The following is a 72,089-nucleotide window of genomic DNA, read 5'->3' on the forward strand; positions in this document are numbered from 1 at the left end:
CCTCCTGGGGTCGCGTAGTATTTTTTGTTGTCAGAAGGGGGTCGTGGTGCAATGAAGTTTGAGAACCCCTGTTACAGCAAGTTCTCATCTTTCTCTATTAGCGTTTGCCATCCTAATGCCATGTGGGGAGTGGTTTTGTTTTGCTGTATGGGGTGGCTTGCTGCATCAGGGCCTCTAGTGGTGGAGCAGGTACGGGCTCTGGCTGGGAGTTCAGATGTGGGAGTTCAGTGGGGACACTGGGGCATGGCCACTAGGTATCTCGAGGGGATGGAAGACCACGAGTGTCGATGAAGCCCCCTCGCACTAGGCCCAGGTGTCCTTGCCCCCCCCACTCCGGCCTGGAGGCACTCGCAGCAGCTCTGTGTACTAGGCCCAAGTGTCCTTGCCCCCCCCCGCCTGGAGGCACTCGCAGCAGTTATGCTGAGGATCTGCAACAATATGTTGCAGAGTCAGACTGCCTGAAACTAAACAAGGCCAAACAGGGCAGATATGGAAGACCAATGCTGAATAAAGCAGCTTTATGTATGGTTTAACAAATGATACAGAGAACAAGGGAACTAGCTGGGAACTGGATTGGCTGGCTATATGGATACTTAGGGCAGCTTGCTATTGGATAGGTATGCTGGGAAAAAGGATGTATAAAAGCCTGTGTAACTTCCTGCTCTGGGTGCAGGACTGGAGATTTTATTCTCCCTGTACCTTTTTGCAGCTGCAAATAAACTTTTCTGCTTCTTCACCCCTTTGTGATTATTGGGTGTAGCACACCGGGTAACGAACCAACCTCTCGGCACTCGGTGCCGGCAACAATGCAACAATGCCGGCAAAAAGTGTCATGTTTTCTCTAGTGACGTGCTAACATATTTTGTCACCAGGATAAATAATTCTAATGAATTACCACAGATTTACATTGGTGTAACTGAAATTATGCATTCAATATCCTGTTTCAGGTTAGTAAAAATAAAAGAATGCTGTGGTTTTTGTGGACATGTACAAGATACAGATTTATAAAAACAAGATGAAAACAGGGAAAGGGGAAGCCAAATTGAAGCTGTTGGGCATACCAGTTGTCCTTTATTCAGGATCAATGTAAAAACAATCAAGCTCTTTTGTGGAATAGATGGCTGACTTAATAGAAGTCACCATCAAGTAAAGCTGGAATAGGAGTTGAGCCATACAGTGGAAGGGGCTTTCACTGGGGTCTGAATGCAAATGCAGGGGGATGGGGTTCGGTGCGGGGGGGGGGAGGAAGAGAGGGAGTGTGACACCGCAGAAGCACAAAGGAGCCCCAGGGAAGTATTTGTAGTGTGATCTCAGAAAAAGTTGAGAGAGAGAGAGAGAGAGAGAGCGTGCGCGCTTTATGGTAGACTGCTGGATAGAAAGAGGCTTGAAATTGTGAGCCAAGAAACTATTCCTGCTGTCGTTAGGGAAATAGAACTTCGTGTACATTCTTTGTAAATAAGCAGGATTGTGTCAAAAAAATACCTGACTCCATCATCCATTTCTCCCCCTAATGGAAACAACTCACAAGACCCAAAATATTCACTAATTGCTGAGGTCAAAAGGGATAACAATATTGTGAATTCTTTTGTTTTCCTGTTCTTAGATAAAGAATAGACCTGCTTCAGTAAAGAACCATAAACACTGAAAATACTGTTTTGTTCTCTCAGAGCTAGCTCTCAGTAGATCTAGAAAATAAGAGTGTTTGTTGTTACACAATCCTTAGAATTCAATTACTTGCACAAATCATTTTAATTTTTCTCTGATTAGGATTCAAAAATAAGCAATTAGATATTCTGTATAGTGTTTAGGAAATTTGTAGGATTAAAATCAGCATGTATTCTGTATACATGGCTTTACCATATATGCAACCTCACATCTACACTTGTAAGAGGACCACATTTCCTGAAGCAGTTTCAAACCACTTCAAGCTAGGACAGTTTTAAGCTACTTTATGTTTCAAATGTGAATGGTGTCCGCTGTGTCAATTAATCTTTTTAAATTATGACCATGATCTAAGATCCACATTTTCAGAATTTTCTTCCATCATTCATATGCTTGGATGCATAAGACTGCTTTCCTGAACTGCGGTCCATATTTGGAACTGTCTTTATAGTTTAGACTCAACCACCCTCCTTATACAGTTTGGAAGTTGTTCGATACTCCCTCGGGACCAGATTTACTCTTCTTTACACAGATTTGGGCCCTAGTCGGGGAGCGACGTACTCATGTAACCGAGGAGCAGAATTTGGCCCTCCTATGGGTTCAGTCTCTCAGTTAGGCCTGTCTTTTTATCTTATCTATTGATATAGCATCCATCCCGAGAGCAGAAGAGCAGCTGTCCCATTTCAGACAAGATACATCAATACCTATATTGATTATTCACAATGGAGTTTTTATCTTTGTTGTACTGTTCCTTTTGAGAAATAAGAAAACAGAGTAAAAGTAAAATGTACTTTTTCTCCCAAATCTATGTGCCATTCCTGATCTTGATTGAACAGGGGAGAGCGTCTTTCCTCTGGATTAAGAATCCAGCTGAGACAACTACCCCAGCCCCACACATTCTACAAGGGAATCCAAAGTCAGAGCAGTGGCATTCAGTGAAGGGTAGCTGCTCTCTTTGAACATCCTGATAGATGAAATAAAGGACTGGGGGTCATCATTAAAAGTACCTTAAATGGGAGCTCAATCCCCAGAGCTAGGATTGCCGAATCAGGAAAAAACAAGAAAGTACGTCCTCTCAGGGATTGGCATATTCAAGTTTACAAGAGAGACGATAAAGACTGGCCATGACGTAGAAAAATCAAAATTCAAGTTCGCCAGTAAGAAAAGAGCCTGAGTAATAGTCAGCTAAAGAATGGAAGGGACCAGTTGACCCAGGAAGTTACAAGAGCCTTTATTAAAATGGAGAGCTACTTTTGTCCTTCTGTCTGCTTGCTTCTGGCCATGGTTGGCTCAGGAATAGAGGGGGAATTTCTTGGGGTCCAGCAACTCTGCTGGCTTGGGAAAGTGTGCACTGCATCACCCACTCCTCCCTGTGTGAGACAATCTCTGTGCCTCTGTTTCGACAGTTCAAAACCCTTAAAAATACCTTTCTTTACAGCTCAATACAGAAATTGCCAGAACCTAGTCCTGTACTTTTTTCTTTAAAAAAAAAACAATGAAAAGGGGATATTTGCACGACAATGATATGAATCGATGTCTGTATTTTTATATCTTTAGACGCTCAACAAATATATAAAAATCTGCATTAAAATAACAATTAGTAAGTTTGCAAAACTGAGCAATGGAAAGTTTGGAAATGCCAGGATTCAGGGAGTCTGAGTACTGTGCACGTGCATTTTGACACAGTCTTTAATTGCACAATTGTACTATTTTTTTCCACAGGCCCCTCATTCAGTGACCATTGAAGTGTTGTTTGTTGCTTGCCTTCAGATGCTGTGTACATACTTCTGCAACGTGAACACATCAAGTCAGGTTCCAGGTCGCAGTCCTTCTCTTCCAGGGGCTCAGTGGCCAGGGCCCAGTATATCTAAAATATCAGGTAAATCCCTGGGATTAGGGGTGTGGCTGACAGGGCCTATTTCTCAGGCACCATGAAGTTTTCTACTCTAAGGATGAGGCTTGTCTGTGCAGTAGACAGAGCTTTCTCAGGGGACAGTCTGTGACAGGAGAACAAACTCCCATGTCATTCCGAGGCTATTAGAGAGACAAGGTGGGTGAGGGAGAGGGTGACCAGATAGTAAGTATGAAAAATTGTGATGGGGGTGGGGTGGGATTGATAGGCGCCTAAACCCCGAATATCTGGACTGTCCCTATACACTTAGGACATCTGGTCACCCTAGCTGAGGTAATATCTTCTGTTGGACCAACTTCTGTTGGTGAAAGAAATAACCTTTCAAGGACCTGAAGGAGAACTCTGTGCAGTCCTTTCACCAACAGAAGTTAGTCCAATAAAAGATATTACCATGACAGATGTGAGTCATATTATTAATGTACTAGAGGAAGCTGCTCAGATACTTCATTGATGAGAACAGTAGAAAAACCTAGATAGAATAAAGTGAAGGAGAAAGAGAGAGCCTCTTTCTGAGATTATCCTTTTCCTTCTCCCTAATGATCCTATTTGCTAACAAAGATATACATTCTTAGTGCTGTTGTGGCTTTGTGCAGAAGTGTGAATTGTCTCAGTAGATTCGGATGTATTTTATCTTTTAGGCAAAGATATCGAAACCAGGGAATACAAACAACACATGTTACGCAAACCCGCACCACTAGGTGGAAGCAGATATTTTGAGTTGTCATTAACTGAGAAACCATTTCAAAAAGTGAAGTAATGTTCTTGGAATTCTGCTTTAAGCCACAAGGCACACAGCTAAGCAGAGTCATCTTCTGAGTGCTGGATCTTTAATTTTTTTTCCATACGAGAACCTGCTTAAAATCCCATTAATGAACTGTGTTCTCTTCACTCTCCTATTTGTCTGTGCTGTGACGGAAAAATATAATTGTCTGTCAATAACGGCTTTTATTTGAAGCAGAGAGTGAGAAAACATGTGTGTAAAATGCTTTGAAGAAGAAAATCTCTCTAGAAATGCAAATTATTATGATTATTCTTGTTGTTATTGGGTCAAATTCTACAGTAGGTCTTTAGGCTCCTAGCTTCCACTGATTTCAGTGGAAGTTAGGAGTCTAAAGACCTTTGAGGAGCTGGGCCTCATACCCTACTCAGACAAAACTTTGACTGACTTTAATTCAGCCTAGCCCTGCGTTGGGTTAAGCCCAATATCTTACTGTACATTGTACAGAAGCTTCTTGCTAGCAGGAGTCAATCTGCAGCTGTTTTTTCAGTAATGCTGTCAAGGTTCCTTCCCCACTCTGAACTCTAGGGTACAGATGTGGGGACCTGCATGAAAATCTCCTAAGCTTACTTTTACCAGCTTAGGTTAAAACTTCCCCAAGGTACAAATTAATTTGACCCTTTGCCCTTGGAATTTCCACTGCCACCACCAAACTTTAACTGGGTTTACTGGGAAACGTAGTTTGGACACGTCTTTCCCCCCAAAATCCTCCCAACTCTTGCACCCCACTTCCTGGGGAAGGTTTGGTCACAGACCCTTTGTTTTTTCTCCCTCCTCCCAGGTTCTGAAAGGATCTTGTCTCCTCATTGGTCATTTTGGTCAGGTGCCAACGAGGTTACCTTTAGCTTCTTAACCCATTACGGGTGAGAGGATTTTTCCTCTGGCCAGGAGGGATTTTAAAGGGGTTTACCCTTCCCTTTATATTTATGACAAATGCATTTTCTGTATTTACCAGCTTTGTTTTCTTGCACCCTCAGTCATTTTGGGCCTTGTACATAATGTGTATAAATGGAATATTTATCATCCTCTCTGACTGTAATGTGTTTTAAGTGATGGTATATTGTCAAGCTGCATTCAGTATGGATTGATCTGTTGATCCTCATTAGTGAGAGAAGTGTATGAATTACGAGCCCAAGCAGGATCCCGCTGCTCATTGCTGCAGCTCACCTTGCACTGCTGCAGAACACTATTTGTGTGCGTGCACAAGGCTTGTGTTGTGAAAACCTTGCCCCCTGTAAATACACTCAAAGTCAACCTCTGATCCAGCTCTTGTCAAATGCAGCCAGTTAACATCACAGTGACCACGGGTGTAAAGCTGTGGCCTCCTCCTTTTGAGGGTCTACTGTTGCCCAAGCTCTAAGTCAAGCTGAGGCAGTGTTGGGGTGATGAGGTGCTAATTTATGAGCTCCTTGATGCCTGCACAGTGTTTGTCATGGCTTTGCCACACATACTCTTGTTCTGTTCTTGATTTTAATTTATTCTGTGGCAAAACATAGTTCATGGTGTTACTTGTCACATGCATGAACACTCTTCCCATCACTGGTCCATCCGTAGTGGACTTATATGTGGATGCCTTGCCCGGATGGTAACAGCTGCAATGAGCAAGCATTCTTACAATCACCTGTGCTCCTACCTGATGCTGCATTTTTGAAAGGCCCGACTTTATGGAGCCAGGTGTAGACAGTGAGGGGTGCAGAACACCAGCACAGAGACAGGCAAACTCTCTGTGCTGACCATGCCCTTAGCTTCTTGCAGAGTGGCCTGCTGTTTATGTACTAAAAATGGAGTAGGCCTCAACGGTGTGCCACTGGATACTTTCCATCTTGTGCAAATGTACGAGTCCCCAGTTTACACAATGGCATGGAACAGGGGCTGAGTCACATCAAACCCTGAATCAGGAAGAAAGTTCCCGAAATAGGTAGCTCTATATTAGTTATCTGCTGGTACCTGGTCAAAGGGGGCTTTTTTGCTTGCTTTATTATCCTCTTGTCTGTTTGTTGTGCTGTTAAGATGTGTTAATTAATTAATGACAGTTAAGGACCATCTTGTTCTCTGTTTCTACAGGTCCGAGCGCAATGGGATCCTACTCTGTGACTGGGACTGTGAGGCAGTACTGCAATACAAATAATCACATGCTGATCTCCAGAAATATTTTTATACCGTGGCCATCCTCACTAGCTTAAGAGATTAGTCACGGAAAATGGAAGTTTGTGAACCTGACATCTGCAGTTTAACTCAGTCCCCTTGTCTCCTGCACTGAGTGTTCTTTCTGCTCAATACACACTCGATGGTAGGCATGCCCACAGAATAGGGTTATGAAGATGGGTCTCTGGGAGGCTTTGACTTCCTCTACCATGGGATGCTATTGCAGGAAGGAGGTTTGCTGGGAAGAGATGGGGTCCGTCTGACCAAGAAGGAGAAGAACATCTTCGTGCACTGACTCACCAACCTTAGGAGAAGAGCTTAAAACTAAGTTCAGAGGGGGCAGGTGAAAAAAGCCACCAGGTAAAAAAAGGTGGCCTTAATAGAGGACTAGCTGTGTGGGGAGAAGTAGATGTGGAAAATTGCAGTAGAATTATAGGAGAAACAAGAGGGAAATCCATGGGGGCATCTGCTTAACGTCTTAGATGTCTGTACACACAAGCAAGGAGGAATACTAATGGGGAATAAACAGTAAGAACTGGGAGTTTTAGAACATAAATCTTAACTGAGCTTAACTGCATCACAGATACTTGATGGGATAAATCTCATGACTGGACTATTGGTATAGAGGGCTATAGCTTGTTGAGGAAGGACAGGCAGAAAAAAAAAGAGAGGACATATTGCATTGTAAACCTGTTCTGAGGTCCAGAAGGAGGTGAGAAGCAGACCAGTTGAAAGTCTCTGAGTAAAGATAAAAGAGGGAATAAACAGGGGTGAGGTCCTGGTAGGGGTCTATTACAGACCACCAAATCAGGAAGAGGAGGGAGAGGAGGCATTTCTAGAACAAACAACAGAAATATGCAAAACACAAATCCTGATTGTATTGGGGGACTTTACCTACCCAGACATCTGCTGAAAAAGGAATATGGTAAAACCCCAAATTACCCAATAAGTTTCTGGAATGTACTGGGGACAATGCTTTGTTTCAGAAAATGGAGGAAGAAACCGGGGGGACAGCCACTGTAGACTTGATTCTGACCAGCAGGGAGGAGCTGGTTGTGAATGTGAAGGTGGAAGGTAATTTGGGTGAAAGGGATCATGAAGGATAGATTTCATGATTCTAAGGAAAGGAAGGAATGAGAATGACAGGAGAAGGACTGCCAAAAGCAGACTTTAACATCCTCAGAGAATTGGTAGGTAGCGACCCATGGGGAAAACGTCTAAGGCATAAAGGAGTTCAGGAAAGCTGGCAGTTTCTCCAGGAGACAATATTAAAGGCACAACTGCCAATGCAAAGGAAAGAGAGGAAGAATAGTAAGAGGCCAATGGCTCCATCAGAAGTTTTGTAATGACCTGAAAATCAAAAAGAAATCCTACAAAATGAGGAAACATGGACGAATTACTAAGGAGGAGTACAAAAGAATAGTGTGTCCGTGTAAGGGCAAAATCAGAAAGGGTAAGGCACCAAATCAGTTATACATAGCAAAGGACACATGTCATTGTAATTCTTTTTCCATATGGTTTACTGCAAAGAGTGTCATCACTCTGAATGCTTTAAAGGCAACATCATCTCCAAAATCAAGTGTGGGCTCTACATATGGCCATACAGATGACACCACACTGTATTAAACACAACAAAAAATAATTTAGTTGATTTGTTTGGCAGGACATGGAAATGAAGAATAAATTTCAATTCATTTTAAAACAATATAAAAATCAAGATTTGTAATACAGTCCAATAAGATTTCATCAAGCTTTTTAATCAACCAAATTAAAAAGCAAAAGAAACCAACCACCCACACTCAAGTGTCACTGTGCATTCCAACCAGCCACCCACACTCAAGTGTCACTGTGCATTCTCCAAGGCAGTTTCTTCTCTTTCTTTGTTCGGTGCTTTTATTTTCTATCCATTCAACCAGGAGCAGATTTTCCAGTAAAACCAATATTGGAAAGTGTGGCAAACTGAGAGAGGGACGGAACCAAAATTCAAAACGATTTCGAGCGAATGAGAAATTCTACACTGGAGCAAATTTAGCCACCTATTGGACTGCGTACATGGATGGGCCCAGATATTGAAATGTATTTAGGTTCCTCACACCTATTGATTTCAGTGCGAGTTAGGAGCCTAAATACCTTTGAGACTCTTGTCCATGTCATCACAGCACCTACCTGGTCAGCAGCAGTTTATGTGCTATGTCACAGTCACAGCGATGTCATAATAGTGCTTGCATAATCTTAACTGGCTATTCCGGACAGGACAGCCTGAGAGGCCAGCTGCCTATCAGTACTGGAGCTCTTTGGAGAAAGGACTGGAGGAAGTGTTGAGGAAAGATTAAAACATGAATAAATTTGTGAGTGATCAGGAGGTAACCGACAGAGGTAAGGGTCAGCATTGTATTCTCTATATCCATTCTATATTCACACACACATTTAGAAAGCATAGGCATACAGATGAGCTGTAATGTTCTCCATTTGTGTGAGCAGAACCTCAGCTGCTGTAAACCAGTGTCCCTCCTTTGACTTCCTTGTAGCTGTGTTGATTTACACCAGTTGAGGAGTTGGCCTACAGCCTCTGGACCTGGAAACTTTCCTGAGAATCTGAGTTTCTAGGGAATGTTATGGGGGAGGTCTTCCTTCTTTTCTCCCGGTTGTTTTATGTTTGTTATGGGTCCTCATTTTGTGTCTTCTGCATCCATAGAGCCAACTCCATCAGCGATAGGGGAAATGAGAACAAAAAAGGCAGAAGGACTTCTCCTCTAGCTGTCTAAATGAAGCTCTGCTACTATCTTAAATGCAAGAGAACAAAGCATGGGGTCACATTTCTTAGCAACACTAGTGCTCCTCATCCCACACAGATGGGCAGAGTAGGTTACAGTCATGATTCCGTTTGCATCTGGGTGTTACAACTGAAGGATGCAATTTGCATAACGGATGGGCAATCACCTAACCTCAAGTAGTCTTTCCTGGGAAGGGGAAATCTTGTTAGTTCCTCCTTCATGCTTGGAATGCTGTTACAATGGAGACTTATAAATACGGCATTTCAGATTTCTTGTGAAATATTAAGTCTCCTGGAGAATTTCTGCCCTGAGGGAAGAGATACATGGGAGATCAAATCCTGGTTTTTTTCATACACCAGCTATTTCATTGTTTCCTAGAGTTTAAGGCCAGAAGGGACCATTAGATCATCTAGTCTGACTTCCTGTATTTCACAGGCCACTAAATTTCACCTAGCAACCCTACACTGAACCCCAAAACTTGTCTTGGACAAAAACATTTCAGTCTGTAGGAGACAAAACTGTTGTGTGCCGTCGGCAGAGGACAGGAGAGACTGAGGTTCCACCAATGCCTGAGGCCCTTGCAATGGCCGAGAATTGATTGGGTCAGATATACTCAGATTATCCTAGCAGGTGATCAGTGCCCCATCCTGCCACTCAAAGGTCCCTGCCAATCCGACCAGGGGGAAATTCCTTCCCACCCACAACTCTGGAGATCAGTTGGACCCTGAGCATGTGAGCAGGACAGCTAAGGAAACAGATTCTCTGAACCATTTTAGAGCACTAGTCCACCCTACCAGGTGTCCCATCTCCTGCTATGGTCAATCCCTGATGCTTCAGATGAAGGTTGGAAGGATCCACCCCACCCCACCCCACCCCACTCACAGCGTACACCTCGCCAATTGTGCATGGGGGTGGGGGTGGGGGCCGGGGGAATTCCTTTATGACCTCTACAGGCAACTGTACAGGGAGGAGGGATAGCTCAGTGGTTTGAGCTGTGAGTTCAATCCTTGAGGGGGCCATTTAGGGATCTGGGGCAAAAGTTGGGGATTGGTCCTGCTTTCAGCAGGGGGTCGGACTAGATGACCTCCTGAGGTCCCTTCCAACCCTGATATTCTATGAACTGGATGAACTCCGTTCCATGAGTCTTCTCTGCAAGTATTTAAATGACCATAAAAGAAGATTAAAGGCTTTCTTCAAAACAAGGGGCCTAAAGTTAAGCTTCTAAATTCATACTGAGGTCTCCAACAGTGGCCTGATTTTCAAGAGATACTGAGCCCCAAAAGTTCCCAGCATAGCTAATAGGTACATCTGGGTGCTCAAGATTTTTGAAAATGAGGCCCTGACTAAGCAAAACTCCTCAGCATGTGCTTAACTTTAGCTCTATTTCTTGGCTTAGAGTTAAATTATTATTCTGTATGCTATCAAAACTCATCAATTGACAGTAAAGAGGGAAAGGAAGATTATTTTACGTGGGGACCTACTTGAAAGGAGCAAATTTGCTTCGTTATGATTTCCCCCCAAGCACACTGGGGAGTTCAGCAAACAAACCTGGTCATGAGGAGGAAGGAAGAGGATTTCCAGGATTCCCAGGTCTACATCTCACAGTGTTTGGGCTCCTGCAGAATCTTGACTGGATAGTGAATTAAAGAGGCCAGCACCAATTTCTGCTGTCAGTGGTAACCAGCCGAATCCTTTTATTTAATTTCAGGTGTTTATAATGAGGTTGTTTCCCTCCTGGCACATATGGATGACCAAGATAAGGGCAAAATTGCCCTCAGGATTGCCTTTATAGCCGAGACCAAGCTGGCTATCGTTCTGACAGTTCTGCTCGAGAAACTGCAAAAGGATGAGGTAGGGCAGTTTCATGAAATTGCATCCGCTTTCCAGGTGTCCACACCAAATTCTGCCTGACTTCATGGGGGTACAAGGGACTGCACGGGGGTAATTCAGTGTAGAACTTGGCCTGGTGCACCATCAGGAGAATCAGTATTCGCCCTTCTGTCCTCAGGCGTAAACTCATCATGCAAAATGCTGTTCTTACAGATCAGGATGATACAATGCTCTATAAAGAGAGCATTGCCCTTTTACACACAGTGGAGTACATGGGCTGTAGACAGTAAAAGTACACCATCGGACTAGCAGTAATCTCTTCTAATAATACTTTGCCCTTCTTTAGCATCTTCGTCCAAAAATCTCAAAGCACTTCCCTAATACTAATGAATTAAGACTCACAGCACCCTTGTGAGAATGGGAAGCATTATCCCCATTTACGGATGACTTGTGTCACAGGGAATTAAGTAACTTGCTCAACACCACTTAGCAAGTTAGTCAAAGAATGTGAATAAAACCCAAGTGAACTGACTCCCTGCTCTAAAGCCTAGCCAACACTCCTTTGTTATGATGACATATTATTGAGATTATAGCATTGAAGGGACCCTTATCTATATATTTTCTACTGGGGGAATTCTGCAAGAAAAAAATAAAAATGATGCGTACAATATTTTAGAGGTTCTGCAAAATTCTGCATATTTTGTTTGTCAAAATAATACAATATAATTACACCCGTTAAAATGATTTTTGGTTATTTATTTCAAAATACCTGTCAGCAAGTATGTCTGTATGAATACAGACAACAAAAAGGATTCAGGAAATGTTTTTTGACAAACCAATTCCTTACTCTGCATGTTAATACAGAACTCTGAGTAATAATTCATTTAAACTCAATACAGAACCATATTTCTTGCACCCCTTAGGCGCAGTGCAAAGGCTTGGTAGAGTCAAGGGTAATGGAGGGAAGTAAATTGCTGGGAAGGAGCCTGGGTGTGAACTTGGAGCGTTGCTGGGTATGGGTGGGAAAAGTATGGAACAGTTTTTTTGGGAGGGGCAGGGAGGAATTGTTAGGCAGCTCCCCCCATGCAGACCCTGTCTGACCCCTGACCTCTCCCATTCAGTAAGGCACATCTGCCCCTGTCTCCATGTGTTCCTGCACACCCATGGGTCCTTGCACCCCCGTCCACATGTGTCCCTCCACCCCCACTCAGAAACCCACTCCCCCCATCCCCATGTGTGTTAGGGGGCTTATTCATTCACCCACTCACTTCCCTGGTCCTTCTCAGATGAACAGAGAGCAACAATACCCGAAGTCCAAAGGTGCAAACAATTCCATGTTTATTGGGTGAACTTCCAGCAAGCATGATTTCAGTTTCCTTCCTTAGTGTCCCCCTTCCCAGCTCTGACACCACAGAGCCTTACAGCTGTGTCCCTGTTCCCATTCCTGCCCTTAGCCAAACATGATTCCAATTTCCCCAGCCCCATTCCCTGTTCCCATTTCCCCCTTTAGCAAAACATGATTCCAATTTCCCCACCCCCATTCCCTGTTCCCATTTCCCCCACCCACACACCCACCCCCTCACTTCCTGATTGACTGCAGACTATATAGTAAAACTTGACTTCTGCTTAGCTGTACCTTAACCAATCCTTTTCCTGAAATTTAACTAACCAATCCTAACATATTGTAACATGATTATGTAACCAATTATATCCCACCACCTTAATTAGTTTACAGCCAGCAAAATTAATGATACAGCAGAGAGAAACAATCACAGAACCAGACAGAGATTATACAGACAAACAATGGGGAAATGGGGACTACAGTGATAGAACAAACCCAGAAATGAGGATTTCACATCCCTGCTAGTGATAAGTGAGTTCTTGCCAGACAGGATGCTTTCAAACTAAGTTTCCTTTTACATCTTCTAGGCCCTTCCCTTTCTCTGGAGGCAATAGGCATTATCAGGACAGGATTGTGTTCCAAACAGCCCAATAGCACCTTATTTCAATGTGACTAGTTGGGAATGTGAAGAGGTGACTGGTCGCTTCCCAGCTTATGGCTGCCTCTGCTGCTTAGCCAGAGGCCTTAGCCTAAGAACAGGGCCTCAGACTCACAGTAAGAGAAGGACCTTACACTGGCAGACAGTGATTTTCATTCTTTCTTTTATACCTCTAGAACTAGCCAAGTGATAAGAATACACCTAAATTCTTAGATGATAGGCCTTTACAGACAGGCCTGAACATCTATATCCTAACAATGTGTCCCTGTCCCCCCTCCCCCTGTCCCCATGTGTCTCTGTGCCCCCAGCCAACCGGCCCCTGTCCTTATGTAGCTCTGCACCTCCTCCCCCATCACTATGGAGCCCTGAACCTCCCTCCTCCTCTAACTCTGTGCCTCCACTCCCATTCAGCCCCTGCCCCAGTCTGTCCTCCCCCACTAGCCCTTATGAGCCCCTGATTGACCCCACCCCAGCATCCCACACTGTCTGTCTCCCCATAGCCCCTGTCTCCTGACCTGGCCTGCTGTGAAGAAGACAGGCTCTCTCTCTTCCTTCGCTGATAGGGAGTTGCTGCTTTGTTCTATTGCCACAGCACCCTTTGGTGGGCAAGAGATGGAACGGCAGCAGCATTTCAGCAGAAGCTTTTTACTGTGCAAAAAAATAAAAATATGCGGGGCTCATTAATTATGCACGTGTGCAGTAGTGCAGAATTGCCCCAGGAGGAATATTCAGACCCCTTTTTTTCCATTGATTAATACTTGCATCCAACAAAGTCCATTTCCCTATTAAGGGCCAACACAGAAGGCATTTTAGTTTCCATTAAAGTACTAGGAGGCCAACTGAACCGCTTGTCTTGGCCTCCGACTCCTTTAATTATTTGAATTACTTGATTAATTATAAAAAGAAAAGGAGTACTTGTGGCACCTTAGAGACTAACCGATTTATTTGAGCGTAAGCTTTCATGAGCTACAGCTCACTTCATCGGATTCATTCAGTGGAAAATACAGTGAGGAGATTTAGATACACACAGAACATGAAAAAATGGGTGTTATCACACTCACTGTAAGGAGAGTGATTAATTATGTTAATTCATGTGATTAATTACTTGAATTACTTGAATTATGTAGTGCTTATGTATTGATAAGTTGTCAGTGACAATTTTCAATTAAAAAAATCCTCCTTACATTTAAAAATGAATGGAAGGGGCTTCTCCCCAGTGGAGCTGTCTGTTATGATTGCAGTTTGCAGAAGCATGCCTTTTAAAGCAGAACCACTGGAACGTATAGCCAATCAAGAGATCTGATGCAGACCCTGTCTGACCCCTAAGCTCTCCCATTCAGAGATCTGATTGGCTTTGAACCTTCCAAAGTGGGTTATGACCTTGGCATGCAGGTCACACAGATGTCTAGACTCACAGGAGACCGAGACGGAAAAGACCTCTTGGATCATCCAGTCCATTTCCCTGCTAATGCAGGAGCATTCCCAGCAGCCATTTTCCACTGTTTTGGCCAAACTAATTTGAAAAGCCCCTAAGGACCGAACTTCCGCCTCTTTCCTAGGAAGACTATGTCATAACCTAATAGCCCTGTCTTACAGTTGGGGCATTTTTCCTGTTATCAAAGTCTAAATTGAATGTCCTTTTTTAGCTTAATCCCATTACTCCTACTTTTACCAAAATGTATTATCCTAAAAAATTCCTCTCCCTCCTTGGTGTTCACACCCTCCAGGTAGTTGTATGGTATTATCCTCTCTCCTTCAGAGTCATCCCTTGGCCGCATCAGACACAGACAGCTCTTTCCGTCTGTCTGCAGAAGCAGGGGTCTGCTCGGGCCCAATTTTTAAGCCCGACCTGAACTGGCCCCCGGCCCACTCACCTCACCCTGAGAGGGCTGAATCATTTTCCATCCTGGTCCCAACCTTTCCCCCCAAACCGGATCCTGCCGCTGCATCCTGCTCATGGGGCTGGTGCAGCGGCCACTGTGTGCAGCAATGGCTCCATCCTCTGACACGGCCCCTGCTGCGCTGGGTCTGTGCTGCAGAGAGAGGGAGATGCTGTGACTCCTCGGCATCCTTGCTCCACAGCGCGTGCAGCGCAGGAAGGAGGTGGTGGCTGGCAGGAACACGCAGTCCCGGTTGTGCCGATCCCAGGGGCTAAAGGAGGAGAGCCGACCTGACCCCACCCCAAGAGGGTCCAGTTGTTTTCTCACCCAACCTGACCCGGACGCCTGTGGTCAGCTCCCCTAGGATTTGGGTCAGGTTGCAGGGCTCTATCCAGAAGTCACTTCTGCCAGGCCCCTGCATTCTTTTTTGCTCTCCCAGGAATGACTTCCATTTGTTGATCTCTCTGGGAATGTGGTGCTAGAAAAGGCACTCATCCAGATGCAGTCACAGCTCAGCTGAACAGAGAGGAACTGTTATCTTCCTGCTTTGTGCCATGATCCCTGTGTGTAAAAGACCCGACCCACATGGCTCTTTGTGGTAGCCATCACACCTTGCATATACCTCTTGACTTTGTTTTCCACTGTCACCCCCAGGGCACTTGTTGCTTCCCACTTTTCTCCCTCCCATTCTGTCAGTTACTTCTACCTCCTTTCCAGGGGTGCTAGTTTGCAGTTTTCTGAAATGAATCTTGGTCTCTCCTCAGGCTTTTAATTTCTCAGTGTCCCGCTTTATTTTTTCTCGGTCCCAACTGATCCTACAACTCCTCCATAGTTAGTCTCATCTGTGAAGTTCTACACTGATGGGCCACATAAAAGACACCTTCACGCGTGCTACTGTCCGTGTAGATCTAAGGGCTGAGCTCATTGCCCCCGGGAGCGGTTGAGGACTCACTGCAGGAGTTGGGTATTTTATATTCCACATTTACAAATTCTGCCTGGAGTGGCTAGAGCAAGGGCAAGGTGCTCATTTTTATTGTTTGTTCTGAATAAATGAAACTAGAGAAGGGGGCAGTGAAGGGCGCTTCCTCTGGCTCTTTTCTCTCCAGGAAGATTAAACAATGTCAGTTGCTCGGCTGCTTCTGAAGCGCTGCTGAATGCGGTGCTTGTGGAGGGCAGGGCATGTTTTACGCCAATTAAGCCACCAATTAGGGCAGGGGCTTATTAGCTACAGTACTGTCTGGTCGGCAAGAAAAACTTTTCCCAATTCTTCTCCTTTATGTTTTGTCCCCAGCAAAACAGAATAGACATTTACTATGTCCTGGAGAAACTCTTACAGCAGGACACCCAGGGCCTAGAGAGACGGCTTCTGAAGAAAATAATAACCCTAGCCTCAAACCACATGACAGAGACTCAGGTAAGTTAGTTCTCCCGAGATACCAATCAAAGGATCCAAAGCTTTAACTCATTCAAACTCTCTTTTGGGGGGATAAACTATATACTGAAATGAAAATGTATTCTTCTGTTAGAGGTCCACACCTTCCTCCAGACCAAAGCCCAGGTCCTAGACAGCACTTGTGCACATGCATAAGATGGGACAACTCACATGCTGAAAGTTACACATGTGCTGACGAAGCAGCTTGCAAGCAACTCAAAGGCTGAAAACTGTTTAGCCAAGTGACTCAAGTGACTCAAGGAATATTTATGACGAATGACTCTACCCTCAGAAAGTTGGGTTGGTTCATTCACAACTCATGCACAGAAATAAGGACAGAAATAACAACTCTGGCTAGTGCAACCGGCTTCAGTCACCTCAGTCTCTCTCTTTTGGTTTTTGGTTTTAGGAAGCAAGAAATGAAGTAAAAGTGGCAGCTAGCAACACCTTAGTGACTCTGGCACGCTGCTATTTCAGTGATGTCATGTTAGAGCTGGTGTATCATCTGGAGCTGCCTGAAGAGTTTATTTTCATGACATTGGGCAACCTGTCATCCGCCTATGGTATGGTCACTTCCCTCTTTTCTTTCAAAGTGATTGTTTTTCATTTAAGGACAGGGGATTATCTCTCGACCTAAAAATGTTACCGCTAAACAGAGCTCTGTTTGAGTGTGTGTGTGTAGAAACACAAGATTAACTGCTGTTGCTAGTTCTGGCCTCCAGATCATGAGCGATCCAGCTGGAGGTGCAAGCTCTAACCTATGCCCCTGAGTGAAGTACCTTAAGGATGGGAATGAGTGGAAGATCAGGTCTAGTGGAGCTCTTCTCCACCCCACTTGCCATCCCGCCCCAGTGCTCTCTCCCCTTGCTTGGGAGTGAGTTGGGCATTGGGCACAGCTGTACACCTGTGGAGGATTCCCCTCTTCAGGGTGAATCCCCCACTGGCTTTCAATGGCTGCTTTAAAGCCATTCTGCTCTGCTTACGCAGCGCCAATGGCCTCGGAACCCAGAGCATCCTGCCCCACAGTGTTTCTACGTGTGTTGTAAGAAGGCAGAGAGCAGCTGATTGTCTGTCTTCCTTCTCTTCTGGCCTTTCTCTGCAGCACTTAAGTGTATCCCTTTTGTGGGAATGATCCTGAAGGACATGATCTCCATGTTGGCGTTAGTCAAGGACAGCAGGATGAGACAAGCATTTTGCGGTGGTAAGTGCCAGCACTTCCTGTAGGTGCCCCAAATGGATATTTAGGGGGTCTTGGTACAGATTTAAGTGACTGACCAAGTTTGCAAACAGGCCCTGAACTGTGCTCCCTTCCCTGGATTGCACCAGGTGCTGCATTCCTTGGCTCCCGTAGCACTCAGTGAAGTTGAGAGTGCTCCTTCCTTTGCAGGAGGTGCTGAGCATTTGTAAGTTCAGGCCCTTTATGACTCATGCATATCGTTTAAAATAAACAGACACAAAGGCTGAAGCTGCCCCTCTGCCAGGAGGCTCCTGGGGGAGGAGGTGAAGGGAGCAGATTTCATTACTGTACATTTAAAAATCCCCTGTTTCCCACTCCTCCACCCATTCTCTCTCCTCAGTTTCTTCATCATCATCATCATCATCATCTCCTTTCACCCTCTTTCTCTGTCTACTCCACTTCTCTCTTCCTTTGCTTTTCAGGTGATGCTCAGTAAGGGGTTAATCCTGCGCCCTTGAGGGAAATGGGAATTTTGCCATCCACTTCATAGAGAACAGGATTGGGCCCTAATTCGTCTTAGCAAGGACACTAGATGCACCTACTTTTAGGGCAAAGTGCTCCCCACTACCTTCAAATCCCACTAAAGCCAATGGCAGTGAGGAGCACTGAACATCTTTCAGACAAACTGTAACTCAGGATGAAATCATACAGTGTTCGGGTTCAATAAACAATAACTGCAGGGGACGAGAGTCTTCAAATGATGGTAATTGAAAAAAGATGGAGAGATGTACAAAGAAAAAAGCCTTTTAAGAAACAAGAAATGGAATGGGGAAAAGAGAAATAGCTCCCAATTGAGATGGGATTTCAGCATCTAGTCCTGATAGTAGCTGCCATGGTACTGGAGTAAACGATAGGCCTGGGTGTCTTCTCTGAGAAAGCAACTTCTCCTCATTATTACTATGTCCTTTTCACATGGCCTGTCTTCTCTCCTTCTGTGCAGTTCTGGAAAAATGCTCAAGGGCAGTGAATGTATATTTTATGAACTGGGAAAAGTGCCCATTCCCCAGAATGGGTGAATCACAATTCTGCAAGAACATTCTTCCCTTATATAGTCATGTGACCAGCAACTGGCTGAGCTGTGAGGAGCTGGAGGTGAGAATTGCTGGCTTTCTAAACCTTTAGCGGAAATTGTGATGTTACATTCTGTGTGTCTGGCACTCTTTGTGATGATGGCATTTAATGGTAGGTCCTTTTGGATGGAACAGATTGTCATGTAAAACATCGAAAACCCATACGTTTCTAATGTCACCACATCATGGAAATTCGGTCTGTACCCAGTGTACATGGAGTCTAGTTTTGTGCACCTAATGTGCAGATGAACCCGGGATAGTGGGCTAAATTAATTCCTGGTCTAAGTCCATTCAGCCCCAGTGGAGTTACAGCAGGGATGAGTTGGCCTAGAATGCATACTAATATGGGGAAATATTTTACCTGGTCTAGTTGTGAGGTGCATTAGAATATAATCCTGACACCAACCCTACGAGTCCTGGTTCTTTACCAGGAAATATTGGGATAGGACCGTTCCGACAGTGGAACAAGGGAAACTGCACTCATTAGAAGTAGGAAAGGTGTGCCTATTGGAAGATATTGAATGAATTCATAGGAACATAAATTCTGTGTCTCATCTATGCAGCTCAAGAAGGCCGTCATCAAAGCCCTTGGTCCCATGATGGGCATCCTGCTACACAAAAAGGAGCCGCAAAATCCAATATTTAAAGAGATCTCATGGCTCCTTGAGCAATATAAGGAGGAAATTGATGTTTTTCACGTCACCAAGGTGAGGTACCACTCATTAAGGTAACTGTCTCTGTGTGTGCCTGTATGACCTGCAGGAGGAATTTGCTGCCAGTGGGGTTTCCTGGTCTAGATAGTGACTTGTTAGATAATAAATATGCACACAAGTTCTGGGTTTATACACATGGTGACCCAGGCAACAAGATTTGTAGGTAACTGCCTCTTCTGAAAAGCATCCTCTGTTTCCTGGGGAGGAGGAGAAGGAGATAAAAAACAAAACACCTGCACAACAAGATACTCCCTCCTTGTGATTTACCAAAACATCCTGTCAACTCTGTGTCTCTCTTTTAGATCATAAGCTCCTCAGAGCAGGGGCTACCATATGTTGTCTCTGGTCGATACCAAGCCAACTGTCAACGGTTGAAAATTAATAATAAGGAGGCTTGAGGGTCATTGCTTTGCATTGCATAACTCAATAGATATAAAATCATTGCCTGTCTGTTTCATCTACCATTCTATGCAGTGCTGTTGTAGCCATGTTGGTCCAAGATATTGGAGCGACAAGGTGGGTGTGATAATCTAATTGAAGATATTGTCTCACTCACCTTGTCTCTCTATTTCATCCCCCCTCAGTACCACATGAGCAAGAAGTAAGGGGCCATATTCTGTCTTCAGTGGGGCTACACAGTTGTAAATGAAGTCATGAGACAGCTCTAACTTCTTGGTAGTGATATTTACTCACCGTCTATGTTGGTTGAAGCTTTCTAGTACGGAGTATGTGGTCACTTTGGGGGTTGAAATACCCATGATTTGGAGGGAACCAATGCATCATGGACTTCTTTGATAGCATCAGGGCACTACACAACTGTGTAAACATAGTAAAATATGTAGATGGCATCCGAGACATTCTGGAAGCTTCAAGCAGCAAAGGAGAAAAGTGTGTTAGATGCAGGAAGGAATTCGATTTTCATCTTTTTTTTAATCAATAACCTGGCAGAGGACATAAAATCATCACTGATAAAGTTGGCAGATGAGATAAAAATGGGGGAGTGGTAAATAATGGAGAGGAGAGCTCATGGATTCAGAGTGATCTAGATCACTTAGCAAACTGGGCGCAAAGAAACAATATGCCTTTAAATACGGCTGAATGTAAATGTATGTGTCTAGGCACAAGGGATTTAGGCCACACATACCTGATGGGGGATGCTGTCCTGGGAAGCAGTGACTCTGAAAAAGATTTTGGGGGTCATGGGGCATAATCAGCTGAACATGAACTCATGCTGTGGCCAAAAAAGCTAAAGCTGGGATGCATCAAAAGGGGAATCTCAAGGAGGAGCACAGTGGTTATTTTACCTCTAAATCTGGCACTTGTCTGACGACTGTTGGAATCCTGTGTCCAGTTCTAGTGCCCACAATTCAAAAAGGGTGTTGATAAATTGACAGAAGAGCCACAGTGACGAAAGGATTAGAAAATGTGCCTTACAGAGGGAGAATCAAGGAAGTCAATCTCTTTAGTTTAATAAACAGAAAGTAAAAGGCTGTGTGATGGGGTTTACCTACCCCGCATTGGTTCAGCAGGGGTTAATCCTGCTTTGTGGGCCGAGGAGGCCATGCCCCCTCATCTCTGCTCGGCATGCTTCAGCTGGACCCAGGATACAAAAGAGAGCCGCTCAGCTCAGGCTGGGATGGCTGCCGAAGGGAGCAGAGGCGCATTGCAGGCTCCTGCAGAGAGACTGCCAGTGCTCCAGGATTCAGAGGCCAGCTGGACTGTGGCTGCAGCTGACCCCCAGCCACCCAATGCCAGAGATGGAGGAGAGACCCCAGAATCCCTGAGAGTCCCAGCTGCGGAAGAACGGGTGGGAAGCAGCCTAGGTGGACGAAGCATTGATCCAGTTGAGGTAGCGGGCTTGACTCAGCATGCTTTGGAAGGATCCCCGCTGAGTTGGTGGCAGATACCCCTGCGCCCTGGGCTGGGACCCTGTGGAATAGGTAGGACCCAGTGGAGAAGGGCTCACCACTAGGTAACACTTCCCTGCCACAAAAGGTGGTTCTATCGACTCTGGCCACTAGGCCGCATTGCCCTGCAGCCAAGGGTGGGTCTACTGACTTTGGCCACTAGGCCGCACTGCCATCCCTAGAAGGGCAGCCCAAGTGACTCAGGCTGTTGGGCCGCGGTCCCTCACCCAAGGGCTGCTGCACTGATCCCGACCATTAGGCGATGCTGCCCTAGGAGCCTGGACTGCTGTGGTGGCTAGGGAGACTAGGCCAGTTGGGCCACTCCAGATCTACTTCAATTCCTCCTCAACCTGATACCACCCTGATGGGGTGGACCTATCCTGTGACAGGGTGACTTAATTACAGTCTATAATATCTTACATGAGGGACTCCTATTATCTAATGGGCTCTTCTGTCTAGCAGAGAAAGGTGTCACTTGATCCAATGGCTAGAAACTGAAGCTAGACACTTTCAGACTGGAAATACGGCGTACATTTTTAATGGTGAGATAATTAACCATTAGAGCCATTTATCAAGGGCCGAGGCGGATTCTGACGATTTTTCAATCAGGATTGGTATGTTTTTCTAAAAGCTCTGCTCTGGGAATGATTCTGGGCAAGGTCTATGGCCTGTGTCATACCGACCGGAGGTCAGACTAGATGATGGCAAGAATCCGGTCCGGCCTTGGAATCTAGGAATCCCCTGAATCTGCTTCAGTCACTACATATGGCTCCTTTGTGTGCCCACCATCTGACTTTCGCCCTCTGTTGCAGAGTCTGAGCCAGCTCTTGGAGGTCTCTGGTGAATATAAGATCCCTCTACCTAAAGCGAAGTTTCAAGCCATCTGCAGAGCTCTGCACAACCAGGTGAGGGGTGGTTTTGCTTGGATCCCTTGAGCTTAGGCACAGCAGATCTGAAGCATATTAACACTGAAAAATCGATGGAATGATCGTGGAGAGCCTGGGGACCTCCTCATGCCTTACTGATTTCTGCAGGCTCAAGAGTAAGCAGGGAGCGCTCTCATTTTCTTAGCTACTATCCAGCTCAGTTTGTAAAGCAATTTCACCATAAGCCGATTACCAGGGGGAGTCAGAGTTGTAAAGTAAAAACTGTGGCTGTGTCTTGATTAGGTCAGCTCTGCTGCTCAAAACACTTTAGCTTCTCTTATCTAATGTATTGGTCATTGTCTTTGAGTCTTGCTGTGCATGCAGGACCATCTCCCTAGGGTTCAGACCTCTAGTTGGACAAGCAGGAAGCGGAAGCTTAGAAATTAATTGAACATTTTTCTTTTCCATTGCTTCTGATTAGCTTTTCTTTGACCATTTCCCTTCTTCCCACAGATCTGTTCTCCATCTAAGCAGCTCAGCATTGAAAACCACAAAGAGCTGTTCCATTGTGTACTTCTGCTAGGTAAGGGGAAGACACTCTGAGTGACACTGTGGTTTCTTTGTAACTTCCTTACCTTTGTGAGGTACGGTAAGAAGAAGAGTTCTGCAGGCAGTGAGGACGTGATTTCTTCCCTTGCAGCCCGTTCTTCTCCTGATGACATGCTAGCATTTCTACACAAGCAGCAGGAGATTGAGCATGAGGCCGTTCGTGTGATGTCTTTAGAGCTCCTGAGGGCTATTGTTGGGGCTGACTGTAAGTAACACAGGAGCAACTGTGCCAGCTGCCCTCTTGGCCGACATGCTGAGGGTTGAGCTGAGGACATCCAGAGCTAAAAGCTTGAGCTACTAGAGATTGAGCTAAAGAACCAAGGCTGTGTAGGCCCGGCAGGGCTGCAACAGACTCATCACCTCTGCAACTGGGGCACAGAGGCTCTAGAACACACAGTCACCAGTGGTTTGGAGATCCACTAAGGGACCAAATGCTGCCCTAAGTTACCCCCATATGGCCCCATATGGAAATCAACAGGTTCAACTAAGTGCTGAATGTAGCCCAAGATATTTGTCAAGGTCTTTTTCAACTTCAAATACAGAAGTTAACTTGGGGCTAATGCACGTTAACAATAATCAGATAAAAATAGAATAATACTCCTGACTCGAGAATCCTAAGTATTATACACTCTAGACTAGATTCTGAGTCCTGTTATGCCGGTGTAAACACAGATTAACTTCAGGTTTCAGAGTAACAGCCGTGTTAGTCTGTATTCGCAAAAAGAAAAGGAGCACGAAAGCTCATGCTCAAATAAATTGGTTAGTCTCTAAGGTGCCACAAGTACTCCTTTTCTTTTTGCAGATTAACTTCAGTCACCTCAGTCTATCAAACTGCTTTATAATATTTCCATCATGGTAGTAGGATGGCACTATTTAGAGAAATGGAATTACTTTAGATTTACACTGGTGCAACTGAGACCAGAATCTGATCCTATGTTTTCCCCACTGATTCTGTAGAGGAGAGAAGCTTGGTACTATTCTTAACTAGGGCCCTTTGAAATCCAGGATTAATTCCAGTGTGGAAAGTGAGTGTGTGTGGAACAAAGAAGTACTGTACACCTCTCCTTATCTTTCAGTGCCTGAGACAAGAGTTAAAAAGCTTCTGATTGTGAAATCCACTCTCAGTGATCAGAATGCTACGGTAAGATTGTGTGTGCAACAGTGAACTATTTCAATTTTTTCAGTGTTATGGGATGAATGGATATCTGGGTGGAGCTTTCATTCAGATCCAGATGGGAGACTGCAGAATAGAGAAGGCATGTCATTCTCCTGCCGGTGTTAAATGTATCCATGTTTCTAATCCAAGGAGACAAAATCAAAAGCATAATGGCCCAACTTGACTATCATACACATTGTAAGGAGAGTGATCACTTTAGATAAGCTATTACCAGCAGGAGAGTGGGATGGGAGGAGGTATTGTTTCATGGTCTCTGTGTATATAATGTCTTCTGCAGTTTCCACAGTATGCATCTGATGAAGTGAGCTGTAGCTCACGAAAGCTTACGCTCAAATAAATTGGTTAGTCTCTAAGGTGCCACAAGTACTCCTTTTCTTTTTGTCTTGATACAGTGGAAGTGCCTCTCGTTAAGTTATTATGGGTCATACACAGGTTGCCTGGTCTGCCAGTGTCACAAATGCATTCTTGGTTCTTATGCTCCCAGGGTGGTAAAGGAAAATTTCTATTTAACCAGCTAAGAACATAAAACATAAGACTGGCTAACCTGTCTCCCGCAAAAGAATGGTTCATCTGGTCCAGTATCCTGGCTTCTGACTGCATTGTGTGAAGAAATGCTTCCTTTGGTTTGTTTTAAACCTGCTGCCTATTCATTTCATTGGGGGACCCCTTGGTCTTGTGTTAGGTGAAGGGCTAAATAACACTTCCTTATTGACTTTCTCTACACCAGTCATGATTTTATAGACCTCTAGCATATTCCCTCTTCGTCGTCTCTTTTCCAAGCTGAAACGTCGCTCTTTTTTTAATCTCCCTTGGGTGAGAAGTTATCCCATAGGCCTAATTTGTGTTGCTCTTCTCCGTATTTCTTCCCATTCTAACACATCTTTTTTGAGATGAGATGACCAAAACTGCATGCAGTATTCAAGGTGTGGGGGTCCTGTAGATTCATATCGTGGCATAATGATAGTTGCTGTCTTCTTATCGATCCTTTTCCTAAGGGTTCCTAACATGTTGTTAACTTTTTTGACTGCATGTTGAGCGGATGCTTTCAGAGAACTGTACACAATGACTCTGAGGTCTCTTTCTTGAGTGATAACAGCTAATTTAGACCCCATCCATTTGTATGTACAATTGGGATTATCTTTTCCAAAGTGCATTACCCAGTACAGTACAGGAATCAGGGGCACAATGTTACCAGATGTGCCTGTTACTTTGGGGTAGGCTCATTGATTAGGGTTACTCTTCTTGGGGGAGGGGGGGAGGGTCTGTCATTCTATTAATGGGCTGCTTATGTCACTTGTGTGGAGCTCTCCTCCTTCCTTCTGCAAGTCCCCTCCCAGTGGAGCTACCCTGCAGGACCTCGGTTCCCCAGGGCTGGGTCCCTCCAGCCTAGAACGAGATGAACACGCACGCACGCACGCACTAGCAGAGCGAGTCTGAGCGGACCAGGTCCATCAGCCCTCTCCAGCTGATCCTCTCATATGGCCCTGTACTCAATGGGCTGGGTTAAGCAGCACTTTCAGCTGCTCCCCTCTGACGTGCCCCAAGTTTAACACATCCCTGTCCCACTTTCACGTTACAATTGTACTGGTAGTAACCCACTTCATGAGCAAACCCCACAGTATTTTTGGGCACTACCGGGATCTTTAGCTTAGGTAAAAGAAGGGTTGCTGCAGAGTAAATGGGGGAAGCGGAAAATACAGAGTATAATTTGGAGGGAGAGGGAGAGAGAGAGAGAGAGAAGCAACCAGCTGAACCATAAAAGTTATTTGTTGAATAATAGTGATAACTACACAAGGAGGGCTAAACAAACATAATGGTTACATTTGAAAGGCTAATACCTGAGGAAGAAAAGAAAATGGAGGGGCGGGGGTGGGGGGGAATCTCACCCACTCCATGAGGCTTGAACTGGTTGGGGTTCCCAGGTGGTGGTGGTAGCTCAGGGTCCTGAGTGCTGGAGACAGGCAGAGCCCCCCGCACGGTCAGTCAGGAGATGGAATCCCAGTGGAACTGAAGCAGAGGTTGGGTCTATACATCAGAACCCTTACTTGGGCATAGGTAGGGGGTTTTGTAGAGAAAATACAATGGTTCAAGGGAGAACACTAGATTTGTTTATGGGTAAACTGATGGGTTTTCAAGGGTTTTCTTTAGGCTAGACAATAGGAGCTGATCACTCTTGGCTATGGGTGGTGGTTTTTTCCAGGCAGCTCACAAGGCAACTAGGCTGCTTCAGTATTTTAGGATAATAAAGATTTATTACTAGAATTGGTGTGATAATTGCTGAGCTAGGTGTGTGCAGGTGTAGGTTCATTAGCATCTGGAGCAGGGATTCCCATGATGCAGTGTGTGCCTGCTTTTCTGGTCCCAGAGTTCAGTGCGGTTCTCTGTTCCTCATTCTTCATGCTAATTCCTATCCCATCTTTCATGCAGATGACGCTAGGGGAGTTGTCTCTGTTCTTCATTTTGTATGCAAATGGAGATGTCTTAATCTTGTCACCCTTCTCAGGAGGGGTCTAGGTGTGACTCCCAACACCCTTCATTGTTCTCTGCAAGCCTTTTCTCTGATGGGTTTTGGTTCAAACAGAGATTGGTGGGGGCGGGGGGTGTCTTTCATGAGTCAGACAGGCTAGATACTGCGCCCTGGTTCCCCAAAAACACAGAGCTGACTGGTCTCAACAATAAGGATGGCAAGTGAAGTCTAGTCCAACTGGAAACCATTCATTCTTCGTTCTTTCTTCTTTTTTCATTGGACTCAGGGAACTTTTGATCGGTTTGGATCTCTGATTGGACGAATAGCACCATACAGCTGTGATTCGCTGGCCACGTCCCGTCAGTGGGTGGTTGACTGTATCAGCTGCCTTCTCTGTATACAAGGTGAGGAGACCATTAGCAGGCATAAGGAATTCTTCACCTTCTTTCACTGTTGTAATGTCCATTTGTCTGCCTATCTAGTTCTTTCTGTCCTGTCTGTTGTCGCTTAGATAACAGAATGGTGGGCATCTTGTAAATACCTCATTAGAAGAGAAGATTCTGACGTGTAAAGAGCCTAGCACACTTTTGGGAACTGTACAACTAATAAATGGATACCTGCATACAGGTAGATAAGCACTAAATTCCTTAGGGCTTTTCTACACAGGGACACTAAGGAAAGTTAATCCAAATGAACTAAAGGTGTACATTTAAAGTGCATGAGGTAAATGGCATTAAACACATGTGTGGATGCTCGGATTCTGAATTAAAATGGGCCTTATTAATTGTAGTGAATTCCGTGGATGAAACTAACCTGAATGAAGGCCACTTTAATTCTAAATAAGTGTGTCCCCATAGGTGTTTAATGAAGTTTAACTCATGCTTTTTGAAAATGAATGGGGATTAGCTTTCTTGAATATCTCCATGGAGACAAGCCCTTGGTACTAAACATTTTCATTCTCTTTACCCTGCCACTGGCTGGATTGGAGGGGTTTCCTGGAATAATTCTGTAAACAAAAAGTTCTTCCAGCAGCCCTCTGTCATGAGCCTTCAGAGCTAGTGGAGTAAGTAGAGGCCATTTTTCCCCTTTGTGAAAGAGTAGGATATTCTTTTCACCTAAGGGTTAGATGATAAGGGATAGAGCTTGGTTATCATTTAAGGCCATTTCCAATGAGGGTGACCAGACAGCAAATGTGAAACCTCGGGACAGGGGGTGGGGGGGAATAGGAGTCTATATAACAAAAAGACCCCCAAATGGGGACTGTCCCTATAAAATTGGGACCCCTGGTCACCCTATTTCCAATTATTATTAATCAGTCCTAAAAACAGTGTGGGTGATTCAGAAACAGAATAAGGGACTCCAGCCTTTGAATGTACGACATAGTAATCCTAGCATTGTTTAGAAGTGACTGATGAGCCTGGGTTTCTTGCCGAAGTTTTTTGTCTATCCCCGTCTCTTTTACAAGGAGAGTTTGGTGGAGGGATTCACCTCTAAACTGAAACCTCTGATCTACCTGCATGAGTTGTACTTGAATAGGAGCTTAGATGTAAATAGTGAGAGCAGAGAGACTACTGAAACCGGACACACACAGAAAGACTAGGGACCGAATGGCTAGGCAGCAGTTCTGCGGAAAAGGACCTAGGGGTGACAGTGGACGAGAAGCTGGATATGACCCAGCAGTGTGCCCTTGTTGCCAAGAAGGCCAATGGCATTTTGGGATGTATAAGTAGGGGCATAGCGAGCAGATCGAGGGACGTGATCGTCCCCCTCTATTCGACATTGGTGAGGCCTCATCTGGAATACTGTGTCCAGTTTTGGGCCCCACACTACAAGAAAGATGTGGGTAAATTGGAGAGAGTCCAGCGAAGGGCAACAAAAATGATTAAGGGTCTGGAACACATGAGTTATGAGGAGAGGCTGAGGGAACTGGGATTGTTTAGCCTGCAGAAGAGAAGAATGAGGGGGGATTTGATAGCTGCTTTCAACTACCTGAGAGGTAGTTCCAGAGAGGATGGTTCTAGACTATTCTCAGTGGTGGAAGAGGACAGGACAAGGAGTAATGGTCTCAAGTTGCAGTGGGGGAGGTTTAGGTTGGATATTAGGAAAAACTTTTTCACTAGGAGGGTGGTGAAACACTGGAATGTGTTACCTAGGGAGGTGGTAGAATCTCCTTCCGTAGAAGTTTTTAAGGTCAGGCTTGACAAAGCCCTGGCTGGGATGATTTAGTTGGGGATTGGTCCTGCTTTGAGCAGGGGGTTGGACTAGATGACCTCCTGAGGTCCCTTCCAACCCTGAGATTCTATGATTCTATGATAGCACATGGATCCTCCCATATGAAGATCCATGCAGTAGGGGTTCAGTTTCCTTAATCGTTACAGTACTTTTTCTCCTTTTCTCCACTCCAGGCCAGTCCATAAACCTGGGCTCAGCAGAGGAGGAGCTGAGATGTCTCCGTGAAGCACTAAGAGCTCCAGACCCCGAGGCTCTGTTTCAGGCATCTTCCAAAATGGCCAGGGTAACTGACTCAAAAAGCTTGTGCGGATGTGCGAGTGACCGGGCACCGTTCATTTGACATTTGCTCTTTCATGATGCCTTTCCGTACTCGGAGGGAGCTGTGGGAGTGGGGCGTTGGTTGCTAGTAACCAGCAAGATGCTTTTCATAGATGTGTGCTCTGAATGCCACGTAAAAACCAGATTCCACAGAATGTTGCACGCCCATGAAAATGCGCACGCGGATGCACACGCATGTACCTATCCAGCAGGGCCGGCTCTTGCTTTTTCACTGATCCGGAGCGGTGAAGCACAAAAAATAATGAAATATAAGACCCCCATGCCGCCCCAAGCTTGGCTGGAACACCGCCCCTTGCAATCTGCCGCCCCAAGCATGAGCTTCCTCGGCGGGTGCCTGGAGCCGGCCCTGCCATCCAGCCATCCAGGAGAAAAACTGTGTTAGTGGAACATCAAGCTGAGAAACCACCCAGGATTCATTCTGTCACCTTGTGGGTTTGCCTTCGCCGATATTTGTGTGCACGCCTCTCTTGACTGACTTCTGTGTGCTGTAAAAAGATGCAGTGTATGTCAGAGACTACAAACGGGAAACTTACCTCCTGCATATCCAGTACAATGTTGTGCTAACTGTGCAACAGAGTCTTTGCCTCTCACCTGATATCATTAGTGTAGAAGACAAAAAAGTAGTCTATAGACTAGAGAGAGAATTGTAATCCCAAATGGCGAGCTAGACAGGAGGCTAATTCACCATTTGCTGATGCATGTATCTTTTTTTCCATTTTTAAAAGTGCTGGAGCCAAACATCATTGCGGTCTCTCCTGTTTTTGATTTGTTCCCAGGTTGTTAGTGAGTACTTTCCTTCGGAACAGGCCACAGACTTTATTGAGGCCACATTGGGTGGTCTGCTGTCTGCTAGCCCCACCTGTGCCACGGCAGCTGGACTGTGGATGAAGATCATCCTGAAGGAGTGTGGAGGTGCCATGCTGGACGAGGTAAAACTGGGAACTGGAGAGCTTTTCTGCCTGAACTCTAGACTTTTTGATCTTTGCCCTCATGTGTAAGGAAGAAAAATCTTGCTGTTTCTCCCCCTCGGACATAGAGTCGATTCCATCTCTGTTTCTACCCTAAGATAGGCAATGGCAGAATCAATAGCAGTAGACCGAGATAATCCAAGGGAAAAGGAAGATGGTTGGTTGTTTATTGGTCTAGCTTGTTGCCAAAGTATTCAGCCAAGAAAGGCTTGAGAAAACAGACTCTGGGGAAAAGACAAGAAGACAGAATGACTGGCACTTGGAGGCCTCCAGGTATTAGGAGGCCTATGGTTAAGGGCTACATGGATTAAAAAGAGCACTGGGCTATTGCCAGCCTCTTGCCAGGTTTCTGAGCCTGGGCTCCAGCCCGAGCAGGAACAGCTCCACTTTTAGCCCCATGGTGCAAGCCCCACAGGCCCAGGTTGACCTGAGCTCTGAAACTCAGTGCTGTGGGATTTTTTTGCTGTGTAGACCTACCCTTTAAGAAGAGAAGGAGGGAGGGAGAAAACGCTAGTGTCTTTGGGATCCACTATTTATATGCCTTATTCTGGCGCCCAGTGCATTAGGGCTAGATGAAAGGAGCACTCCACAAATCTTCTAACAAGGCTGGTGAAAGGCCTCGGGAACAGGGAACCCTCGCAGCAGAACTGCCATGTTTGCACAGTGTTTTGAAGATGTGAAGGGCTAGGAATGAATATGAGAGGTAGTCCCCTGTTCATAGTCCCAGGCATTTGCACACTGTCTTTAAAGCACTTGCATATTTTGTGCTTGTGGTTGTTGATGAGCTTTGCATTCTTCGAGGCAAATGGTCAGATTTGGCTGCTTAAATCACACCTGCAAAATCTGGGCAAGCAAAGCCGCCTTTTGTGCATGTGAACTGTTTATGTAATGCATAGCTGGGCACCACCACATTAAATTACCTGGTGTGTCTGTGTGTGTGTCAGTGTTAATTTTTACAGCCGTGTGTGGGCAATTTGTGTGGGTTCAAGTTACGCAGACGTATTTGAACATTTGCTTCTTGAAGTGAGGCATTTCTAAAAAAGCAGCAGATGGTTAAATAAAGGTTTTGATTCTGTAGAGTGAATGGAGAGAAAGAAAAAGGGACATTTCTTTCTGGTTTTGTTCCTTCCAGGTGCCAGATATCCTGGCTATACTATATCGCCACATGCCTACGATCCAGGAGGGCAGCTTGAGGCAGTTCCTTGTGGAGGCAGTGTCCATTCTAGCTCACCATCACCAAGAGGCAGTGATCTCCAGCCTCCTCAGCAAACGTCTGCCGATGGACAGGTATATACCGCTACCTGTTGCATTCATCTTGGTAAAACATGGATCCCACAGCTTTACTAGGAGATGTAGGGCTTCATTTAAGCCACAGACAGTTTGGGATCATTCCTAAGGGTTAAGAGCCTGGCTCTTTCTGCAGGAAGGTCCAAGAACACGTTAAGGTGGGGTGCGGAGAGAAATTAAGTGTCATTCTGTTTCCATTCATGAATAGCTGCTTTGACATCCTAAAGACCTATCTTTACTGGTATAACTGGAGTGTACTGTTGGAAACATCTACCTCTCTAGACGCCTGAATTGAGCTCACTCTGGAAATGAGCAGTGGCTGTTGGTTTCCTGGTAGCATGACAGCTTCAGGTGCAAATCCCTGGCTGATTGCAAAGACTAGGGCCAATATTATCATCAGACCTCTGCTTGGTATCAGTGAGGGTGGGGCTGCTAGAGCAGTGTTGCCATCCTTGGTACTTAAAAGTGGACTGGAAGCAGATCCACCATTTCATTTAAAGATCCCTAACTGAGTTATCAGTGATCAGTGCTGGAATCTAAGACCATAAGAACAGCCATACTGGGTCAGACCATAAGGCCATCTAGCCCAGTAGTCTGTCTTGCGACCGTGACCAGTGCCACATGCCCCAGAGGAAATGAACACAACAGGTCGTTGTCAAGTGATCCATCCCCTGTTGCCCAGTCCCAGCTTTTGGCAAACAGAGGGTAGGGACACCATTTGTGAAGGGGACATAGGATGGCCATGAATATTCATTCTCATAGTTGTATGTCCATCGAGTAGGAATCTGGCTGTTCTTTCATCCACTTGCCTTCCAAACCCTAGATCTTTGGGAGCCACATGCTCATGATTCCAAATTGACTGGGAAGTGGAGAAAACAGGAAGTGAGGTTGGCGCTCTGTGTCCTGTCCTTCTGAAGTCTAGTATTAATGGTTAGGCTGCAGGAAGACTAGGTCACTTAACTTAGTTCTGTACCTGGAAACTCCATATTTAAACACAAGGAGAGTTAAAGGAGGACAGGACTCCTAACTCTCTCATCATAGGCAAGGAGAACATTTGGTCTTTACTAAAATATGACGCATTCAGGGTGAGCCACAAAAGTGTCCAGGGCTCACCTGTAACTTCTGTTAAACTGCAGTGACACCGCTGAGCTGTGGAGATCTCTGGGGGGAGACCCCTTGCTTGCCACTCAAGTCCTACGAGCCCTAATAGAGAAGATAAAGACTCCAGCAAGAACAGAAGGCAACATCACCTCAGAGACAGAAATTGACAGGCATTTGGCAGCTGCTGAACCTCTCTCAGTAAGTTAGATGACAGACACGTCTTTCAGGCTTTCCTGTGCCCTGTGACAATCCTGCTGATGGAAAGCGGGAAGTGTGGTATAATATTGCTGTGTGGGCACTTCTCCTCTGATGGACTGTTTCCCTGAGTCCGGCTCTGCTGTCTGTGGAACAAATACGGCAGTTTTAGCTACGTTACTGATTTCCTTAATACTGTCTGGCCATTAGAAAGTCTTTGGAGCAGGTTTCTCACAGTGCTTTGCAAATCTTCCTTTGGACTCGCAGCATGCCTTGGGAGGTCATACACATTTATACGGATGTGGGAAAGTGAGCCACGAGTTAAGCAAGTTGCTCGCTGTCATTCAAGTTACTGGCCGAAGGGAGAATTTAGTACAGCAGATATCAGCAGGGGAGAGAGGGAGTGATGGTGTTGGGAAGAGATCTCCTTTTTTACCATGCTCTCCTTTCAGGCAACATGTGCCATCTTTGAGGTGGTGTCAGCCCTGCAGTCGAGCAAAGCTGTGCGGGAACTGCTCCCAGAGTTGTTTCCTGTTCTCCTGCAGCAGGTCAGCCAAACCCTCGGACAAAAGCTGCCTTTGCCAACGAGAAGCAGCCCGAGCGAAATCCGAAAAGGGCTACAACTTCCTGAGGGCAACCCTTGCCGGTAATTAGAAGGAAGGGAGAGAAACAAAGAGAATTCCAGGAGAGTTGTGTGACGCTCCCCAGGAGTTCCCAGGGTTACGAGGCACCTTACCATCACATGCCCTTCGAGTGAGGAAGTCTTGTCTGTGCCTGCTGTGGGTCAGTTCCCTGAAACTACCAGGCTCTGGCAAAACAAACCCTGCCACCCAGGCCTCCTCAGACCTCAGTCTCTTTGTACAGCTTAATGACAGGCACCCACCCACCCCCGAGTCTTCTGACCATTCCGTATAGTGTCCAGCCCTTTATCCACTGAACTCCCACAGAATTGTCAGGCCTGCTGTTCCCAATGGAACAGTACACACCAGTTTATTACTTCTTCTTTAGACTCTGTACTCGATACTTATACTCTGTACTGCAAAACACACAGCACTTAGATATATTTCTAGTGAAAAGAAGAACCGAGATTATCAAAGAACAGAGATTCCAGTGACCATGAGTAAGAATGCAAGCAAAAAATGGTTACATTTCAAATGAAATCATAACCTGCTCCTAGAAACTAAACTTAACCAACAGGTTAACCTCCTGTCTCAAGATGTTTCTCACCCAAAGTTCTCAACCAAGCCTGATCGCGACCCCTCTTTCATGAAGCAAACTCGCGGTCCATCTACTTCCTAAGTGAAAGATGTCCCCCAAATAGACTAGAGCAAACCTTTGATGTGTACCCCAAAATTGGGTCCCCACCCCCTGTCTACTTCCTGCTACTTTTCTTTCTTTGATGTTCTCACAGTCCTCCTCAACTGAATGTGAACCCTACATGCTTAATGTACATGTAAACAAACAGATGGATAAACATTTCTTGCCTGAAAGAAAACCATTTTGTCACCTTTCCTGGTGACTAGTCCCGAGTCACAGATCCGAAGAATGTAATTTTCAATACATATCCATGACTCTTGACACAGCATCTGGACATGCGTTTCACAATGATATTGGCGACATGGGCTTTTATTTGAGACTCATGGGGCAATCTTTTAGTGAGCTAGAATGTATGTACCAGGCCCCTCGGCACCCACTCTGTGCCCCTCGCCAGTTAACACTAAGATTCCTGAGTCCTCAGTTGACTTCAGCTCTGGTAGCACATTAATGTACATTTCCCACCAATCTCGCAACATTATTAGTTTCTCTTCTTCTTGTGTTTCTTTATTCCATGCCAACAAGGTGCTCAAATTACAGACTTCATGGTTTTATAGTGTCTCTGAATTTTCCTAGGAAACCAGGATCTCAGCTCTGTTCACGGATGGGCAGCAGGTATCAAATAAACATAAGGAAGTACTACTTCACACAACACACGGTCAGCCTGTGGAACTCATTGCCAAGGGGTGTTGTGAAGGCCAAAAGTATAACTGGGTTTAAAAAAAAAGAGAATTAGATAACTTCATGGAGAACAGGTCCATCAATGGCTATTAGGCAAGATGGTCAGGGATGCAACCCCAAGCTCTGGGTGTCCCTAGGCCTCTGACCGCCAGAAACTGAGACTGGACAACAGGGATTGGATCATTTCATGATTGCCCTGTTCTGTTCATTCCTGCTGAAGAAGCTGGCATTGACCACTGTTGGAAGACACTGTACTGGACTAGATGGACCATTGGACTGAGCCAGTAAGGCTGATCTTATGTAGTGGCCACAGTGGGTCAGGTTTTCAAGATGGGTGCCTCAGTTTTGTCCACAAAACTTGAATTTGTTCAGATGGATGGGTACCTAGCTATGTGATTGCTGGCGCTGCAGACACGAGTATATATTCTGCTCATGCTGTTGGCCCATGTGCAGGCCCATCTTAGGTACCTATATGTGACGGGGTGGTAGGCTGTGCCCCGGCCTCTTCCATGGACACAGACTGCTCTGAGTCCCTCCAAAGTGTTCTAGGGATGCCTGCTCCTGAGATCCTGGTGGTAAGGGCTCTGATGACTGTTTGACCCCACTGGATGATCTTAAGTCACCTTTACGCTTGACCTTTGTTTTCTTTCTCCTCCCTCTTGTCTCTACTTTCGTGTCTAGGTTCCTCCAGCCCCTTTACATATATTTCCTCTTTACCTGGCCCTTCAGGTTTTATTTCCACCCTCCTGGGCCTCCATACCTGCCTTGGTGTCCCTGTTAGAAAGGGATTCCAGTCCATGCCCAGTAGAAGGCAGTGGGGCAATCCATCCACTACCCCTACATGTTTCTGCCTAAACTTCCCCTTAATTTTCAGAGTCACCTCTGCCATTGGGCAGAATTTATTGTCCCCATGGACCTGGTATTCAGTTTTGATCCTACCTCTGGGAAGTATCCAGTGGGGTTTCACTAACTCCTGCCGGATTAGCAAACAGGATGAAGCTGTGTCCATTAGTCCCTTTGGTGGCTCCTCCCTACCCAGACCGATATGGTAGGTACTTTCTTTTTTCTTCCCTGTGGGGTCCAGATGAACTGGCTGGCGCCACAGAACCCATACTCAGGTATGCTCAGGGAGACTCTGAAGAAACTTCCAGAACCATGCAGTCCATGATCTCCCCCACAGTCTGAGTATCTGGCCTTACCAATGAGTGGCCCAATCTTTTAATTTCTGTCCAAATGCACAGAGGCATAATCCCTCAATCCATCTTTCAACTCTACATTTCTGGCAGTACTTTTCTGTAGACAGGCCCCACCTCGTCCAGCATGGCTGCCTTAATCATGTCATAATCTCTTGCCTGCTCATCACTAAAAGCCCTAGATGTGCTTCCCCGGTTAAATAGAGTGTCAGTTGAAGGGCCCACATTGTTCTGTCCCTAGGAGGTCTCACTGCTCCTCCTTGAGGAGTAACCAAAAACACATCGGGGTTGTTCGCGGGTCCCATTTTACAGTCTGATCTCCTGTGCCTGGTTTCCATTTCCTGTCACGGGACTCACCAAACTTTGGGGGAGTTGTTGCCAGACCTGGGCTTGCTCCCGTATAAATTCCTGCCGACTCTTTTGCTGTTAAACCTACCGGGCAAGGAAAGGCTGTTTTTCTGCCTGCTGGGATTGTTGGAAGGTCTGTCGGGTCTTCTACACCAGCGGTCTCCAAACTGGGGTGCGCGGGATGATCCCGGGGGGGGGGGGCGTGGCAGCAGTAGCGCCACCGGACGGCACTCCGCCGTTTTTTTCCTTCGGCGGCAGCTCTGCATGTCCACGGCTGGTTGTGGCAGGTCTCCCATCGGTGGTGCGTCTGCGGCAGGTCACCCTGGGGGTGCGTGAGCCAAAACGTTTGGAGGCCACTGTTCTACACCAGCAGTTCTCAACCGGGCCGGTTTTAGGGGGTCTGCCAAGCAGGGTTGGCTTTAGACTAGCTGGGGCTCAGGGCAGAAAGCTGAAGCCTTGAGCCCAGCACCTGCACTAAAGCCTCAAGCCCCTGCACCCTGTGGGGTTAAAATCTGGAGCCAGGAGCCCCAAACTCTGATGCCTGGCAGGGCAGAGGCCTGGAACTGGGCCATGGAGTATTTCTAGCATGTTGAGGGTGGGGGGAGGCTCAGAAACAGAAAGGTTGAGAACCCCTGTTCTACACTTCTCTTTGCTGCTTCATCACCCATTTCAGTGTTCCCTCCATCGCCTGGACTGCCAAACCTCTACACCGGCTTCTCCAAGAGGCTCTCCATTTGCATAGATAACAGGGAAATCCCTGATGAGCCCCCAGCTGTGACAGAGAGGGGTGTTGCACCCCCACATCTTCCACAAACACAGACCGCGTTGAGACTTTTTTGCTTGTAAACACCAATGTATAGTCTATTTAATCCCCCTACCAATACATAGCACCTTTATATTGTATCTCAACTTTCTAAGCTCTTCTCCAAAAGTCAGGTGGGGGGTAAGGTGTTTCCACTCAGAGACCTCACTTTGTCAGGCTCTCCTAGCTTTTTGTCTTTCTGTTTCTCTTAGGGTGACCAGACAGCAAGTGTGAAAAATCAGGACAGGGGCGGGTGGGGGGATAGGCACCTGTATAAGATAAAGCCCCAAATATTGGGACATCTGGTCACCCAAGTTTCTTTCTCTGTCTGTTCCCCTCAAAGGGCTCCTGCCCATGTCCTTTTATACAGTTTCCCTGTTAATGGAATGATTGCTTCCTTGACTCACTAGCCCCAATCTGACCTCCTAATCAGGTACACCTCTATCCAATTAGGCCTTCTGTGAGGAACCGAATTAGTACGAATAGTGACCAGAGTGCTGACTCAAGTGCAAACCCTCAGCACTCTGTCACCTCATATCTGGAGATATGACCCCAAAATGTCCATTAGTGATCACCACACTCTATGCCCCCTGTTTCTGGGTCCTGATCATGTATCTTTTCCATATCACTGTACTCTGCTAGTGCCCATACTCCTTGCAGAAAGAGAAAAAGCCCTGTCTGGGATGATTTAATTGGGGATGGGTCCTGCTTTTGAGCAGGGGGTTGGACTAGATGACCTCCTGAGCTCCCTTCCAACCCTGATATTCTATGATTCTATGATTCTATGAAAAAGGACTGCAAAATTTTGTCCCTAGCAAAACTAGTCCTATGAGATGTATGAGACTGAAACTTACCTCCCAGCATCAAGTCCTTCCAGGGACACTGGTGTCCAGGACATTGCCAATGGGTGAACTGCCGATTGAACAGCAGACCTGAGAAGTAACCGGGGCTTCCTGACTCTCTGTTCAAGCTGCACCTTCCTCCTGATTGCTGCAATTCTGTGCCTCTCTTTCCCCAGGCTTTCTATCAAAGCATTAGAATCTGTGCTTTTCAAGGGTGGGAATGAGAGACTGGTGAGAGCGCTCAGGAAGCAGAGGACTTGGACTCTTGTGGAAAACCCCAAGACACACCATGAGGGAGTGTGTCTGCTGGTGAGGTAAGAGATCTAGGAGGCATCATTTTATCCTTGGGAATGAGTAGCCAATAGAGTGGCTGAGAGGGAACCTCCCATTTATAGCTTTGTGGGCGGGGGGTGCAGGGGTGTCCTGGGTGGAAACACACAGCTCCCACTCCTAGATATCAGAGCTGTATGCTCAGAGCAGCTGAGTTTTTGAAGTGTGCAATCTAGCCCATGAGCGGTTTCTTTTGTCTTCCAGGCTTCTGCTAAGATCTGGACTCATAACACCTGAGATCATACAGAGCCTCCTCCCCTGGGTGAATTCCCCCTCAGAAAACCACCGAGTCACCAGCACAGCTTTCCTTGCCCAGGTAAGACACAGGACTCTGAAGAGCAGTTTCACCATTAGACTCTTGTCTGCCTTTCTTTCGGGAGTTGTACAGTTCAGTTCATAGGAGTAATTGTCATTTTAGACAGTAGAATAGGTCCTCCTTTATATGGAAACCTCACCAGGAACTTCACGATACCTTTCTGAGTCCTTCTCTCTCTCTCTCTGTGGTTTTTATTGCCATCATTGCCTATACTAGCTACACAACCACAGGTGCTGGCTGAGAGAGATACGGACAGAGTTTGGATGACTGGACCTCTTCTGCCAAGTCCTAGTGCTGATCCTAACCAACAGCTCCTGATTTTGTTTTAGCTCAGCACATCTTCTGAATGAACCGAGTGTCCTAATACTACCAACCAAGCAACCTACAACTACATTAATGTCTATCTTAGGTTCTCATTACTCTAGTATCGGAGTACCTCTTAATTCTTTAATGTCTGTATCCCCACCACACTCCTGCGAGGTAGGGAAGCACTATGTTTCCTATTTTACAGGCAGGGAACTGATGCACAGAAGGGCTAAGTGACTTGCCCAAGGTCACACAGGAAGTCTTTGAGGGAGCAGGAAATGGAACCTGGGTCTCCTAAGTCCTAGGCTAGTGTGGGGATACCTGCTGGAGCATCCTCCCTTTCCACAGTCTTCCTCCAACATCTGCATCATATTTCCCACTTATGCTAAGCAACTATCTTCGGGGCTTATCTGGTTCTAAGAAAAACAACCTCTCTGTGCCTGTGATGGGCTGTACCTGGGCTTTAAGGCTCCTTACAAGAGGCCCCATGGTCCTACTACATCCTGCCCCAGGAAAAGAGCCCCCAGTCTGGGTCTGTCTAGAGAGGCCTCATGAAAGCAGCCAATCCGAGCCCATCAGGCTTGGCTAAAAGGAGCTGAAGGGCTTTAGCAGGTCAGTTCCTGGCAGGAACTGGAGGGGCAAGAAAGGGCGCTGCTCTCTGGCCACAGAAATTCAGGGGACAGCCAGAGTTTGATTCTGGCAGCCTTTACTTAAGCTGGGTTTTCAGGAAGAGAGTCCCGAAGAACTTTAACTCTGAGGTGAGGGTGAAGCTAAAAGTGGCCGGTAGGAAGAAGCGACAATGACCTGAAATCAAGCAGTGCCTAGCTCCTGTTTATAGGATCCATGGTTTGGAACCCAGAGTTAGGGGCAGGCCCAGGTTCCCCTACCACCAACAGTGGCATAAGCCCCATGGAGGGGACAATGCTAATGGAGAGCTTGAACAAAGGGCAGAATGTAAAGGACCCAGAGTTGGGGCTGGAGCCCCTAGTGAGGGCAATGGGACTGTTCTTGACTACCCCAGAAGGGGTTCCTTTGGACTTTGGGACTCAGCCAGAGGCCTGAGCCACAGAAGACTCACTGAGGACGGCTGGCAGGATGCACCAGGGGTGAGAAAAGGACTGTGATACCATACCCAGCCACTAAGAGGCTCTCAAGAGGTGAGTGGATCCCTATTCTAGTGCCCAAAAGGAAAGCTCCATGTTTTGTAGACCTTTCTCATTTGTGTGGAATTTCTCATTTGTGTTACAGTGTATTATGTGCCAAGTATCAGAGGGGTAGCCATATTTGTCTGTATCCTCAAGACTGGGGCTGTAGGAGGACTCCTTGTTGTTTTTAGTGTATGACATGTCTGCTCAGATTCTATTCCCAATCTTAATGATCATATTGGGGCTAATGGACAGGTTGATTTTCTTTCAGCTAATGAGTGATCCCATGCTCAGGGAGAAGAAGTTCCTTAAGCCAGTCTTACACATCTTAGAAGAAAAGTCACATGATAGGAACAGCATTGTCCGGCAGATGGCTGTAAGAGGCCTGGGAAATTTAGTCTATGGGGCGCCTGAGAAGGTAAGAGAGAATACTGACTAGAATGCAGCATAACGAGAGAAACCAAGGAAAATAGTTGTTCGGAGTTTACAGAGGCTGCACACAATGCACTAGGCCAAATTCTGCTCTCTCACATACCCGAGTAACCTCTTTGCAGTCAATACAGAGCAAGCTAGATCCTTTGCTAAACTGGGCATAAGCAAACAATCTGTGCACTTTAATATGACCATGTGTAAATGTCTCCATCTAGGAACAAAAAAAAATGCAGGCCATACTTACAGGATGAGAGACTCTATCCCAAAAAGCAATGATGCTGAAAACCATTTGAGTCATGGCAGAGAATCAGTTGAACATAAGGTGTCCCAATGCGAAGTTGTGGCCAAAAGGGCTGAAATGATCCTTAGAGGCATAAAGAGAGGAATCTTGACTAAGAGTAAAGAAGTTCTTTTCCCTCTGAATATGACACTCATGTGAGCACTGCTGGAATGCTGTGTCCAGATCAGGTGTCCACAATTCAAGAAGGATGCTGATAAATTAGAGAGGATTCAGAGAAGAGTCCCAAGAATTCTCAAAGGATTGGCAAAGATACCTCTAGTGATAGACTCAAGGAGCTCAATCTATTTAGCTGTACAAAGAGAAGGTTAAGGAGTGACTTGAGGACAGTCTAGAACTACTCACATGAGGAACACATTTTGAGAATGGGTTCTTCCCATTAGCAAACAAAGGTATAAGAAGATTCAATGGGGGAAAATGAAGCTAGACTAATTCAGACTGGTAATAAGGCATTGATTTTTAATGGTAATTTTAATTAACCATTGGAACAATTTACCAAGGGTTGTAGTGGATTCTCTGTCACTAGCAATTTTAAAATCAAGATTGAACGTTTTTCTAAAAGATACACTCTAGTTCCAACAGAGACTATTTCGGGGAAGTTCAATGTTATGCAGGAGGTCAGACTGGATAATCACAAGGGTTTCTTTTGGCCTTGGAATCTAAGTAACTAGGAATCTAATAATAGGATGACACAGGTGTATTATGGCACCAAGTTTGGCTCATTGTAGCTCGAACCTGGTCTGAAATATAGCTATAGGTCTCCGGGGAGAGGGATGGGGGGGTGGGAGGGGGAGATGAAATTCCCACAGCTTCATAACTGCTAAAGAAAATGTATTAGAAGTGTGATCAGTGATCAGTGTTCTTTAATGTCGTATGTTTGTCCAGCTGAAAAAGCACAAGAAGTTTCTTATGGTCATCCTGATCAGGGCCTTAAGTGACCCTTTCAGTTCTGAAGTCATTGGCGAGAGCATGAAAGCAGTGGCCAAAGTCCTGAAGGAGCTGAAAGAGAAGGACATAGGTTCTTCCTTCAGAGACCTCACCCAAGAGATCCGGACCTACTTTGACAACGTATGTGACCAGAACTCTCCAGCCCCAGTTCAAGCGATCTTGATTAGACTCCATTTACTCCCTGGGCATTGCTCATGTCAGAGTGAAGAGATGTTTCGGCCCCAGGGAAGAGAGGTGTTTTTCGGAGGAGGAGAACATTAGGAGGATGGGGATGACATCCCTGCTCCCACAGTCTCCCCCTTCTGTTCTTCTTTCTTGCCACTGAGAAGCTCAAAGAAAGTCTGAATACTAGATTAGGTAGCTAGATAACCATGAAAAGGGGGTTCCAAGGTACAATAGAGAGCGTTGGGCCTGCTCTATACCATTTCTACGTGAGAGGGTTGGAATGATTCCGTTTTGCAGAGAATTTTGAGATGTCAAATTTTGGTTTTGTTCCTATTTGTGGCAATCCCTCTCCCCAAACTTCAAAACTCTTTGACAGAATTCCTCTTCTTAGCCGAGCCCTATTGAAAGCCTTGGGTCCGGGCAGTCTGCTCTCAGACTATCCCGGTGCTGGGAACCCAGGAAACTGTGGGAGCTAGAAGTGCCAGGGAGTTGCAAATTTGAGAGCCAGGGTCCCAGACGCTGGGGGTTTGGAAGCCCACGATCCCAGTCAGCCTGCTAGATCGGCTTCCAGGGAGCTGAATGGGTGCACTGGCAAGACAGCAGGCAGGTTTCTAAGGACCCCTGCCTAGCTTCTGGAGGAATTTCATCAAAATGGAACTGTCGCTAAAATAGTTTGATGAATCAGCAAATTCGAAACAAAAATTAGTTCATGAAAGTGTTCCCGACTAGCTGTAGTTGGAATCCCTCGACTTTAGCGTAGAAGAGATGGCTGTGCGAGGTTCGTGATGCGATTGTCCCTTAGTTACTAACTTGTGGGGCTTTCTTGGCTGTAGGAGGATGATGCTCTTCGTTTATGGTCCTTTGTCCTATTTGGCATCCTGGCCCGCCTGACCAAAAGAAAATGGAAGGGCTATTTCGCCGAGCAGGTTCGACAGAGCTGGGTCACACTTCTGCTGCACCTGCAAGACCCGAACCCCAGGGTTTCAGTGGTAAGACCGAGAGTGACTTATTTACTAAGCCAAAGGAATCTTCCTCCCAATGACAGGGGAGCTCTACTATTCCTGCCTGCTCTGGAGGCCCAAATTCCCCCCTCAGTTCATTGCCCTCCTGCTGAGTCAGTTCCCGCCAGGTTGGTCCATGGCTGCCTCACCAGAATCCAGGATAGGTCATGGGTCTGAGCCCGACAGCTCTCTCTTCCTGTCTGTCTCTGCACCCCAGGCCCCTGCCTCCCCAGAACAGAAGAGAGACCTGGTGAAGCAGCTTTCGTAGGTAGATCTGTTCCAAAAAGACATTGATGCTACCTCCAGGTTGCAGTGGAAGCTCTCCCCTCTATTAGTCATTCCTGCATGTTTTCTGCCAATTACATCCAGATGAATCCCTTTTTATCCCGGAATAGATGAGCAGTCAAGCAGATGAGTTCCCTTTGAATGACCAAAGCACTCAGTAGGGAACAATTAAATGGTGTGACACGCTTCCTTTTTTTCAGGAATGCAGAGCTACGTTTCACCTCTGTGTCCCGTTTTTGGGACTGAAGAGGCTCCAAACTGCCGTGAATGAACACCTTGATGGCACAGCCGAGCTGAAGCCTGAAGAGCTCCAGGTGGACATTTGCAGACACCTTGTGAGTGAGCTGTTGAAGTGTCTGAGATTCTTGACTGGAGTGGTATGTGGTGGTGTAGAGGTGTGGGGGGGATGTGTGATGGGTAATGGAAATAGCGGTCAGAGTGGGATATATGACTGAGGGTGATGGGAAATGTAAATCTGCCACAGATCCCCATTTTTCCCACGTCCACCCAGTCACCTGTTCTTTCTCTGATTTATCTGTGGCTCGTAAAAGCATGTGCTGGCAGTCAAAGGGCACTTCTAGCCAGAGAGAGCTCATGTGTCCTTGATTTCCTCTAGGCCAAAGAGAATGCCGAGCTGCTGGAGAACTTGTACAAAAGCACCATCATGTACTTCTTTAGCAGATGGGAAGAGATCCGGGCAGTTGCAGTCAAGTTAGCTGGTGAGAGATGATGCCCAGTGTCCCTTTTGGTATTCCCATTGAGGGAGAGAGAAAAAAATCCCACTGTGCAGCACTGAGCTGCCATTAATCTCTCTATGCCTCAGCTTCCCATACATAAATGGGGATGTTAATATCCCTACCTCTCCAGTGTGGTGGTCGGAGGAAATCATGACTTGCTATAAAGTGCTTTGGGATTGTTGCAGGGAAAGCACGGTGCAGTCATTTAGTAGTAGAGGCTGGGACACTGTCTCATAGGGCATGTTTACACTTGGAGCTGGGGGGCTAATTCCCAGCTTGATGAAACATACCCGCACTAGCCCTGAGTGCTAAAAATAGAGAGTAGCTGCGATGGCAGGAGCAGGAGGAAGTTTAACCACCCCAAGTATGATCCCATCCAAACCCCAAAGTCGATTCTCAAGGTGGCTAGCTCCTCCCACTGCTCGTGCTGCTTTTGCTACATTCTAATTTTAGCATGCGAGCGCTGTCCGAGGTAGTGTGGGCCTGTCCCATTGAACTGGGAGTGATCCCCCTTGCTCAAAGTGCAGACCCACCCACAGTGTTGCTCAGTGCTCTTCACTACGACTTCATCATTGGGAGGCATGCAGCCCACCTGCCCTCAGCACCTGCTCTTTCAGGTTCCTGGCCACACCACCTTGTCAAGGAGGCAAAAGGTTCCTCCGCTTTGGCCCTGTGCCCTCTTTTCCCAAGCATACCCAGGTGAGACAGGCAGGCATTGTGGCCTAAGTCCCACCTGTCAGTCACCTTGTGGGATCCCTGCTTAGAACTCGCTTATTCCTGGCCCCAGGCCTTTGCTCAGACCACTAGACCAAGACACTAGCGTAGTATGTCTCCAATAACTGACAGCAGTGGCAAGAGGAACACAGACTCTTTAAAGCAAATGGGTTTTGTGTAAACATTCTTAAAAAAAAAGTCTTTCTCATTCTCTTCAGTGTGGACTCTAAACTGCACTAGCATCCTCTTGCCCACAGCTCACCCTTAGGTCCACAGTAGGAGAGGCCAAAGACCTGTCTAGGGGCTGCTAATATCACTTTGCACTCAACAAGGGAAGGTTTTATTGTTGTTGTTTGTTTTCCATTGTGTATTTAGGCATCATCCTGGAACACACAGACAGGCAGCGTATGAAATGGCCGAACCTGGACCATCTGCTGATGTGTAAGTAATAAATACAGCTGAAGTTCTGCTCATCCGTGAGTTCTAAAGGAATTTAGCTGACAAGCAGCAGTAACCGATACCACTGGTGCAAAGTGCATCAGCCACACATGCAAGGACAAATTCAGTCTTGCCCAGTAGAAAGTCAGCTTTAATTTCCCCTGAAGGAGGCAGCTGCAGGGGGTGTGATGTGAGTCCGTGCATCTCCTGGTTGTCCTGGCAAGGCCCCCTCCGCAGCCAGTGCTATCCACTCTTTGGGCGTTATTGGCTCTCTGTGGACTGCCCAGGTGAGGAGAAATTGTAGCCACTTTCTGCTCCCCCAAAGTTCCCACCAGCAATTTTTCTTCCAGTAGGTGCCCTGCATCCTGCACAAACCAGCTTGGACCTGGTCTCTGTTCAATTCCAGGGTTATTGGAGCTCAGACCGTGGCTCCTGAATAGAGATGGAAAATAAACTTAAAAGTGGAAGCTATTGAAACAATGGACCTTCTTCCACTTACAGCAGAGTGGATGACTTTCTGGTCGAGTCAGGGCCTCCCCACTTGTTGGGAGCATGGAAGGGAGCCAATGGAGGAACCTAAAGCTTTCTTTGTATTGGAGAGCTTCTGTAGCGTGCTATTCAGAGATAGTCAGTCTCCAGCTAGTTCAGGCACAGGTGACAATATGAAAAGTGAGGCAGATTCATCTCTCATGTATTTTCCATCCCAATAGAAGGACTGAGCCCAGTTTCACATTTTACAATGTGATCATTCAGCTCTGGTAGTTCAAGATTCTGTGATCACGCTTAGCTGTGATTTGACAGTCTGTACACTAGCATGTTGTCCTCTGTCATTTCAGCTCTCCAGTTCCTCAAGAAAGACCCAAGTCCCTCTGTCCAGCTGGTGGCAACTGAGGTCCTAAATGACATCTGTCCTGGCCGAGTGCTTGGGGAATGAAGCGGGAGACAAACAGAAGAAGGCGCTCCAGTAGTATAAGGGCCCTACCGTCAATCAAACGTTAACCCCACCCTTGGCCCTCGTAAGCCTTACCCACCGTCACTGGAAGTCCCTAGACAATGAGGTATTACTTCCAGGGTCAAGGCAGACAAATGACCGGAAGCAACGTGTGTCATGTGACCCCTCTAAGAACTCCTCCCATTGTCCTCTACCAATCGGGATGGGTTTCGCCCTGATAGGAACGCCCCAAGAGAAGATTTGACCAATCAGGGGGCGTTCCGGGGCAGGATGACCTGTCTGGAAGTGGTTCGTGTGACCCCTCTAAGAATACCCCCCACCACCGTCTACCAATCAGTAGGGGTTTGAGCCACTGGGGACCACCCCGAGAGGAGGTTTGACCAATCATGGGGAGTTCCGGGGCGGGGTGATCTGTCTGGAAGTGGTTCGTGTGACCCCTCTAAGAATACCCCCCACCACCGTCTACCAATCAGTAGGGGTTTCAGCCACTGGGGACCACCCCGAGAGGAGGTTTGACCAATCATGGGGAGTTCCGGGGTGCGGTGATCTGTCTAGAAGTGGTTTGTGTGACCCCTCTAAGAATTCCTCCCACCGCCCTCTACCAATCAGGAGGGGTTTCAGCCACTGGGGACCACCCCGAGAGGAGATTTGACCAACTGGGGGGAGTTCCAGGGTGGGGTGACCCGTCCGGAAGTGCTTCGTGTGACCCCTCTAAGAACTCCTCCCACCACCTTCTACCAATCGCGATGGGTTTCGGCTGCAGAGGACCGCCCCGAGAAGAGATTTGACCAAAATGGGGCAGGTTCTCGGATTGGGTGAACCGTCCAGAAGAGGGTCATGTGACCCCTCTAAGAACTCCTCCCAACGCCCTCTGCCAATCAGAGTGCAGCACCATCACCCCATAAGTCCCAGCGCTGGGCAGAGGAAGCCATCTCTCACCAAGAAGACATGTTTTAGAAATTGTGGAAAGGCTGAGAGGAAACATGGACTCCTTTACCACCCCCGTGAGACCTTCAGATTTTGTTTTAGCTCCGAGGACCTTTGGAGTTGTGTGGAGAAAGCACTACGGCCGTGACAGTTCCGAGGAGGGCCCTTTGACTCAACCGTTGATGGATACGTCGGAACCCGACCCCAAAATCCAAACCTTTGTGAGGCACCCCGATGAGTGTGACAGCCTCTCATTGTCCAGGCCCTAAAGTTGGAAGGCGATTGTGGCTTGGGGGAGTCACAAGGTGAACGGGAAAGACGGCGCTCAGGTAAATGAATGATTAAGAAGCGACTGTCGATCACGGGGGTGTGATGGGGTTAGGAATCGACCTTGGCATTACATAAATGTAAAAACAGGCAGTGGGGTGCTTACACTGTTTTTTGTCTGAAAATCTCTCAACAGCTCAACGATGCCTTTCTAGAGGCCTTTGAGAAGTTACACATCGGTAGCCCTGTGGGAGTAAATCCATCGCGCATCAGCTGTTTTTGCTCCTGTCTGAGACCCAGATCTCAAGAGGAAAATCCAGAAAAGGACAAAAATGGAAGAATGAACCAGCTCAGACTCCCTCATGGTAGGGATCATGGCCTCCTTTGTTTCAGGCGGCTGTAAAAGATTGTGTTAAACCAGGCGATTAATAAAACTTATTTAAATGTGCCAGAATGAACGTGTCCCCCTCCATACTTGTGTTCGTAAAAGACGGTCCCAGGAACAGCCATGTCTCCACAGACGGCTCTGTTAAAGAAAATCTGTTAAACCCCCAGGAAAGTTGGGGGCTTTGACGGGGTCAATCTTCTTTTTCAAGTGGCCAAAAAGCATCATAAAACTTTAAATAGAAGACAGGTCAGAGCTTGGCTTTCACACCAGGATGCTTACGCTTTACACAAACCAGCTCAAATACGTTTTAAAAGAACCAGGACCGTTGTTTCAGATGTGGACGGGCAATGGCAGGCAGATTTGGTCCGTATGCACCGCTTCTCCAAACACAACAGCGGTTTTAAATACATCTTAACAGTGATAGACATTCTATCCAAATATGCCTGGGCCTTAGGCCTAAAAGACAAGATGAGCGGTGAGGAATCCAAGGCCTTGGAAGCTATTTTTAGCCAAGGTCGCGTGCCTCAAAAATGACAAACTAATCGGTGGAAAGAATTTTGAAACAAACCTTTTAGCAGATTGTTGAAACGGCACAGCGTTAACGCTTTTTGTTACTGATAATGAAGTCAAAGCAGGGGTTGTGGAGCGATTTTAACAGAACTTGAAAAAGATGTGGAGGATGTGGCAATATTTTACAGCCCATAACGCCTTTCGCCACATTGACCTGTTACCTGACTTTATGAAGAGTTACAACCAGAGCTTTTACAGAACTCTACGTACCAGACCCGCCGATGTTAACCCTTCCAATTCTCTGAAGATATGGAAACCGGTTGATAGAAACGGTTTTAAAATAAAACCGGTTGTTGCCCCTTTTAGAAAAGGCGCATCTAAAACCAAAGGAGCTTTTGAAAAAGGTTGTGAACAGACGTTTACCAATGAGATATTTATAGTGGATGAAGCCTGAACCAGGAGCCCGAGACCTGTATACCGATTAAAAGATTACGAGAGTGAGACAGTTACTGGATATTTTTACCCTGAAGATTTACAAAAAGTAAACCCCAAACAAGACAAGATTTGCAGGATCAAAAAAGTTCTAGCAGAGAAAGGAAAAGGGAGAAAAAAGCAGCTACTGGTGAAATGGTTTGCGGGGGGGCGATAAATTTACCAGCTGGGTGGAAGCTTCTCAATTCTGACGTTTAGACACAAACAAACAAAAAGATTCCTCCTGCAAAGACTGAGGGAGCGAAAAATGAGCGACAGCGGGTTTTACATGACTTTGCCCAGCAATGCCAGCTCTGCAGTTTTTCCTCAAAACACCAGCTCGAACTTTACAATACAGCTAATTAAGCCCTTGGATCTCCCGTGTGCCTGGGAGGTGGGGTTAGTGGAAATACAACACCCGCACAGCTGGAACGCTATCAACGAGGACACCCCTTTTGAAATCATCTTTGAAGATACGGCATAGAGTTTTATCCTGCGACGAGGTTATTACTCGTCCATACCCGAATGATTGGATCATATGAACAGTACCGTGGCTTGTCATCCCCCACCGCCTGAGGTGGTCATGAACGATGACCCTGTGGGTAGAAAAGTTAGCCTTAAATCCGCTGATTTTACTTTTATGTTTTCTACCAGCAGGGAGATAGCTAACATTCTAGGTTTGGGCCCCAAGCGCAGCGTCCAAAAATTCCCCTTCTGGGCAGACATCACAGGGGGAGTTAATTCCCTGTATCTGCACACAGATATTGTAGAACACCAGTTTGTGAGGGACTTTTCTGTTCCCCTGTTACACTGTGTCCCTGTTTGAGGAAGGAACAATGAGTTTGTCACCATCACCTACGATAAACCTCATCACCTTCCTGTCAGAAAACACCACATCGATACCATTACCATTGAAATAAAGACAGATCAGAACAGATACGTCTCATTTGTTGAACGGAGTGGATGTGAAAATTTAAACTGACGCGCAGATAAGATGCTTTCTGTTTAATGGGCAGTGCAGCCGAAGGCTTTAAATTGCGCATTTAAATTGCGCATTTAAATTGCGCATTGTATCAGCATCGCTTTTTGTGAAGAAAGTACGAGTGGCCCTGAGCGTTCGTCTGGGGCACGCGGAGTCCCTGCTTACCACAAATGCTAAATATCCCGTGGACCGTGTGGGAATGAAAGTGTTTAGCATCCCCGTGGGCAGCAGGGTCAATAACCAGGAGAACCTGTTTTTTGGGACAGTTACCCAAAATGCTTGTCCTAGGGTTTGTCTTATGCCTTGAGTGGAAGTTACACTAAAAATCCCTTTCATTTTAAACATTATGATATTAATTTTGTGGCCTTGTATGTGGATGGTGAACAGATACCAACCAAGCCTCTGCAACCAGACTTGGAGGCAGGATGCTGCGTGAGAGAATACATGAATCTGGTACAGACACTGGTAAACACATGACAGATCGTTCTCTGTTAATCGACCGTGAGGAGTTTCCACAGGGTTACACCTTGTTTGCCTTTGACCTGTCTCCCGACCAGGAATGCACCGATGACTATTCCCTGATTAAAACCGGGAACCTGAGAGCAGAAATACGTTTTGGGAAGGCTTTAACCATCACCATCAATCTGATCGTGCATGGGGTTTTTGACAACATCATAGAGAGAAATCAGAGGAGAGACGTTCTGCTTGACCATATGTGAACATGGACACCGTGCAGCTCTCGTGTGTCTTATCAAGGTGCCTTACACAAAAAAGAATTTCTTAGATGTGTTCCCTTGTGATTTGGCTCCCTGGCAACAAGCTGTCTCAGAGACCCCTAGGTTTGTATCGCGCATCCACACAACCAACCTGGTGAACACTGGCTTGCCTTGTGTCTGGCGGAGCGTAACCGTGGAGAGTTTTTAGACTCATACGGGCACCCCCCGAAGAGCATGTTGTTTCCTAAAAGCATTATGAAATGTTTAAACAAAAATGCCACAGGCATTGTGTTTCACAATAGACAATTACAAGACCCCCGCTCTGTCGCCTGCGCCTATCACTGAGTGTTTTTCTTACATCATCAGAGCAAGGGTTTATCTTTTGACAGGATTTTAAAATTGTATTCTAAAGACTTAGTGCAAAACGACCGGATGGTGATGAATTTTCTAAAAAATACATTTAAATTCTTGGGCATACCTAGCCTTGCTCAAAATGTGTTTCAACAAGCCCAGACATGTGTATCTTGCAATGCTTTTTATAGCCATGTTATCCAATATTCTCAGGCATAACAGACAATGTTTTGTTTGGCATTATCCAACACATTTTTTTATAAAGTAACTTAAAATCAACTTTTAAAATCCAGTTTAAAACACATTTTGCACATTAAAAAAGCACCCTGTTAATTTGAAACACACCATTACCATCAGTTTGCAGCCATATACTTAAAAAAAAAAAACCACCTATGTTTTTTTACACAGAGAGAGAGAGAGAGAGAGTGAGAGTTTAAAACACAGTTTGCAACAAAATACTTTTCAATAAACCCACATGCATTTAAAAGCCAATTGCAGAAAGTTACGCCCCACCCCCCACCCCACCCCCATATGTGTTTGGGCCTTTGGATTAAAGAACAAGCAAAAATGTTAGTTAGTATTACCCCCAAATCCCTATCCAACCTGTGTAATACCTGAAGTTATTAAGCAAAACTACAGTTAAACTGGTTTTTACCTTGGCCCGGTGATGAAATGCAGTTTAAAGTGATTGGTTCCATGCTAAACAGATCACACTGCAAAAAACATAGGCACCATTATTTACTAAGACAGCATGGCCAACGAGTGATATAATAGAATATATATTTTCAGAGTTAAAAACAGGGAGCATGGCTCCTTTTGCAGTCCAGCAGCCATTCAAGAGAGTTTCTGTTGAAAGAGTCTCCAAAATACATGAGGTTTTTACACCATCCTAAGCCTTTGTTTCAAACAGACTTCAAAATAGGAGCTAGCAGGTTGATTTGATCGCTACAACTCTCAAATAATAGCTACTTAAGGACATTAGGCACCCCTCCCTAACATTCCCTTTTGTGATCTGGGATGGGGGAATAAAATAAAAACCAGCAGGATCTTATTAAAAGGGAAAAGGCAAAATGCCACATTTATTGTGCATACAGAAAGAATCATAGTAAGCAGTTAGTTATAGCTATAACATTCCATTCAATTTCATATTTATTCACACACACACACATACTCACACACACACACACACAGAGGTTCTGCAAGGTTGTTATCATAGTTACCAGCCTTAGAGTTGCTCATGCCAAGCCACTGGCCAGGTGGCCTGGACACGAGGAGGGAGCAGGGCCTTGTCAGATGCACATCTGACGCTCCTGGAAGTTGGTTTGCAGAATCAGACCCCAAAGTTTTCCATTTCTAGAGTCCATTTTTATAGGAATTTATTCCTATGCCACCCTATGGGAATTGCTTCATCATGCTGTTGCTGAATCAATCAGCAGATGGCACATTCCTGACGGCTCCGTCTTGTTCTTCGGTTCTCCCATCCTTGAGGCTGTTGGGTGGATTCCAGTCTGCCCTCCGGGGGCCCTCTGGTTGACGCCTTCTTTGGCCGACGGACACTGGATTCTTAGGCTGGCACCTCCCTGATCATTCAGTTATTATCCACACCAAGCATCCATCCACATACATCCTCTATCTCTATTTTAAAGCACAATTGTTAACAAAGCCAGATAAATACAACAAAAGGGCGGGGAGTCTCTGTGTGCTGTTTCTGTTGTTACAAAGTGTTGCTTTGAGAACAGACTCTGTCTAGGATGTACTAACACAATTAGCAGCTTGCAACTTTCACACGGAGAGGGAGAGAAACAGTACCAAAACCCAAGAGACCTCTTAATTAGCAAGACCCTGGAATTTAAACTATGGGGAATCAAACTCATTTGTGATTTTAATACAGACCTTCTTTAGTATGATCCAACAAATTAAGCTGTCTGCACAACCGAGCTGCTTTTGGCCACATTTTTTTCCTTTTAGTTAAAATACATTTTTCTGTAGGGCCTTCTTAAAGTATTAAACAGTAAATCACCAATCCGTAATGTAACTGTACCCATTTCCAAGTGGGGACCCTTTGCAGATCTCAGTAAATGTCTTTGGGGCTTGTTTTTTAAACATGTTTCTTTCATGCTTAAAGTTTGGGGTGGGGGGTTGAAATAAAATGGTTGTATCACAACCATAATAAGCACCCACAGCTTTTAAAAATTTGTCTTTCGAGCAAATGATTGTTCTAAAGCATGGTGAAGATTTGTGAACCCTTCAAACATTTCAGTTTTGGGTTAGACCCGTGTGTGTGTGGTGGGATTTTTTTGGTTGGTTGTTTTGCGTTTTTTGGGTAAATAGAGTATTTTAAACTTTTAATGGCTTTGAATTGCTAGAAAGAGTGACCCATAGCATTCAAACAACTCCTGGGTCATATTTAAACTGTCCAGTAGAGTTCTGCCAGTTCCTGGGTCATTTTCACTGTCCAATAGTGCTCTACCAACTCCAGGGATTATATTTAAACTGCCCAATAGCATCTGCGAATTCCTGAGGTTTTATTTCATTTCATATTAATCCGAACTCACCCACCCACCTCCCTTTCTATGGGTGCACACCCATCAAATTTATCCCTCTAGCAGCAAGGGTAAGTAATCACAGTTACCTTCGCTAGTCAGTGGGGGTGTGGTTAAAACCATTCAGTTCAACAGGATGAGTCAACTCTATTGTACTCAAACACATGTCTGAACCATCCCTGTTTTGTTTTCGTGTTGTAAGCAGAGGCAGGATGAGCTCTACCCTGACATCTGGTGGTGAGTTGTGGAAAAGGACTTCAGGAGCTGATCTCGTTTGCACAGGACACTCACCCCACCTAGCCTGAGCCCACAGGAGCCCAAATGGTCACTTTGGCGGCTGTGGGATCCCCAGTTTCTCTGTTATTGGGGCAGGAAGAATAAAGTGCTGTTATCCTGATTATGTGAATCAAGGACAGTGGAACTGTCCTTGGCCTTTTATGACGGAGGGACTCGCCATCAACTAAGTAGCACTTGCTAGGCAAGGGACAAGGATTCCAAAACCCAGTGAATTGAGAGAGTTTGGAGGTTTGTGCCTAGTGATGTGAGCCCCCTTCTGAGGGCCCCAAACACCAATTGCACTTTCTCTCCATGGTGTAATGTCAGAGGTAATTTTGATTCTATTAGGAGTTTGGTTACAGACTGCAGAGCTGACGTCACTTTGGGTTCATGGTGTCCCAGCTCTGAGGCCCCACTACTACTTAACACAGTATTCAGTGATTTCAACTTGTCATAGGGGAGCTTCAGTGCCCCGCTGGTGGGGGCTTGACCCGGTTTTGCATTGTGTTACTGGGAGGGAACTCAGAGCTTGCAGTTTCTATCCATTGAAGTCCAAGTCACACAGTCATGGTGCCATTGGGCTGGGGCATCTATGACACAGCCCTCACCATTTTCAAAAAGCTTTTCCCTAAGACAGTGATGAAGAACAGCATTAACAGCAACGCGGACAATAGTCCGCATAACATTTTTACGCTCGTGATGTGGCACTGGCTCAGCGAGTTCCATGCCAAGCCTCCTCCTAAACTCCTCGTAGCCATCCTCCTCGGAGTCATCTTCAACAATTTCTAGCGGTGTTGAGCAAAAACAAGGCGGGCCTGGTTCACCTTCGCTGCTTGATGCAACGCCATGCAGGGTCTCCGGGTCCTCTGGAAAGGCATCGTCAAGCTGTCGAGAGATTTTCAGACAAGAAACAAGCGTAAGTTCCCACTCCTTGTTTTTAGATTTACACAACCCCTGGTTCCTAACCTCATTACACCCAATCATCGACCGTCGCTTCTTAATCATTCATGTACCTGAGCTATGTCTTTTCCATTCACCTTGTCTGCCAGTGCCTCCCCCAAGCCATGATCGCCTTCCTCCTCCAGGGTGGCGGATGACGAGAGGCCACCATGCTCATCGGGGTGTCTCATGAGCAGTTGGGCTTCAGGTTCGGATTCTGGCATATCCATCAATGGCTGGGCCAAAGGAATCCCCTTGGCTTCTCTCTCATCCTCTTCAGAACTGTCGCTGCTGTAGCGCTTTCTCCACACAACTCCAAAGGTCCTCGGGGCTAAAACAAAGTCTGAAGTTCTCACAGGGGTGGTAAAGGAGTCCACGTTTCCTCTCAGCCTTTCCACAATTTCTAAAACACGTCTTCTTGGTAAGAGATGGCCTCCTCTTCCCAGCGCTGGGACTTATGAGGTGATGGTTCTGCACTCTGATTGGCAGAGGACATTGGAAGGAGTCCTTAGAGGGGTCACATGACCCTCTTCTGGGTGGTTGAGCCCGTCCCAGAACCCACCCTATTTTGGTCGAATCTCCTTTTGGGGCTGCCCTCTGTGGCCAAAACCCATCGCGATTGGTAGAGGGTTGTGGGAGGCGTTCTTAGAGGGGTCACACGAGCCACCTCCTGACGGGTCACCCTGCCCCAGAATTCCCCCCAATTGGGCAAGTCTCCTCTCGGGGTGGTCCCCAGCGGCTGAAACCCCTGCTGATTGGTAGAGGGCAATGGGATGAGTTCTTAGAGGGGTCACACAAACCCCGGAACTCCCCCTGATTGGTCAAATCTTCTCTCGAAGCGTTCCTGTGGGGGCAGAATCCATCCTGATCAGCAGAGGACAGTGGGAGGAGTTCTTACAGGGGTCACATGACACACCTTCCTTCCGGACATGTGTCCACCTTGACCCTGGAAGTAATACTCCCAGGAGGTGGGACTTCCAGTGACCTGTGTGCACGGCTTACGGGGTCAAGGGGTGGGGTTAACGTTTGATTGATGGTAGGGCCCTTATACTACTCACTCCCTCTACCCAAAATTGGAACAAAAGAGACAAAAATACTGGAGAGAAAGAAAGGAATATTTTAAATGTTTTAAATTCTTGTATTGTGCTGTAAATTCTTTTCCCCAAATTAATTCAAAACAGTAATTTGTATTTTTTATTTTTCTATGTTTTGTTCTTGTTTTATAAGAGAATACAGGAACTATAATACTGGCCAGTATTATGCTTTTATAAATAGAATACAACAACCATAACAGTGGCCCGTATTAGCCATTCTCCTACTGCTCAGATGCTGTAAGGGAGAGAAGGCTCAGGCCCTGTAAAGTAGGCTGGGTTGATTTTTTATGACTCCAAGTGTTTTTATTACACATCAGGACATCTAGTCATTCTGATGGACGTGCAGCCTCTGGACAAGCTCAGTGATAAGCATGTACATTGCACTGCTTGCTCAGGGGTCATTACTATAGAAACAGCCAAGTACTGGCCCAGATCCTCAAATACACCTGAGCTTTAGACTCTGGGTTGTTCTATCTTATGCTGTCTTGTAACAGCCATTGCTGTACGGGAGATTGCTGTAGCACCGGGGTCGGCAACGTTTGGCATGCAGCCCCCCAGGGTAAGCCCCCTGGCGGGCCAGGCCAGTTTGTTTACCTGTCGCGTCCACAGCTTTGGCCGATCGCGGATCCCACTGGCCGCAGTTCCCCACTGCAGGGCAACCGGGGCTGCAGGAAGCCGTGGCCAGCACATCCCTCACCCCGTGCTGCTTCCCGCAGTAAAACAGAAGGTTTATTAGATGACAGGAACATGGTCTAATACAGAGCTTGTAGGTGTCGAGAACCGGACCCTTCAGCTGGGTCCATTTTGGGGGGCAGTGAGCCAGACAACCACGTCTGCCCTTCACTCCATGTCCCAGCCAGCGCCAAACTGAAACTCCCTCCAGCCCCTCCTCCTCTGGGCTTTGTCCCTTTCCCCGGCCAGGAGGGCACCTGATTCCCTTGTTCTCCAACCCTTAGGTCTCACATTGCAGGGGGGAAGGGCCCAGGCCATCAGTTGCCAGGAAACAGGGTGTCGGCCATTCTCTGTGTCCAGACCCCTGCACGCACCTGCCCTCTAGGGATCTAGATCTAGGGATCAGTCCAGCCAGCCTTGACGTCCCTCTCCGCGGAGCTGGGAATGCACCTGGAGCTGCCAGCCCAGTCCTGTCTACTCAGCGAACGGCTTGCTGCTGCTCTTTCCCGGGTCTCCTCCTCCCTCCCCAGCCCTGGAGCCAGACGAACACCCACACACAGGCCTTCTGTGCCCATGGCTGTACAGCAGCTGCAGGGCTGCAGCCATCACGTCCTGGACATATTCAAGGGGAGCCCGATGGGATTGGCCAGGCAAGGAGGGCATGAGCCCTGCCCAGCTAGGATGGGGCACCATCCCCAGGCTGCTGCATCAAAGCCAGCCCTGGCTAGGAGCGATTCTGCAACCCAGGAGAGATTCTGCAACCATCCGCCTGCTGCAGAAAGACATCAAGGTGAACTTGTCCCAGCTTGGAACTCCCTGTAGCCAATGGGATACATTTGGGTTAGGAAAAAGAAAAGGAGGACTTGTGGCACCTTAGAGACTAACCAATTTATTTGAGCATAAGCTAAAGCTCACTTCATCGGATGCTTATGCTCAAATAAATTGGTTAGTCTCTACAGTGCCATAAGTACGCCTTTTCTTTTTGCGAATACAGACTAACACGGCTGCTACTCTGAAACCTGTCATGATTTGGGTTAGGGTGAATATATGTCAAGAAGACAAAACCACTCCTTGAGAGGGGCATGGCAGTGAGCTAGGCCCAGCCTGAGGGCCTCAGAGACCCCCTTGTCCCACCCTCTCTGCCTAGCTTCGGAACAGTCTAGGGGGTTCTCTGTGTGTGAAATTCCTCTCACTCTGCCTTCAGTACCGGGGCTGGAGGGGGGCTGGACTATTTAGCTGCATGCAGCACATTGGCTTCTTGGGGTGAAGTCCCATCACAGAGAGGTGCACACAGGGCTAGGGAATGGGCAGCTCCCTCAGACAGTCATAGTAGTCCCTGAATCACACATGCAACACGAAGGGCCCATGAGAGTGCTGAGTCCTGAGAGCACCACGGCTCCAGCTGGACTGGATCTCCTAGCTCTCCCCCTTCCCCCAGAAGGTGGGGGTGAGCAGCTCTCAGATCACAAGGGATGCTTTGCCAGCTTATACAAGGCTATTGGAATGCATGGTTTATTGGTGGGAGAAAATGACCTAGAGAGCTGAGGTTTATGGGCCAACAGGCTTTGCAGTCTGCACTGGGTTTGCGTGCTGACACACACCGTCAGTGAGACCAGGGACAGCACACGCACAGGGCTGTGGACAGCTCTGGCCCATGGGCTGGGCTGGGCTCAGAAGCATCCAGCGGAAGGAAGGCTTCGGTATTTCACTAGAAGGGGGAATAGGTCAGAGGCGAACTGCCGATTGGAGCTGGCTCGCTCGTGTTGGCAGGCCCCGCCCTTTACAGACACGCGACTCCATCCTCGTGTCCATGCTCCCCGAGCCCTTTAAAACAAGGGTAGCCAAAGGCAATGTTTCCATGGCTGCCCCAAGGAGCTTGGCTGCTGGAGTTTACAGGACACAGGCAGCAATGCTCTACCTTGAACCAAGCGGCTAGGCCAGGAGCACGACATGCCGGAGACCCAAGGTCTCCACCAGCCACACCACCTACGAAAGATGATGCAGCTGGATTCTTTGCAAACTGAGCAAGGCCCTCAGGTCCTCTCACCCATCCCCTCCTGCTCCCTGGGCCTCCCTGCAGATGCTGCTGACTCTGCATTCCAGTGCTGGGGAATGGCAATGCTGGATGGAGACTCCCCTACTGGGGCTGTGCAGGAAGCTCTAGCAGTGTGGGGGCATTTATCGTGGGTCAGTGCTCCTGCTCTGTGCCTGATTATCAGCTTCAGTGACCAATTTCTTGCTCTAATAGCACCCAGAGAGCACAGGATTTGCTGTGCTAGCTCACTGCAGCGCCTGAAAGCCAGGTATCCTGTCTCCATAGTCAGAGGCTTCGAGGAAGGTACCAGAGACCCTGCAGTGTGTAATTATGGAATAACCTTCTCTTTGGGGAATGTGCCCCCCTGTACTCAGTGGCTGGCTCCTGCCCTGTGGAGATGGTTTTATAGTCCTGGTGTCTCCTGCCCTCTCTCTTGCTGGTGATATTTGGATCATCCATATATATGTCTCATCCTTTTTTGAATCCCACTAGACATTTGGCCCCCTCAATATCCTGTGGCAGTAAGTTCCACTGGTGAATTATGTGTTGTTAAGAAAGCCTTTCATTGGTAAGTCCTGAAAGCCCAAGGTGCCAAGGCGGCTGTGACTGGCTCATGGCTGCTGTGTTCCCTGTGGGAGGGTCAGAGGGGCATCATTCAGGCTGCCTGCCCGCACCCCCGGGTAGAAGTATGGCCGCAGGGGCTCCAAGAAGATGCCACTGAAGGTGTAGATGTGACAGCTGCCAGTCACGTTGTAGAAGGACACCTCTCCGGCCTCAAAGTCCAGGAGGATGCCAATCTGCCGAGGCTTCGCTCTCAGCATAAGCTCGGGCGGGGGGAAGTGAGCGCTGCATACTGATCCCCATTGTGCAGCCACACCGTCCCAAAACCAGTCGCTGGTGAGGGCGTGAATATTCCCTGCCTGCTCACACACTCTTCACAGACCCCCAGTGTCCAACATGGTTTGTCCCCCACTTCCACCTCCCAGTAGTGCATATTTCATGTTATAGCAGTCTCGGATGATGACCCAGCACATGTTCGTTTTAAGATTTCACTGCAGATTTGACAAAACGCAAAGAAGGTACCGATGTGAGATTTCTAAAAATAGCTACAGCACTCGACCCAAGGTTTAAAATTCTGAAGTGCCTTCCAAAATCTGAGAGGGACAAGGTATGGAGCATGCTTTTAGAAGCCTTAAAAGAGCAACACTCTGATACGGAAACTACAGAACCCAAACCACCAAAAAAGAAATCAACCTCCTGGTGGCATCTGACTCAGATGATGAAAATGAACATGCGACAGTCCACGCTGATTTGGATTGTTATCGAAAGCAGAGCCCATCATCAGCATGGAAGCATGTCCTCATGGTGATTGCAGCATGAAGGGACATATGAATCTTTAGCATATCTGGCACGAAAATATCTTTCAACGCCAGCGACAACAGTGCCATGCGAACGCCTGTTCTCACTTTCCGGTGTCATACTAAACAAGAAGCAGGCAGCATTATTTTCTGCAAATTGTAACCAATCTTGTTTGTCTGAGTGATTAGCTGACCAAGAAGTAGGACTGAGTGGACTTGTAAGCTCTAAAGTTTTACATTGTTTTATTTTTGAATGCAGTTTTTTTTATATATATATATATAATTCTACATTTGTAAGCTCAACTTTCATGGTAAAGAGACTGCACTACAGTACTTGTATGAGGTGAATTGAAAAATAATTTTTTTTTTGTTTTTTACAGTGCAATTATTTGTAATCAAAAATAAATATACAGTGAGCACTGTACACTCTTTATTCTGTGTTGTAATTGAAATTAATAGATTTGAAAATGAAGTAAACATCCAAAAATATTTAAAAGAAATGGTATTCTATTGTTGTTTAACAGCACAATTAATCGCGCAATTCATTTTTGAATTGCACGGTTAATTTTTTGAATCGCACAGTTAATCGCAATTAATTTTTTTAATTGCTTGACAGCCCTAATTTTAATATGACTCAAGTAAACATATACATCCAGGAACAAAACCTGTAGGCCTTAGTTAGAGGATGGGGGACTCTATCCTGGGAAGCAGTGACTCTGAAAAAGATTTGGGGGTAGAAGTGAATAAGTAGCTGAACATGAGCTCCCAGTGTGATACAGTGACCAAAATAGCTAGAGTGATCCTGGGATGCCTAAATAGGGGAATCTCGAGTAGGAGTAAAGAGGTTACTGTACCTCAGTAGTGGCACCAGTGTGATCCCTACTGTGTCCAGTTGTGGTATCCACAATTCAAAAAGGATGTTTATAAATTGGAGGGCTTCAGAAAAGAGCCACAAGCATGATTAAAGGACTGGAAAACATGACTTATAGCGATACAGGCAAGGAGCTCAATCTATTTATCTTAACAAAGAGAAGGTTAAGGGGTGATTTGATTACAGTCTCCAAGTACCTACATGGGGAACAAATATTTAATAATGGGCTCTTCAATCTACCGGCGATTGGTATAACATGGAAGTTGAAGCTAAACAAATTCAGACTGGAAAAAAGATGTAAATGATTGACAGTGAGGGTAATTAACCATTGGAATAATTTACCAAGGATTGTAAATTTACCAAGGATTCTCCATCACTGACCATTTTAAAATCCAGATTGGGTGTTTTCCGACAAAATCTGCTCTAGGGATTATTTTTGGGAAGCTCTCTGGCCTGTGCTATCCAGAAGACCAGACTAGATGATCCCTTCTGTCACTGGAATCTATGAATCTATGATTTGCCTAATTTTGAGACAAAGCCGGAACCAGTAGCCCTGGGGATGATGGAGAAAGGAAGGGAGAATTGAGGCTGTGCAGCTCAAGCCAACAACCCTAATCCAATGACTGCTTCATCTTGAGCGGATACTTTTGAATAACAAATTCCCTTCCAAACTGAGGTGGCACCCCCTCTTCTCTCCCCCAGCTGATACACTGGAAAGGGCCCAGGATGTCTGGCTGCAACAGGCCCGAGGATCACAGCCCTTCAACAGCTGCACCAGGTCCGGGGCTCGCAGCCCTTCAGCCTCTAGGCTGGGCCCGGGACACACAGCCCTTCACCCTCCAGGCTGGGCCTAGGGCTCGCAACCCTTCAGCCTGTAGGCTGGGCCCAGGGCTCGCAGCCCTTTAGCGTCTGTGCCGGGTCTGGGGCTCGCAGCCCTTCAGCATCTCCACCTGCCTGCAACTCACAGCCCTTCTGCTCAGCTCTTTGGGACTCAGCCCCAGCCACTGAAAAGTTGGAATTCTTTTTTAAGCAGAAAGTGGATTTGTGCCCATGACTCAAAAGCTGCAGGACAGATTCTGTCCCAGCCTGGCCCCGAGCACAGATTCCCCTGGGATTTGGCTGAGATGGGAGAGGAGGAACGTCAGTGTGTGCGGGGATCTGGAGAGCAGCACAGGACAGGGGTTGAGAGAGATGCTCTCTCTCAGCTTTGCTGCCAGGACTCTGAGTTGTCTGTAGCTCATATCTGGAGGCTGGGCACTGCCTGACTGCGGGACAGGCTGATGGCACTGCTCTACTCACCCGAGACAGGCTGTGTTCTTGGAGCAGGGCTCTTCCCTGCACAGGATCAGACCCCGCCTCACGGTGTCCTTACCTTTCCTGAGTTGGCATTTATATTCCAAAAAGAAAAGGAGTACTTGTGGCACCTTAGAGACTAACCAATTTATTTGAGCATAAGCTTTCGTGAGCTACAGCTCACTTCATCAGATGTTTACCGTGGAAACTGCAGCAGACAGAGCATGAGCTTTCGTGAGCTACAGCTCACTTCATCAGATGTTTACCGTGGAAACTGCAGCAGAGTTTAATGGGACATTGGACCATCAAGTCTGACTTTGGGAGAGTCATTTGGCCTCTCTGTGCCTCAGTTTCACAGTCTACAAAACACGCCTAATACAAATCCGGGGAAGCGTGCTTTATGGGTCAGGTCCCAGGCAGGAGAGGGGAGAGCCGCACTGAGAAGGCCAGAGGTTGCCGTTCTCTGCAGCAGAATCACGGGGCACAGCAGGGGCTTAGCGCTCTCCTCGGCCTACAGGACTCAGACCGGGGGCCATGCTGGCGTGTCTGAGAGCTGACGATGATCAGGAGCCACATGGCTCAGAGAAGCACAGCGATCTCATGGACCAGTTTCCAACTGGCCAGGCTGCGCCTTCACTCTCAGAGCCATGAGCCAGGCCCACTGTGTCACTAAGGCAGGGTGGGCAAACTTTTTGGCCCGAGGGCCACATGGGGTTGTAAAACGGTATGGAGGGCCGGGTAGGGAAGACTGGGCCTCCCCAAATAGCATGGCTCCCACCCCATCCACCCCCTCCCACTTCCCGCCCCCCAACTGCCCCCCTCAGAATCCCCGACCCATCCAACCCCCTGCTCCCTGTCCCCTGACCGCCCCCTCCGGAGACCTCCGCACCCTAACTGCCCTCGGGACCCCAACCCCCCCCCCACTCCCTGTTCCGTATCCACACCCCGGGGGAGGGGAGGCAGCGGGGGAGGGGCTGGGGATTGGACAGGACGGTCCTGCGGGCCAGACGTCGTTTGCCCACGTCCTGTCCGGCCGCCTGAGCTCCCGGCCGGGGAGCGAACCCCGGCCCCTCCCCCGCAGCCGCTCGCCCTCTGCCCGGGACCGGCTCCGGCGAGCGGGGGGCAGGATTGGATGAGGGGCAGGGGTTTGCGGAGAGAGTCAGGGAGCCGGGGGCGTTGGGTGGGGCGGAGACGGGGGAGAGGGCGGTCGGGGGAGGGGCCGGGGCTCGCCTCCTTGGCCGGGAGCTCAGGCGGGCCGGACAGGCCGGTCCCGCGGGCCCTAGTTTGCGCGTGTTGGTCGCAGGCCGGGACTCAGAAGTGAGGGTTCTGGGTGCAGGGGGAATGGGACTGTGCAGGGGGTCCAGATGAAGGTGGTTGGAGGTCAGCAGGGGAGGCTGGGTGCTGAGGACTCAGCATGGGGGTCCAGGTGCTGGGGGGTTCAGTGGGATGGGGGGCTCATTTGGGATAGTCCAGGTGCAGGGGGCTAGTCAGGGCACGGGTCTGGATGCAGGGAGGAGGAGCTCAGCACAGATCCAGACGCAGGGGGGGCTCTGTGGGGGTAGGTCTGGATGCAGGGGGTCTCCATCCCTGCTGAAGGCAGCACAGAAGTGAGGGTGTCAATCCTGCAATGCCCCTAGAGCAGCCTTGGAACACTCCCCCATCCCCTTTTGGGTTGGGGCCCCCACTATTACAACAGCCTGAAATTTCAGGGGTAAACTTCCGAAAATGTGAAATTGTCTTATTTTCAAATCCTAGGGCTGTGAAATTGACCAGAATGGACTGTGAATTTGGTAGGGCCCTAGTAATAACAGAAAGTTTATCACTGCTGTACTCAGTCTCATAGCGTGCTCCATCGCAAACGTGACAAAACCCAATACAAGAATACACCACCAATTATGGGTTTTGCTCACAAGAGTGAAACAAACCTAATCGAGGAAAGCATACACTCATGCCCACACAGCAGTCTCAAATAGATAGATTACTCTGCGCTTCATCCCACATGTAGGGAAGGTTGACGGACATGTTCCATCCAAGGGCTGGCTGCAATTCAGCAAAGGATAAAATAATACCATGTGTAAAGCACTGAAATCCTTCTGGATAAAAGGCACCAGAGGATCATAAAGTGTTATCAATAGTCACAACCACACATCTAATAACCAGAGGACTAAACCTACTAACCAGAGTTTGCTTCAAATAATTCCTTTCCTACTCAGTGGAGTCCAAGGGCTGTGTTATGGTGGGAACGCCAAATCCCACCCCCTTTACTTCACTACTTATGGAGGAGAAGGGCTTCCTGCTCAGGAATTGTCCCTGAATGTTATTTGAGACTCATGCATTTTTCTGTTAGACTTGGCTACAAAGTGCCTCTTTAATTTGATGGTTTCCCAGTCTGCTGAGAAGAATGGAAACCGTCTTCTCTCCAAGACACAAACCCATCCCTGCTGTCTAGTTAGAGGGAACCAATACCATTCTCTCCATCCGTCCATCCCCATTCTCTCCCATCCCTGTCAGCTGCTTCTTCCCTTCTCTCTGAGTTTTCTTTTTCAGGCTATAGATACATTACAGCTTAGTGCAGATGGGCAGAGTCCCTGCGTGTTTCTGGAGAGGCTCAGCCCTGGCACTGTGTCAGGGTCGGGTGCAGCCTCACCTCTGAGTCCATGTCTCAGGGGAGGCGGGGGGCTGCAGGGTGATCTCCCACCTCCATACAGCCAGTGCGCGACTCTTGGCCCTGTTGCTGCACCCGCACTGCAAAAATGTGGGAATGACACAAGCAGCTGTGGGGAAGCCGTGGGAGCCTTGGCCAGGACTGCCATTTAGGGAGGGTGGAGGGGCACCCCCATCTCGAGTTCCATACCAGAGGTCTGTTCGTGGCACATAGTCAGAGCTCTTACCTGCTGCGCCATGCAGGTGCCCTCCTCCAGCTCCTGCGGTCTATTTCCTCCACTGCACTAGGGTGTCTGGGGGTGGGCAGGCAAGGAAGAGGTCAGATGCTGAAGGAGTGGGGATCAGTGAGTTAGATACAATTGTTGTTATTGGGTCTCTGCATGAGAATAAAATATATGCAAAGACTGTAACCCAGTTCTTCCTCTCCTTGAACTTGAGCCTGCTATGGTGTCATTATCCTGCGTTTGTGGCATCACACTATGGTCATGGAAAAGCAAATGGAGTAAATTCAGCATTATTGTGTAACGGCAGCTTCTAGCAGGACTCCTGAGAGTTTTCTCAGTATTAAGTGACTTGCCTGAAATGTGTCAGGCTGTGTGTGCCCGCCTTTTCCCCCACGAGTACGACGGGATGACTTGTCTCACACCGGTGCTCTTGGGAATGCTTCTAAAGCACTCTGGAGACTGAAGCAGCTGTACTAGTGTTCCTAAAAAGGGTAAAGGAAATGGGATTTAATTCTAATCCTGCTGAGATCACTTTCCAGTGCACAAAGGGGGCCTTGTCAGAGAGCCGCTTTTCAATGAGACCTTTTCTGCGGTCGGGTAGTGGTAGAGGTACCGTGAACAGAGCTTAGCTGAATATTGGGGATAGAAGGCCTGTTTCTTGGTTGAGAAACTGTACCCTCTGCTATACGACAGACTACCCCTTGACTTCACCACACCTTGTCGGGATCTCCTCTCAGACGAATTCTCCCAGGGCCTGTATTTCAGGCTTTGCTGAAGTTTCAAGGGAAGGCTGATAAGAACCAGTCTTCAGCAATTTTTGTTGGCAGAGTGGTGATTTGAAGAGAGCACTTTCCTTCTTTACAGGCAGTGGCGTAGCTAGGTCAGGGAAACTGGGTGGGCAATGATGGGGCGGTTGGGGATAGGGAGACCTGCCTCCCCCGCCATCTCCAGCCGTCCTTCACCACTCAGCAGGCACCTGACCATGAGGCTGCCTGGGGGAGGGCGGGGGTGTACCTTGTAGGGGCAGGGCTGGAGACCAGGGCAGCAGCATGTGGCGCTGGCAGGAGCGGGACACGGATGGACACCGACCCAGTGTTGGGAGTCCCAGCCTGTGGATTCGGGGGGCTCCAGCCCCGATCTGGGTGGGCCTGGATGCTAAGTGGGTGGGCCGCAGCCCACTCAGGCCCACCCATGGCTACAGCCCTGTCAGGTGCTTGCTGACTCCTAATCTAACGCACAGATTAACGGTAAAGCTGCCCTGCATTAGGGTTTCATTGTGGGGGAATCTGCCAAGTTCTTCGAGTACTTGCCCATGTCGATTCCAAGTAGGTGTGCGTATGCCGCGTGCACAGTCGTCAGAAGGTTTTTCCCCAAGCAGTACCCGTCGGGTCAGCTGTGGAGCCCCCGGAGCTGCGCCTTCATGGCGGTGTATATAGGTCCCTGCCGACCCGCCACCTCTTCAATTCGTTCTTACTGCCTGTGACGGTTGTTGGAGCTGTGTGTCTCTCTTGCCTCCGCAAGCAGTTTCCCCAGTGATTGGACTTTCTGTTAACCTGTAAATAGTTAATTAGTTAGGGTTAGTTTTCAGTAATTAGTTTGATAGAAGTGGGGGGTTCCCCCAAGACCAGTTCCCTCCCCTCTTGGGGTTCGGCACATGCCTCCATCCCAAGAGTTTAAGCCGTGCGGGACCTGCTACAAGCTCATCTCAATGGGCGACCCCCATGACTCCTGCCTATAGTGTCTGGGGGAGGCACATCAAACAGCTCACTTCAAGAGCTGCAAAGTTCTCCGCCCGAGAACAAAGAAAGAAAGGGACTTCAGGCTCAAAGAACTCCTTATGGAGGCAGCCCTCCGTCCCCTGCCGGCTCTGGCCTCTGTTAGAGAAACTACGGCTCGCACTCATCAATGCCACCAAAGCAGCACAAGAAGACGAATAGAGGGCGATCACCCATGGTCAGAGCACTGAGTCTGACAGCATAAGCGGTCTGCGTCCTACACAGGGATCAGCACTGTCGACTTTGGGCCTGCAGAGGGATCCGTCAAGTCTGGTGCCACTGGACCCTCCTGCTAGAGAGTGCCAGGTGGAGGAGCAGGAGCTTCCTTCCATCCTGGACACGTTTGAGGTGGCCAGGGACTTGATTGCCATGATGGCACCGCAGTTTCCCACCAGGCAAGATAGACCTCCGGCACCACAAGGCACGGCGCCGTCCAGAAGCAAGCCCATGATGATGAAGCTCTGCTCGCCTTCCCCACGGCACCATCCTCCGACACTGTCCTGCTTGGACCACCCTGCCAGATTGGCTGAAGAAGTTAGCTGTCTGGTTCTTAAACTCAGCAGCAGCAGTCGCTCGCTGGGTGCTCAGTGATTCTCTGCCTCCCTGGGCTCAGCTCTTGCCAAGCCCTGCTTCTGCTCTGTTCCTCCACAGCTTCAGCCCAGATCCTGTCCTACACCCAGCCTTGCTCCTGCCTCAGAACCAGCCCTGCTCCCTTCTTCCCTGCCCCCGGTGATCCGGTTCTGACCCTTGGCTCTGATTCCTGACTCCGACTCTCTCTTGATTCTAGAGTGACCAGATATCCCCATTTGATAGGAACAGTCCTGATCTGGGGGTCTTTTTCTTATATAGGTTCCTATTACCCCACCCCCATCCCAATTGTTCACATTTGCTGTCTGGTCACCCTACTTGATTCTTGGCTCTGGCATTTGGATTCTGACTCTAGTTGTAATCTTTGGACCTGCTTCTTGGTTTTGGCCCTGTCTCAATCCCTGCTTTTGGCATTTGGACACTCACCACTAGGCATGACTCCCAGTCTGACAACTATGCCTGACCACCTACAACCCCGTCTCCTGACATGTGCTCAGTCTGGTTTGTGGTTTAACCATCTGATGAGTTCCATGTAACCTTGTGCATGTCTTTGTGAGGAAACCAAGTATCACCAATAATCAGAGCATGTTACTGCACAGCGATTCTCAAACTGTGGGTCGGGATCCCTTTTTAATAGGGTCACCAGGGCTGGAGTTAGACTTGCCTGGGCCCAGGGCTGAAGCCCAAGCCTGAGCGCTGAGACTTGGGCTTCAGCCCTGGGATCAGGTTACAGCTCCCCGCACCCCCTGCCTGGGCCTGAAGCCCTTGGGTTTTGACTTTGGCCCCTTCTGGCCCGGGGGAGCTAGGGCTTGGGCGGGCTCAGGGTTTGGTTCTCCCTCCTGGGGTCGCGTAGTAATTTTTGTTGTCAGAAGGGGGTCGTGGTGCAATGAAGTTTGAGAACCCCTGTTACAGCAAGTTCTCATCTTTCTCTATTAGCGTTTGCCAGCCTAATGCCATGTGGGAAGTGGTTTTGTTTTGCTGTATGGGGTGGCTTGCTGCATCAGGGCCTCTAATGGTGGAGCACGTACGGGCTCTGGCTGGGAGTTCAGATGTGGGAGTTCAGTGGGGACACTGGGGCATGGCCACTAGGTATCTTGAGGGGATGGAAGACCACGAGTGTCGATGAAGCCCCCTCGCACTAGGCCCAGGTGTCCTTGCCCCCCCCCACTCCGGCCTGGAGGCACTCGCAGCAGCTCTGTGTACTAGGCCCAAGTGTCCTTGGCCCCCCGCCTGGAGGCACTCGCAGCAGTTATGCTGAGGATCTGCAACAATATGCTGCAGAGTCAGACTGCCTGAAACTAAACAAGGCCAAACAGGGCAGATATGGAAGACCAATGCTGAATAAAGCAGCTTTATGTATGGTTTAACAAATGATAAATATTTTGTCACCAGGATAAATATGGAATAATTCTAATGAATTACCACAGATTTACATTGGTGTAACTGAAATTATGCATTCAATATCCTGTTTCAGGTTAGTAAAAATAAAAGAATGCTGTGGTTTTTGTGGACATGTACAAGATACAGATTTATAAAAACAAGATGAAAACAGGGAAAGGGGAAGCCTTATTGAAGCTGTTGGGCATACCAGTTGTCCTTTATTCAGGATCAATGTAAAAACAATCAAGCTCTTTTGTGGAATAGATGGCTGACTTAATAGAAGTCACCATCAAGTAAAGCTGGAATACGAGTTGAGCCATACAGTGGAAGGGGCTTTCACTGGGGTCTGAATGCAAATGCAGGGGGATGGGGTTCGGTGCGGGGGGGAGGGGGAGCAGAAGCACAAAGGAGCCCCAGGGAAGTATTTGTAGTGTGATCTCAGAAAAAGTTGAGAGAGAGAGAGAGCGAGAGAGCGTGCACGCTTTATGATAGACTGCTGGATAGAAAGAGGCTTGGAATTGTGAGCCAAGAAACTAATCCTGCTGTCGTTAGGGAAATAGAACTTTGTGTACTTTCTTTGTAAATAAGCAGGATTGTGTCAAAAAAATACCTGACTCCATCATCCATTTCTCCCCCTAATGGAAACAACTCACAAGACCCAAAATATTCACTAATTGCTCAGGTCAAAAGGGATAACAATATTGTGAATTCTTTTGTTTTCCTGTTCTTAGATAAAGAATAGACCTGCTTCAGTAAAGAACCATAAACACTGAAAATACTGTTTTGTTCTCTCAGAGCTAGCTCTCAGTAGATCTAGAAAATAAGAGTGTTTGTTGTTACACAATCCTTAGAATTCAATTACTTGCACAAATCATTTTAATTTTTCTCTGATTAGGATTCAAAAATAAGCAATTAGATATTCTGTACAGTGTTTAGGAAATTTGTAGGATTAAAATCAGCATGTATTCTGTATACATGGCTTTACCATATATGCAACCTCACATCTACACTTGTAAGAGGACCACATTTCCTGAAGCAGTTTCAAACCACTTCAAGCTAGGACAGTTTTAAGCTACTTTATGTTTCAAATGTGAATGGTGTCCGCTGTGTCAATTAATCTTTTTAAATTATGACCATGATCTAAGATCCACATTTTCAGAATTTTCTTCCATCATTCATATGCTTGGATGCATAAGGCTGCTTTCCTGAACTGCGGTCCATATTTGGAACTGTCTTTATAGTGTAGACTCAACCACCCTCCTTATACAGTTTGGAAGTTGTTCGATACTCCCTCGGGACCAGATTTACTCTTCTTTACACAGATTTGGGCCCTAGTCGGGGAGCGACGTACTCATGTAACCGAGGAGCAGAATTTGGCCCTCCTATGGGTTCAGTCTCTCAGTTAGGCCTGTCTTTTTATCTTATCTATTGATATAGCATCCATCCCGAGAGCAGAAGAGCAGCTGTCCCATTTCAGACAAGATACATCAATACCTATATTGATTATTCACAATGGAGTTTTTATCTTTGTTGTACTGTTCCTTTTGAGAAATAAGAAAACAGAGTAAAAGTAAAATGTACTTTTTCTCCCAAATCTATGTGCCATTCCTGATCTTGATTGAACAGGGGAGAGCGTCTTTCCTCTGGATTAAGAATCCAGCTGAGACAACTACCCCAGCCCCACACATTCTACAAGGGAATCCAAAGTCAGAGCAGTGGCATTCAGTGAAGGGTAGCTGCTCTCTTTGAACATCCTGATAGATGAAATAAAGGACTGGGGGTCATCATTAAAAGTACCTTAAATGGGAGCTCAATCCCCAGAGCTATGATTGCCGAATCAGGAAAAAACAAGAAAGTACGTCCTCTCAGGGATTGGCATATTCAAGTTTACAAGAGAGATGATAAAGACTGGCCATGACGTAGAAAAATCAAAATTCAAGTTCGCCAGTAAGAAAAGAGCCTGAGTAATAGTCAGCTAAAGAATGGAAGGGACCAGTTGACCCAGGAAGTTACAAGAGCCTTTATTAAAATGGAGAGCTACTTTTGTCCTTCTGTCTGCTTGCTTCTGGCCAAGGTTGGCTCAGGAATAGAGGGGGAATCTCTTGGGGTCCAGCAACTCTGCTGGCTTGGGAAAGTGTGCACTGCATCACCCACTCCTCCCTGTGTGAGACAATCTCTGTGCCTCTGTTTCGACAGTTCAAAACCCTTAAAAATACCTTTCTTTACAGCTCAATACAGAAATTGCCAGAACCTAGTCCTGTACTTTTTTCTTTAAAAACAAACAATGAAATGGGGATGTTTGCACAACAATGATGTGAATCCATGTCTGTATTTTTATATCTTTAGACGCTCAACAAATATACAAAAATCTGCATTAAAATAACAATTAGTAAGTTTGCAAAACTGAGCAATGGAAAGTTTGGAAATGCCAGGATTCAGGGAGTCTGAGTCCTGTGCACGTGCATTTTGACACAGCTTTTAATTGCACAATTGTCCTATTTTTTTCCACAGGCCCCTCATTCAGTGACCATTGAAGTGTTGTTTGTTGCTTGCCTTCAGATGCTGTGTACATACTTCTGCAACGTGAACACATCAAGTCAGGTTCCAGGTCGCAGTCCTTCTCTTCCAGGGGCTCAGTGGCCAGGGCCCAGTATATCTAAAATATCAGGTAAATCCCTGGGATTAGGGTTGTGGCTGACAGGGCCTATTTCTCAGGCACCATGAAGTTTTCTACTCGAAGGATGAGGCTTGTCTGTGCAGTAGATAGAGCTTTCTCAGGGGACAGTCTTTGACAGGAGAACAAACTCCCATGTCATTCTGAGGCTATTAGAGAGACAAGGTGGGTGAGGGAGAGGGTGACCAGATAGTAAGTATGAAAAATCGTGATGGGGGTGGGGTGGGATTGATAGGCGCCTAAACCCCGAATATCTGGACTGTCCCTATAAACTTAGGACATCTGGTCACCCTAGCTGAGGTAATATCTTCTGTTGGACCAACTTCTGTTGGTGAAAGAAATAACCTTTCAAGGACCTGAAGGAGAACTCTGTGCAGTCCTTTCACCAACAGAAGTTAGTCCAATAAAAGATATTACCATGACAGATGTGAGTCATATTATTAATGTACTAGAGGAAGCTGCTCAGATACTTCATTGATGAGAACCGTAGAAAAACCTAGATAGAATAAAGTGAAGGAGAAAGAGAGAGCCTCTTTCTGAGATTATCCTTTTCCTTCTCCCTAATGATCCTATTTGCTAACAAAGATATACATTCTTAGTGCTGTTGTGGCTTTGTGCAGAAGTGTGAATTGTCTCAGTAGATTCGGATGTATTTTATCTTTTAGGCAAAGATATCGAAAACAGGGAATACAAACAACACATGTTATGCAAACCCGCACCACTAGGTGACAGCAGATATGTTGAGTTGTCATTAGCTGAGAAACCATTTCAAAAAGCGAAGTAATGTTCTTGGAATTCTGCTTTAAGCCACAAGGCACACAGCTAAGCAGAGTCATCTTCTGAGTGCTGGAGCTTTAATTTTTTTTCCATATGAGAACCTGCTTAAAATCCCATTAATGAACTGTGTTCTCTTCACTCTCCTATTTGTCTGTGCTGTGACGGAAAAATATAATTGTTTGTCAATAATGGCTTTTATTTGAAGCAGAGAGTGAGAAAACATGTGTGTAAAATGCTTTGAAGAAGAAAATCTCTCTAGAAATGCAAACTGTTATTATTATTGTTGTTATTGGGTCAAATTCTACAGTAGGTATTTAGACTGATTTCAGTGGAAGTTAGGAGTCTAAAGACCTTTGAGGAGCTGGGCCTCATACCCTACTCAGACAAAACTTTGACTGACTTTAATTCAGCCTAGCCCTGCGCTGGGTTAAGCCCAATATCTTACTGTACATTGTACAGAAGCTTCTTGCTAGCAGGAGTCAATCT

General features: G+C 46.9%; 2 long non-coding RNA genes across 2 annotated transcripts; both read left to right on the forward strand.

Moving 5' to 3' along the window:
* Nucleotides 1-38,299: 38,299 nt before the first annotated feature.
* Nucleotides 38,300-41,759, forward strand: LOC142069723 (uncharacterized). The gene is made up of 3 exons (XR_012665659.1): nt 38,300-38,407; nt 40,130-40,276; nt 41,474-41,759. It is a non-coding gene; the product is annotated as an uncharacterized LOC142069723 (long non-coding RNA).
* Nucleotides 41,760-43,631: 1,872 nt separating this feature from the next.
* Nucleotides 43,632-46,273, forward strand: LOC142069718 (uncharacterized). The gene is made up of 3 exons (XR_012665654.1): nt 43,632-43,706; nt 44,814-44,879; nt 45,713-46,273. It is a non-coding gene; the product is annotated as an uncharacterized LOC142069718 (long non-coding RNA).
* Nucleotides 46,274-72,089: the final 25,816 nt, after the last annotated feature.

This window comes from Caretta caretta, chromosome 20, assembly GCF_965140235.1.
Source record: "Caretta caretta isolate rCarCar2 chromosome 20, rCarCar1.hap1, whole genome shotgun sequence".
Lineage (NCBI taxonomy): Eukaryota > Metazoa > Chordata > Testudines > Cheloniidae > Caretta > Caretta caretta.